This window comes from Staurois parvus, unplaced genomic scaffold (assembly GCF_062004578.1).
Source record: "Staurois parvus isolate SC_StPar_1 unplaced genomic scaffold, SC_StPar_1.0 ptg000879l, whole genome shotgun sequence".
NCBI lineage: Eukaryota > Metazoa > Chordata > Amphibia > Anura > Ranidae > Staurois > Staurois parvus.
The window spans coordinates 1,982,357-2,054,445 of record NW_028318675.1 but is presented as its reverse complement, the minus strand read 5'-3'; the positions used below and the strand labels follow the sequence as shown (position 1 = coordinate 2,054,445).

General features: G+C 44.5%; 2 protein-coding genes across 2 annotated transcripts; one reads left to right on the top strand and one right to left on the bottom strand.

Annotated features, from left to right (window-relative positions):
• Positions 1-2,696: 2,696 nt before the first annotated feature.
• Positions 2,697-24,234, top strand: LOC149443045 (uncharacterized). The gene is made up of 2 exons (XM_089656002.1): positions 2,697-4,544; positions 23,165-24,234. Exons 1-2 carry the CDS (start codon positions 2,756-2,758, stop codon positions 24,232-24,234), a joined length of 2,859 nt encoding a protein of 952 aa, XP_089512128.1. The 5' UTR covers positions 2,697-2,755.
• Positions 24,235-37,191: 12,957 nt separating this feature from the next.
• LOC149443044 (uncharacterized) lies at positions 37,192-71,874 on the bottom strand. Its single transcript, XM_089655975.1, has 3 exons — positions 71,770-71,874; positions 68,757-69,856; positions 37,192-38,113 (listed from the first exon to the last, which is right to left on the bottom strand). The coding sequence occupies exons 1-3, from the start codon at positions 71,854-71,856 to the stop codon at positions 37,468-37,470; spliced, it is 1,833 nt and encodes a 610-aa protein (XP_089512101.1). The 5' UTR covers positions 71,857-71,874; the 3' UTR covers positions 37,192-37,467.
• Between the last annotated feature and the right edge of the window lie 215 nt (positions 71,875-72,089).

Here is a 72,089-nt window from a genome sequence, read left to right as displayed (position 1 = left end):
GGCCAGTAGATGTCACTGCTATCACTGGACATAGTATGAGGTGGCGGCTGCATTCCTTTTCTTTGGCTTTTTTCCCTGTTTTCTCCTGGTGATCTGGCCAGTAACATGCCTTCTGTATTAGAGCGCCCCCGCTGTGGAGACAGCAGCATGGTCAGTCTGGGGGGAGGGGAGTGTTAGATGTATTAGCAGATTTAAAAACAGTAACTAATTGAAGCCAAACTCCAGCTCACACTTCATAATCAGTTTCATCAAACAGGTTTTTCCTTTTGGGATAAAAGTTTTACATGAATAAATAAAAGCTGATCATTGTAAGCCCCCTGTCAGTGGTAAATGGTCTGCCTCATCCCTGGAACTGATACATTCTGCTGCAGAGTTTTTATAAAACAGATTTACTGGCTAGATCACCAGATGAATATAGAAGAAAACTAATACTGTTTAGTCCTAACTTTTGTATCCTTTATGATAGGTTGTACCTTACATACAGTGAAGGAAATGCGTATTTGCTCCCCGACTGATGGTGAATGTTCGCCCTTCACACAGAAATGATCGGTCTAACAATGGAATGTTCGCCCCTCACAAAGAAATGATCGGTCTAACAATGGAATGTTCGGTGTAACACTGAGAGACAGAATACAACAACAAATTCAGCAGAAATGCGTCTAACAAATGATGACTGATCTGCATGTTCATGAGGGAAAGAAGGATTTGATCCCCTATCATTCAGCAGGATTTCTGGCTCCCAGGTGTCTCTCATACAGGTAACAAGCTGAGATTAGAAGCAGTCTCTTAAAGGGAGTGCTGCTAATCTCATTGTGTTACCTGTATAGAAGACACCTGTCCACAGGAGCAATCAAACCATCAGATTCCAAACTCTCCACCATGGCAAAGACCAAAGAGCTGTCCAAGGATGTCAGGGACAAGATGGTAGACCTACACAAGGCTGGACTGGGCTACCAAACTATGGCCAAGCAGCTTGGTGAGAAGGTGACAACAGTTGGTGCAATCATTCACAAATGGAAGAAACACAAAACAAGTGTCAGTCTCCCTAGGTCTGGTGCACCGTGCAAGATCTGACCTCGTGGAGTGTCAATGATCATGAGAACAGTGAGGAATCATCCCAGAACTACACGTGAGGATCTTGTCAATGATCTCCAGGCAGCTGGGACCACAGTCACCAAGAAAACAATTGGTAACACACTACGCCGACAAGGACTGAAATCCTGCAGTGCCCGCAAGGTCCCTCTGCTCAAGAAAGCACATGTCCAGGCCCATCTGAAGTCTGCCACTGAACATCTGAATGATGCAGAGGAGGACTGGTGGAAAGTGTTGTGGTCAGAGGAGACCAAAATCCAGCTCCTTGGCATCAACTCAACTCGCCATGTTTGGAGGAGGAGGAATGCTGCCTATGACCCCAAGAACACCATCCCAACTGTGAAACATGGTGGTGGAAACATTCTGCTTTGGGGGTGTTTATCTGCTAAGGGGACAAGACAACTGCACCGCATCAAAGGGACGATGGACGGGGCAATGTACCATCAAATCTTGGGTGAGAACCTTCTTCCCTCAGCCAGTGCATTGAGAATGGGTGGTGGATGGGTGTTCCAGCATGACAATGACCCAAAACACACGGCCAAGGCAACAAAGGAGCGGCTCAAGAAGAAGCACATTAAGGTCCTGGAGTGGCCTAGCCAGTCTCCACACCTTCATCCGATTGAAAATCTGCGGAGGGAGCTGAAAGTTCGAGTTGTCAAACGTCAGCCACCAAACCTTAATGACTTGGAGAGGATCTGCCAAGAGGAGTAGCCAAAATCCCTCCTGAGATGTGTGCAAACCTGGGGGCCAACTCCAGGAAACGTCTGACCTCTGTGATTGCCAACAAGGGATTTGCCACCAAGTACTGAGTCATGTTTTGTGAAGGGGATCAAATCCTTCTTTCCCTCATGAACATGCAGATCAGTCATCATTTGTTAGACGCATTTCTGCTGAATTTGTTGTTGTATTCTGTCTCTCAGTGTTACACCAAACATTCCATTGTTAGACCGATCATTTCTGTGTGAGGGGCAAACATTCCATTGTTAGACCGATCATTTCTGTGTGAAGGGCGAACATTCAGCATCAGCCGGGGAGCAAATACACATTTCCTTCACTTTAGGCCTTAATTATTTTCCACCCATTTCCTCCCAGCTGGACATTTTATATCGGATGATGTGATTGGAGCACAGACTTTTACATGGTGATAATAATGTGATAACAACCTCCAACTTTGGGCCCTTAAACAGAAAGTGATAATGAGGGAGGAGTCAATACCCCAATGATGGTGGTCTTCAGGATCAGTCCAGTCTTCATCTTGGTTGTTCTCCCCCCATCCTCACTCTCTGACCTCTGGTGGGGCTCAGCCCTGCTGTTCTTCATGACTAAATCATGGACTAAATAAGGAAGTGCAGTACTTCTTGTGTTGGGAAGATGGCGATGAGTGATAGAGGGGGTGGGGACCCTCGTCCTATAATCCCCTCATCACTGTCCCTCCTATAAAAGACAGTTCTGGTTGTTTCCTCACTCTCTGACTAAGGTCCATGAATAAAGAAATGACCTGGTAGGAGATCAGAGGAGCCATTTCCTAGTTCTCTTGAGGGTGGAATTGTAAGCTCCTCAGAGACCAAGCTGCCTGATGTGGGCGGAGTCCTGGTTTGTGGGAACCAATCAGCTCCTGTCTAGTAATCCTCTTTGTCTTTGTATTTTAGTCCATGGCCGGGAGATGAGGAAAACCTCCGAGGATTGTCTCACTTTGTCTCCAGACTGGAAAGTAGAAGATGAGGACATCACACAGTATAGTCCAGGAGAAAACCCGGCTCCCTCCAATGTCCATCCGGCACCACCCAGTGTAGATGGACCATCGGATTCCTCGTATCCTGAGGAACCTCAGACTGTGCGGGACCGGGCCGGCCTTCCAACAGGGAAGAGCTTCTCCTGTACTGAGTGTGGGAAGGGTTTCCATTATAAATCCTATCTTAATAGGCATCAAAGATCTCACACGGGAAATAAGCCGTATTCCTGTCCTCAGTGCGGGAAATGTTTCCGTTTTAAATGTCGTCTTAATGAGCATAAAACATCTCACACAGGAGAGAAGCCACATTCCTGTCCTGAGTGCGGGAAATGTTTTTCACAGAAGTACAATCTTTCCAGACATCAGAGATCTCACAAGGGGGAGAAGCCATTTTCTTGTCCTGAGTGTGGGAAATGTTTTGTAGCAAAATCAGATCTTGTTAAGCATCAAAGATCTCACACAGGGAAAAGACCTTATATCTGTCCTAAGTGTAGAAAATGTTTCTCAGAGAAGTCTGGTCTTAACAGACATCAGAGATCTCACACAGGGGAAAAGCCATATTCCTGTGCAGAGTGTGGGAAATGTTTTTCAGACAAGTCCAGTCTTTACAGACATCAGAGATTTCACACGGGGGAGAAGCCATATGCCTGTCCTGAGTGCGGGAAATGTTTTTCAATGAGGTTCCATGTTTACACACATCAGAGATCTCACACAGGGGAGAAGCCACTTTCCTGTTCTGAGTGCGGGAAATGTTTTTCTGATCAGTCCAGTCTTCGTATTCATCAGAGATTGCACACAGGGGAGAAACCATATTCCTGTCCTGAGTGTGGGAAATGTTTTTCAGAGAAGTCTAATCTTCACGCACATCAAAGGTCTCACACGGGGGAGAAGCCATATGCCTGTCCTGAGTGTGGGAAATGTTTTTCACAGAAATCCAATCTTTACACACATCAGAGATCTCACACGGGGGAGAAGCCGTATGCCTGTCCTGAGTGTGGGAAATGTTTTTCAGTGAAGTCCCATCTTTACAAACATCAGAGATCTCACAAGGGGGAGAAGCCATTTTCTTGTCCTGAGTGTGGGAAATGTTTTGTAGCAAAATCAGATCTTGTTAAGCATCAAAGATCTCACACAGGGAAAAGACCTTATATCTGTCCTAAGTGTAGAAAATGTTTCTCAGAGAAGTCTGGTCTTAACAGACATCAGAGATCTCACACAGGGGAAAAGCCATATTCCTGTGCAGAGTGTGGGAAATGTTTTTCAGACAAGTCCAGTCTTTACAGACATCAGAGATTTCACACGGGGGAGAAGCCATATGCCTGTCCTGAGTGCGGGAAATGTTTTTCAATGAGGTTCCTTGTTTACAGGCATCAGAGATCTCACACAGGGGAGAAGCCACTTTCCTGTTCTGAGTGCGGGAAATGTTTTTCTGATAAGTCCAGTCTTCGTATTCATCAGAGATTGCACACAGGGGAGAAACCATATTCCTGTCCTGAGTGTGGGAAATGTTTTTCAGAGAAGTCTAATCTTCACGCACATCAAAGGTCTCACACGGGGGAGAAGCCATATGCCTGTCCTGAGTGTGGGAAATGTTTTTCACAGAAATCCAATCTTTACACACATCAGAGATCTCACACGGGGGAGAAGCCGTATGCCTGTCCTGAGTGTGGGAAATGTTTTTCAGTGAAGTCCCATCTTTACAAACATAAGAGATGTCACACAGGAGGGAAGCCACTTTCCTGTCCTGAGTGAGGGAAATGTTCCTCACTGAAGTCCCGTCTTCCTGTACATCAGGGGGTCCCACACAACCCTGGAGGTGTATTAGTGCCTTGAGTGCGGGAAATGTCTTTTAGATGAATGTTGCTGGACATCCTAGCTCTCATGTGGGGAAGAAGCACACCCTGATATACACCTCAGATATACTCCATGGCTGATCTTCTGCCTGGCAGTACTAGGGTCATTGGTTTGAATCCCAACCATGGCACCACCTGCCTGGAGTTTGCATGTTCTCCCTGTGCCTGTGTGGGTCTCCTCCAGGTACTCTGGTTTCTTCCCACATGCCAAAGACATGCTGGTAGGTTTGTTGTCTCCTGTCTATATTGTCCCCTAGTATGTGTATGTATGAATGTGAGTTAGGGACCTTAGATTGTATGCTCCTCGGGGGCGGGGACTGATGGGAATGAACAATTTATGTATAAATGGACAGTGCTATAGAAGTACCTGTAATAAATATGGAGTCATCACCTCTCATTGGCTGAGTATATTTATGGTGGAAGCTTTCACAAACACTTAGAGGTTTAGTTAAAAAAAAAAAAGTTAGAAGGAATGTGAGTGACATTCGCCCGGCCGTGACGAATATTGGGCATACTTTATTTCATACTCTGATTCCTTTGGCTCCATCTAGTTGCCATAATGTGGTATTGTGCTGCTGTTATTGATTGCTGTATTTCAGGAAAAATCCCCCATTATGTCCAATGGATGGAGGGAAATGTTATTACCAGGCTGCAGCTAGGGGGAGCTCTAATGTCACCCCAGCAGAGGGATCCCATCTAGCCCACATTAACCCTCTCACTGCCAGAGCTGTTTCTGCATGATTTTGCACACATGGGAAAATGCAGATTTTGGTCCTGAAGATGAGATAAACCCCCAAACATCTATTGTGTGACATCAGAGGCCCTGGAGAATAAAATGGTGGTGATTGTTAAGGTGTTCCCCGTACACAGATTCCCCTTCATATCCGCCTTTATTTCCTCCTTTCCCCCATTTTCTATGTTGGGATCTTTTCTACAATACTTTGTTATAATAATGGAACACGTTGTGTATTGTATTGTACACCAATAATAATGACTCCGCCCCCACATTCCAGACAAGGGATCTTCCTGACCAATCGGATTTCTTCCTTTACTATTTCCTGAATGTTTTTTTTCTGCAATCTTGTTAAAAGTGAAATTATAATAAAAATTGTATTGAACAAAAACAAAATGGTGTGTGTGCAATGATGACAAAGCTGTGTATCCAGAAACGGCTGGTCGGTGACACTTCCATATACAGCCCAATGAAGTGACAAGGAAGCCCTAGAACCCTTTGGAGGAACCCTGGCTGAGAAAGGCTGGACTAGGCAGTCGCATATCTCTGCCCCCCTTGCAGGGTTCCCAACCCTCTGTGACTTGCAGAGCTCCAACCCTAAGAAATAAAGTTGTGAATAATGTGTTGGATCCACCCAATGGCAATAAGAAAAATACTCTTTTTGATTTTAAAGGTTTTTATCCATGTAGGAAATGTTCGGTGTGTAAAGTCACGAAAGGACATCATTTTAAAAAACATTCTTTTGTGTCCACAAGCAATGGGAAATCATTTGATGTTTTAGATTTTATTACCTGTAAAACAGAAGGCGTGGTTTATGTTTTAGAATGTAATTGTGGTTTGCAGTACGTGGGGCGTACTAACAGACCCCTCTGGGTTAGAATGCGGGAACATGTTAAGAACATTAAAAAAGGTAATCCTAAACACAATGTATCTAAGCATTTCGCTAGTCATCATAACAAAGACCCCTCTTGTCTGAAATTCTGGGGAATAGAACGATACAAAAAACCATTGGAGAGGGAGCCATAAGGTCAGAACCATTAGTCAGGCAGAGTCTGCTGATGTAATAACATAAATATATTTTTTAGGTTCATTTTCATTTATTTATATTTTTATATTTTATACATATATAATTTTATATATATATTATTATTATTATTATACAGTATTATTATTATTATTATACAGTATTTATAAAGCTCCAATAGTTCGCTCAGCGCTGTACATTACAAAGGGGGACAGAACATGTGACAGAACAACAACAATACAATGCAAAAAATGAGGGGATTGAGGGCCCTGCTCTTTGGAGCTTACAATCTAGGAGGGAGGGGATGGTGGCACAGGAGGAGATAGCCGTGGGGGATGGGGAGGCAGGAATAGTGGAGGAGGTTGGTAAGTTAGTAGGGGGTGGGGTAGGATTCCCTGAAGAGATGGGTTTTCAGGCTGCGCCTAAAGGAGAGGAGAGTAGGTGATAATCTGATGGGTTGGGGCAGGGAGTTCCAGAGGATGGGTGACACCCTGGAGATATATATATATATTTATATTTTATTTATTGGTATTAATTTTTTTGGGGGACATATAGGTGCATTTCATAGTTTGCTTTAGGTATTTATATATAAAAAGTTATATTTTTAAAATGATTACATACAAATAATATTATGAATAAAGGTAATTTTATATATATCTCACTCAGGTGGGAGTCTATGCAGCTCTTAATATATTTAATAAATTGATACATTTAGTTTTTTTTATGTTAGACTGTATAGTCTCACTTATATATTTATTAGGAATGGGATTATATGTTTTTTGTTTTGTTTATATGGCCGGTATATAGAGTATATATAAGCATCCACATGTATTGTGATTGGAGGAGTAGGACACTCCTCCTGAGCAATCACCTAGTTAGCACGTGTCCGTGGTGTAACGAGTAGAGCGCAGTGACGTCATTTCCAGGTGGAGCTCGGTGACGCAGTTCCGGTGACGGACTTCCGTTTTTTTGCCATCTTGATTCCTTTAGTACACCCATAACATATGGGAAACCGTGGGCTTTGTACTTGGATCATGTGAGTTCCTTATTTGGTTTTTTTATTTGAATAAACTGACATATTACACTGTGGACGTTTCTCTCTGCTTATCCTTCCATGGCCCTGATGTATATTGCCGAGCCTGTCCACGCCTAATTAATATTGAGTGGATATCGGTGTGATAGAGGAGGTGGTGTGGAGCCATTGGGACCACTATTACCAGATGGTACAGAATAGAATCGGTGTGGAACATCATATCAATATATGATTTGTGGCCCTCAGGGGTCGAGTGAATGAGGTGAGGAGGAGCTCTAGAGGCCACTGGAGGATACAAGCACTAGAGTGACCACTTTTTTGAGCACATTTTGAAAGTGGAGGAAGATAAAGCATTTTACACTTTTAAAGAGTGTTTTAGCACAAATGTTTGCACTTTATTTTGGACTGATGAATTGATTGTTTGCCCTAACACTTGTCACTTTGTTCAGTGATTGGTCACTGTGTATGAATTCACATATATTCATCTATTTATGGAATGTATTTCTATAGTTTATATAGCACCTGTCACTTTCTATACACATGGTGTGTACACCAGTCACCAGTTTTAGCCACTGGGTGGCAGACTGATAGTTTGCTTGGTGTGAACACGATGTTATACATTTGAGCACCAGTCACTTTTATAAAAAGTTATACATTTTGTAATTATATTTATTTAGTATTAACATGTTTAGTACCCTCATTGCTGAGCGCGTCATCCATTTTTAGATATTATTTTGTCCCGTGGTATAGGGTTTAGATGATAGCAGCTGGCTTTGTGTAGTTACTCTGTGGAGCTCAGAAGGACATCCTTTTTACATGATCTCAGCATGACTTCCATCATGAAGGAGATGAGGGGGAGGGGAGGAAGTCACTGAAGGTGACCATAGATCCATGGAAATTCAGCTGGTTCAGCAGGGATCGCTCACATTTCCATCCATGTGTGGCCACTGCCGGATACAAGCCACTCCCCCAGCGACTGCAGCCAATAGCTTCAGTGCTGATCCGTGTATTCTGAGAGCGGAGGAGTCCCCCCATTGTCAGAATACAAGAATGGAGAGGGGAGGATTCCCCCATCCACCTCCAATGTGTGGATGGGGGAATCGCTTCAGTTTTTATGGTCATCCCGCTGGCTGAATGATAAAACTGAACCATAGAGACATAGACAGGGAAATGGGTGCTAATAGGTTGCGGGAGATCCGCTGAGACATAGAAAGGGAAATGGGTGCTAATAGGTTGCAGGAGATCTGCTGAGACATAGAAAGGGAAATGGGTGCTAATAGGCTGCAGGAGATCCGCTGAGACATAGAGAGGGAAATGAGTGCTAATAGGCTGCAGGAGATCTGCTGAGACATAGAAAGGGAAATGGGAGCTAATAGGCTGCAGGAGATCCGCTGAGACATAGAGAGGGAAATGGGAGCTAATAGGCTGCAGGAGATCCGCTGAGACATAGAAAGGGAAATGGGAGCTAATAGGCTGCAGGAGATCCGCTGAAACATAGAAAGGGAAATGGGTGCTAATAGGCTGCAGGAGATCCGCTGAGACATAGAGAGGGAAATGAGTGCTAATAGGCTGCAGGAGATCCGCTGAGACATAGAAAGGGAAATGGGAGCTAATAGGCTGCAGGAGATCTGCTGAAACATAGAAAGGGAAATGGGTGCTAATAGGCTGCAGGAGATCTGCTGAGACGTAGAGAGGGAAATGGGAGCTAATAGGCTGCGGGAGATCCGCTGAGACAATGAAATGTGTGTGAAATGGATGGATATGCAGACACTCCCAGAAGATGATGTCATTATGAGTGGATTGATATATATTTTTGCATTGTCCCCCCCAGAAGGATCAGGTTTGGCGGGATCGCTCTCATTAGCTATACATTTGTATTTTGTGTTCTGTGTTTGTAAGACTTTTCTATATGTAATAAGAGATGTTTGTTGAACAGTTGGTTACATAAGAGTTACATTTATTTCTTCTTCCTTTATTCAGTAATGTTTCATCTCCCGTAGTATCCCTGTAAGGTACATATTATACAGGAAGGGGGATTATGGGATGGATCTCGGGGCTGCAGTTCCTCTGAACTCCACAAGGTGGGGATCTCACCTATACTCACACAGGAAGTCTCTATGGAATGCAGACAGGAAGGGATGTCAGGGACAGACAGGAAGGGATGTCAGGGACAGACAGGAAGTGATGTCAGGGACAGACAGGAAGTGATGTCAGGTACAGACAGGAAGCAGAGAGGAGACGTTGGTGGAAGTGGCAGCATTGGAGGTAATAAGATGTTATTTCCTATTTACACCCAGTAACCCCGTCATGTCCGTCCTCTTCCTCCATAGTCACGTCCGTCCTCTTCCTCCATAGTCACGTCCGCCCTCTTCCTCCATAGTCACGTCCGTCCTCTTCCTCCATTGTCATGTCCGTCCTCTCCCTCCATAGTCATGTCCGTCCTCTTCCTCCATGGTCACATCCGTCCTCTTCCTCTATAGTCACGTCCGTCCTCTTTCTCCATAGTCACGTCCGTCCTCTTCCTCCATAGTCATGTCCGTCCTCTTCCTCCATAGTCACTGTGATGTCTTTTATCTCCAGCAGATGATGATACACACATATATAGTGTGGGAACCCAGATGAACCCCTTCAGGGGCAGAACATTCCCCCACTTCCGGGGCCGGAACATTCTCCTCATTGTGGAGATAAATTCTAGTAATATGGTCCTCTAAACAAACAGCACTGACAATAAATAGACAAGACAAGGACCATCCTGACCATACATGGCCTACAAAGGGCAATGATGACACTACACAGGCAGCCAATGGGCAATCATTACACTATGCAGCCAACACAATGATGGAGTGCCGGGGTCAGGAGTATGGAGCATAGAGCCCCTTACATTGCTGCTCAGGAGGAAGGAAACATTCCTTTGTAACAGAAAATGTATATAAATCTGAGGCTCTTTTAGGAATGTCCGGGGGGGTTAAAGAATGAAAGGGGCTTTATAGCGACTAAAACATTTGATATGTGTAACATTGCGCTGTTTATCTCCTCCTCCCCTCCCCCGCCTGTCTCCAGCACCGCACCCGGGGACTAGCAGGGAGGGAAGGGACCTTGCAGTGTAATGAGAACTGATTGGCTGCTCCTCAGGAAAGCGGAGTGTCCTGTTTATCCTTTCTTCCTTTCACTCCCAGAGCCGTTTTTGCATTTTTTGCACATGTTTAAAAAATCATTTTATCCTGAAGATGACACAAAACCCCCAAAATATCGATTTTCTGAAAGTAGAGACTTTAGAGAATAAAATAGTGGCAGTTCTAATTTTTTATGTCACAAAATATTATCACAAAGTCTAGGAAATGCAAAATTTCAGTAAAAAATACACTTAAGCTGATTTCAGGGCACATAAAAAAGCAATAAATGACCCATTTATGTGTAATAATATAAAAGCCGAGGTTGCAGCGAGTAAATAGATATCCAACATGTCAAACCTTAAGTTGTGTGTGCTGAAATGGTGACAACCTTTAGTCCCGGTATTATCTATAGGGGACACATTTATAGCCCCTTCTAGGTCATCAGTATAGAGTATGGAGGAGGTCTGCTCCTAGAATTATCCTCTCATTCTGGTGTGACCGGCGATATGTAACGTGTATCACAATCAATGTTATCACGTGTAGGAGCTCCAGCGTGTGCTCTTACATTTGGGGGTGCATATATGTGGGGGAGCCTCAAAAATTTTTAAGGGGAGGAGTTATGTACTTGGGTGTAACTTTCTTTACAATTAAAAAAAAACACATTTTACTTAAGGGGACAAAGTCCTCTATGAGATGACTTTTGATGACAGGTTCTCTTTATTGGGACATCCAGGGTCTAAAAGACCCCCAATGTCTCCCCTGTACTCCATTGGATGTAATGTAGTGCACATCGCACCGCATTACATTCTTTGCCGGCCTCGATGGTCGGGAAATGTGTCATAACGTCACTTCTGGGTCAGGACAAGAAGGGAGTGAACGTGTCCGCTCTCCTCCATTGTCACTTACCTGGTGTGAGAGGCCAATGGAGAGAGGGCTTCCCTTGCAGCTAAGTTCCAGACTCCCCTGAGAGTGGGACAGCAGGAGTCAGGCCCAAAGTGGCACAGGTCACCTGTAGGAGTGCTTGTTGGTGGTCCACCCAGGAGCACAGCTGATGCATTGAGATGCAGACAGGTGGCACCTGTGTGAGGTATGGAAGCCCTTCTGGGGAACAGAGGATTACTGGATAGCCGGTTCAAAGCCAAGGTCCGGTATTGGGTGGAGATCAGAACAGACATAGTCAGATGGGATAGCCAAGGTCATACACAGAGGAGCAAAAGAGAATATCCATTAGCCAAGCTGAGGTCAGGTCAGGGTTTAAGCAGAGAAGACAGGTCTAGGAGCAAGCCGAGTCAGTAACAGGAAATCACAGATCACAGTAGTACAGGAACAAGGTACTGGGGAGCAAGAGAGTAGTGCAGGGCTTCCTTATAAAGTCTGTTTGCTGCCAAATTTGAGCTGATGTGAACTTCTGCGGCCATGCAAGGTACTGGCAGGGGTGTCAGGTCGCCTAACACCTCTGCCAAGGACAGAGCCCTGACAGTGCCCCCCTAAAGGGCAGCCTCCGGATGCCTACTTGAGCCATCTTGTCTGGATATTTGGAGTAGAACTCCTGGAGAAGTCTGGGGGCATGTACTGTATGTTGTCTTTTGGTTCCCAGGAGCTTTCTTCAGGAGAGTACCCCTTCCATTTGATCAAGTACTGGATCTGCCTTCCTCACTTCTTGCAGTCCAGGAATGATTCTATCTCGTATTCTGCATCCTCCCCAACTGTTATTGGTGGCGGAAGAGGTTCCACTCTTCCCGGAAATGGATCATGAACTTCTGGCTTGAGCAGAAAAATATGGAAGACTGGGTGAATCCCATATGATTCGGGAAGAGATAGCTCATATGCCACTGGATTGATTACTCGTTTGATCCGAAAGGGCCCAATGTATCTTGGTCTTAACTTCCACGATGGGCAAGGAAGGCTGTTGATAACCAAGTCTGGTCTCCAACCTGCAGAGAAGGATTTCCCCTCCATTTCTTGTCATAGTATCTTTTGTAGTCAATTTGCAATCTTTGTACGGATTCCTGGAGAGCTCAATAGTTGTCCTGTATCCTGCTGATTCTGTCATGAACTGCAGGTACCGAGGTTTCGAGTATGGTATCCAGCAGGCAAGAAGGCTGGAACCCGTAATTGGCCCAAAATTGTGACTGATTCGTAGTGAAATGGACGGAATTATTGTATGCAAATTCTGCTAATGGGAGTAGAGATATCCAGTCATCCTGGGAAAAGGCGGAGATATTGTTCCAACCTTGGTTAGTTTGTTCAGTTTGTCCATTACTTTGAGGGTGGTAGGCCGATGATAGGCAGAGTTCCACTTTCAGAGTTTTACATAAGGCTCTCCAGAACCTGGAGGTAAAATGAACCCCTCGGTCTGACACGATATTGCTGGGCAGTTTGTGTAGCCTAACGATTTCCTTAATAAAGATATGTGCCGTCTCAGGTGCCAACGGAGTTCCTATCATTGGCAGAAAATGGGTCATCTTGGATAGCCAATATATCACTACTAGGATGGTAGTAAACCCCTCAGAAGATGGCAAGTCTACAATAAAGTCCATTGCGATCATTTCCCAGGGACGATTAGGAATGGATAGGGGCCTCAGCAACCCCCATGCCTTGGCTTTGTCTCCCTTGCTACGTAGACATACTGTGCAGGATTTTACATAAGTTCTGCAGTCCTGACTTAAGTTGGGCCAGCAAAACGATTGCTGTATCAGATCCATTTTTTTTTGGACTCCAAAGTGACCAGCCAGTTGATGGTCATGGAATGTCTTGAAAACTTGGGATCTTACCTCATGGGGTACAAAGATCTTATCCTGGTACCACAGAAAGCCATCCTGCCTTCTTAACAAGTTCTGCTCAGGTTCGGCGCACCGTGCAGATGCCTGTTCAATCAAAAGTTTCAGACTGGACTGGATCAACAAAAAATTTTTGGCTGACAGGATGGTATCAGGAGGCAAATTTTCAACTGAATCCAGGAACATACGTGATAGAGCATCTGCCTTCCCGTTCTTGGATCCTGGGCAGTAGGTGATGTGAAAATTGAACATGGAGAAATATAGGGTCCATCTAGCTTGCCGTAATCTTAGGCGCTTGGCAGTTCTTAAATATTCTAGATAATTATGATTTGTGAAGATCATGATTGGGTAACTAGCTCCTTCCAAAAGGTACCTCCATTCTTTGAATGCCATTTTGATCGCCAAACGTTCCCTGTTGCCTATGTCGTAGTGCCTTTCAGCTTGGCTTAGTTTCTTAGAGCAAAAAGCTACCGGATGGAGCAGAGCTTTTGGGCCTTGGCTCCTGTAGCCACCTCTGATGTGTCCACCTCCAGGATGAAGGGAAGTGTTGGCTCTGGGTGTTGTAATACAGGAACAGAAGTGAACTGCTTTTTTAACTGCTCAAAGGCTGTCTGTGCTTCCTGGCTCCAGAGAAAACTTGCATGCTGGTGAGCGAGTTGGGTAATGGGGGCTATATTGGTTGAGAAGCCCTTGATGAACTTCCGATAAATGTTGGCAAAGCCCATAAATCTTTGGACCACTTTTTTGTCACTAGGTGTAAGCCAATCCAATATGGCTTAGATTTTCTGAGGATCCATAGAGATTCCTTCAGTAGAGATTATGAGCCCAAGGACCTGGATGGACTGCTTCTCGAATTCGCTCTTTCCCGCTTTAGCATACAGACCATGCATCCTCAGTGTAGTCAGTAACGTTTTTACATGGTCTCAGTGGAGTTCCAATGAGTTGGAGAAAATCAGGATATCGTCCAGGTAGACGATCAAGAAGAGATTGAGGTATTCCCTGAAGATATCATCCACAAAGTGTTGGAATGTTGCAGGGGCGTTGCACAATCCAAACGGCATCACTAGGTACTCAAAGTGCCCAAAGCGTGTTCTGAAACTGGTCTTCCACCCATCGCCCTCCCTAATCTCAACTAAATTGTAGGCTCCTCATAAATCTAGCTTGGTGAACACTCGGGCTGTCCAAAACCTCTGAAATGACTCAGGAACAAGAGGGAGTGGGCACCAATTTTTAATGGTGGTCTTGTTGAGTTTCTAATCGATGCAGGGACGGAGAGACTGGTCCTTTTTTTCAATGAAAAAAATACCTGCCCTGGCAGGTGAGGAAGAGGGACGGATGAATCCTTTGGCAAGTTTCTCGTTAATATATTGCTGGAGAGCTTCCAGTTATATTTCGGATAGTGGGAAGCTTTGCCCAAATGGTATTTCTGCCCCTGGAAGCAGCTCAATAGGGCAATCATGTGATCGATGAGATGGTAAAGTGTCAGCTTTCCCTTTATCAAATACATCAAGGAAATGGTGGTAGGCAGGGGGAACAGATTGACTGGCATCTGATGTAGGCTGAACTGAGAGGCACACAGGGAAATTGGTGGGTGTGCAAGTGCCGCAGTGCTGAAGGCAGTAATTTGATGGGATGGTGACTTCTTTCTTGAGCCAGTTGATTTAAGGATTGTGAGCTTGCAACCAAGGTATTTCTAGGATGGCTGGAAACATGGGAGATCTCAGGACGTTGAAGCAAATGAATTCCTGATGGACAGAATCAGTTGTGGCTAGGATGGGAATGGTTTCTTGGGTAATGGGTCCTGAGCTAGGAGCGGTGCCATCTGCTAGGAGTACATCAAGCCTTTGTGTTTTAGGACAAAGAGGAATACCTAGGTTCTGGGCAAGGTGGATGTCCGAGAAACAACTACAGGCTCCCGAATCAATGATTGCCCGCAACTTGACTTCCTTTCCAGCCACCTGTAATGACATGGGTAGAATGACATGGGTGGTCAAGGTTCCGGATAACTGGATATATGAAGGATGAGGCTAGCTGGACTTACTTGGTCGCACTGGGCAGTTGTGTAAGAAATGGCCCATGGCCCCATGACATAAATGTAAGATTCAAGTAGTTGAGATGTGATCAGTAGAAATATGTCATTGTAAATTTAGTTTCAGTCCATGTTATTAAAGATAAGTGTTCAGTATTCAGTCAGAGACATATGTTCACCAATTAGCATCTAAAAGGACAGAGCAGCTCAAAGGCTAGAGGTGACACCTAGATGTCAATAAAATTTTGTCACCTATGTAGCCAGAGATTGCCACCTTCTTGAAATCTAAAAGAAGAGTTCCAGCCATTTTGGCTTTGGGAAAAAGCAGGAGACCAGGAGAGGGCTCCGCTTTGTCTGCTAGCTGTGATTTATATCCACAGATCAGAGGAATATATTTCATCTCTCATAAAAGATTCAATATTAGTTGCAGAGAGATAAAAATACTTTCTTCTGATTGGACACACTGTAAGCAAAATCTGCATGTAAAACTGTATTTGTAGCCTCTGTAGAATCCCAGAGAAACACAGAAAACAGTTATATGGTGCCTGATTGCAAAAGCTGAACAGATTGGTACTGTCACGATCGGATTGATGCGCTGGTGTTGGAAATTCTATCCCTGACTTGTTGATTCAAACCATTCCTGGTCCAATCGACTTTAGGCACTTCAGTACCCCGAATGTCCTGTGGGCTGGTACAGGAACACCCCCCAAGGGTGATTGGCCAAGGGCTAATGTCTAGCCTACGTCCATATTTCAATAAATTGAGGACCTTGAGATATGGACGGTGTGATTCGTATGGAGCCGGTTCTATTTGACTGGTGAATTGCAGACTTTCTCTGACTTGCTCCAGTCACAGGATAACTCTTGGTAAAAGTTTTATTTCTGTTTTTATTCCCTTTAATGTTATAGTGAATAGCCAATTGTGTGTCTTTTTGTATGTTCTGTATTATCTGAAACATTTTATACTTTGTACATATTTTATTCACTGCCCACTTTTGGGATATTAAATCATAAAATTAATAAGTGACTTCTGGGTACTTAAGCTCCGGCTCATATCTCCAGAGAGATTATTGTATTACAGTGTCTATATATGCTCGGTTTAAGTTCATTGCCAATCTATGCAATTGCACTGTGTGTGGGCATGTGCGTGCAGTGTGGATCCATGACAGCCCCGCAGTAAAGGCATAGGTTGCCTTGCCGTCTGCGTAATCTTTCCTCTGGAGTTAAGGCAGGTCGGAGAAGGCCAATTAGCATGGGTTCTACTTCAGGAGTGCCGATAGGCAGAGAAATAGAGACAGAATCCACTGGTCTTGGAACCCTTGGCAGAACCCTTGGCAAAACGTCTGGGTACGTTTAGAACATCTCTCCCGTAGCCGTCAATCCAATTGGGTAGCGAGTTGAATAAGGTTCTCCAAGGAGGAGGGAGCTTCCACCCTAGCTAATTCGTCCTTGAGGGACTCAGACAGACCTAGATGGAACTGGTATTTCAGGGCTGCGTCATTCCACCCGGTATTGGTGGACCATTTGCGGAATTTCACAATGTAGTCCTCCACAGCCCGTCGGCCTTGTTGTAGAGCATGAAGGGTGGATTCAGCAGTGGAGGTCCTCTGGGGGTCATCATAAAGAGCTGCCATGGTTTCAAAGAATGTGATCACTGAGTTCAGCGCTGGGTCTTTTTGTTCCAGTAAGCTGTGTGCCCTTGAGGTTTGTCAGATAGGAGAGAAATGATGAACCCCACTTTAACTGCCTCAAGTGAGAAGGTCCTGGGTTGCAGTGCGAAATACAACTCACAAGCATTCTTGAAGGCTCAGAATTTACATTGGTCCCCAGCAAGCATTCCGGAATGGTAACTCTGGGTAGTACCAAAGTGGGTGTAACAGTGGAAGGCGAACTGGCTGGTGCCACTGTAGAGATAGGACTAGGCAATGGATTCTGGTCTGCAGAAGGTGCAGTGGTAGTGAGCGAATGAAGACGTCCCTCCAGCTGAAAATATCCCTCCTGCAGATCCTTGACCACTTCTGTAAGTGCCGTCATCTGTTGGCACAGGGCCTCTAATGTGGAAGCACCTCTCTCGGCCTCAGACATAATGGCTGGTTGATACTATCATGTATCTGGTGAGAGACGCCAATGGAGAGAGGGCTTCGCTTGTGACTAAGTCCGAGACTCCCCTGAGAGTGGGACAGCAGGAGTCAGGACCAAAGTGGCACAGGTCACCTGTAGGAGTGCTTATTGGTGGTCCACCCAGGAGCACAGCTGATGCACTGAGATGAGGTCTGCAGACAGGTGGCGCCTGTGCGAGGTATGCAAGACCTTCCGGGGAACAGGATTACTGGATAGCCGGTTCAAAGCCAAGATCCAGTACCGGGTGGAGATCAGAAGAGACGTAGTCAGATGGGATAGCTGAGGTTATACACAGAGGAGCAAGAGAGAATATCCGTTAGCCAAGCTGAGGTCATACACAAAAGAGAAAGAGAAAATATCCGTTAGCCAGCCGAGGTCAGGTCAGGGTTTAAGCAGAGAAGGCAGGTCAAGGAGCAAGCCGAGTCAGTAACAGGAAATCACAGATCACAGTAGCACAGGAACAGGAAATCACAGTTCACAGTGGAACAGGAACAAGGTACTGGGGAGCCAGAGATCAACCAGCACCTGAGAGTAGTGCAGGGCTTCCTTATAAAGGCCGTTTGCCACCAAATTTGAGCCAATGTGAACTTCTGCGGCCATGCAAGGTATTGGCAGGGGTGCCAGGTCTCTTAACACCTCTGCTGAGGACAGAGCCCTGACATCTGTCCCCTCTACCCTCTGGCACCCGCTGAACTGCACCCACAAATGGGCAAGAAGAGCCGGGGAAGCATAGTAGGTACAGGAGAGGTTCACACACACGGGGTGGCAGAGGCTGGCACCTGAAAGGAGAGCCCTGCGGCTTGCCCTCAGCAGGGATAAAGATTAAACACAATACTTGCCCGGCATGATCCCTGCATGATGAGCCGACATTGACCTCACAGCACTGCCTCAGAGCAAACTAGTCATAGGAAGGATCAGATTTATCATTCCTTGTCTGCAGATCTAATACTCATCAAAACCAGTTCAGAGACCAAACAAACCCAACAGAGAAAAGGGTCCCCGGACCCCAAAATTGTAGTAAACACTAAACAGTCCAAACAAAATGTCTTCCCATGGGGGGAGTAGTTCTTCAATGTCCAGCAACCCTCCTATTCCCCCCTCACATCCACATCCTATTATTGTGTGACCAATACCATCCAAATCATTCTTACTTTCATTTCCCAAAGTTATCCGTCTACAAGGAGACCTGTATAGATCACATGATGGCACCAATGAGGATGGAGGAGGACCGGAGTCACATGACTGAGAAGATACTAAACCTCACCCTGGAGATCATCTACCTGCTGACCGGAGAGGTGAGGAGGATTCTGGGAGGTCACATGACATCACTCTCATCTCTATTAATAAAACACAGACCTGACCGGAGAGGTGAGGAGGATTCTGGGAGGTCACATGACATCACTCTTATCTCTATTAATAAGACACAGACCTGACCGGAGAGGTGAGGAGGATTCTGGGAGGTCACATGACATTAATCTTGTCTCTATTAATAAAACACAGACCTGACCGCAGAGGTGAGGAGGATTCTGGGAGGTCACATGACATCACTCTTATCTCTATTAATAAAACACAGACCTGACCGGAGAGGTGAGGAGGATTCTGGGAGGTCACCTGACATCACTCTTATCTCTATTAATAAAACACAGACCTGACCGGAGAGGTGAGGAGGATTCTGGGAGGTCACATGACATCACTCTCATCTCTATTAATAAAACACAGACCTGACCGGAGAAGTGAGGAGGATTCTGGGAGGTCACATGACATCACTCTCATCTCTATTAATAAAACACAGACCTGACCGGAGAGGTGAGGAGGATTCTGGGAGTCTAACATGATATTCCTATTGGTTCCTCAATACAGAGATTTCCTCTTCTGAAGTCAGGTGATCATATGACCATCACAGTGCCTCCATGTGACTCCCTAAACCCTGAGAGACACAACATGCAGAAGATTCTAGAAGTCACCAAGAAGATGATGGAGCTGCTGACAGGAGAGGTGAGCGGTGCCGGGAATTCTGGGACATTCTCCAATCACTGATAGTATAATTAGAATCTGTACATTATCTGCATTGATGTCATTTGTATTATATATTCAGAGTGGAAACCTGAGAGATTCTAAAGTTGAGGTTAAAGAAATAGTAAAAGAGGAGGAGGATGGGGGGATGGAGGAGTCAGAGCTTCTAAGAGAATGCAAAGATCTGTACCAGGACACCATGGTGGAGTCATCCAGCTACAGGAACCCACCAGAGAGATGTCCCCGTCCTCTGTATTCCTGGTATTCCACACAGGAAGATCACACCATCCCTCCCCATTACAAAGTTGGTTGTACGGAGCATCTAGAACATGGATTTGAGGAGATAATATGTGGATTTTTCATGTTAGCTTATATTTATATATTATGTGAATTTTCTAATTTTCATGATTTAGGGTGAAGATCTGATAGATATAAAAGTTGAGATTAAAGCAGAAGAAGAGGCGTATGTGAGGGATGATCAGCAGTCTATGGAGGAGGATGGAATAACGGGGACATTTATAGAGGAGGACACTCCTACAGAGATCAGCACAGGTGGGTCATGAACACTAAATCCATTCCTCCACCCATACTGCTCACTGATTGGTCCAGAGTAGGGCGGGGACTGGGTGATATCAGCCTGTAATCCCCTGGTCACTTTCCTGAGCTGTGTTCCCCGTCCTGTATTCCTGGATTTCTCTCGGATAATCTTCCTTCTCTGTGCTGCAGACACAATTTATGTCTCTAGACTGGATTTATGGAGGTTCTGGGGTTCAGCTGGCAGCAAAATGTTCATTTTTACTCTAAGCATTGCATAATGTAGGCACCCAGGACATGTGACTGGGGTCTCCTGCCTTGTGCCTGACTCCTCCAGGGGACCTTCTCTGTTATCTGCTGGCTGTGCCGGGTGGAGGGATATGTCTGTAGTGTCTCAGACCCAAGTCACTGAGTGCAGTCTCAGGAGATGGGAGGCAGCGGTGTCGGATCTCTGCAACTTGTCTACAGTAAACATTTAATCTTCCACTGATTACTGAATACCAATATTATGAGTCCTGACCCTTATACTATATAATTTACATTGCACATAACATACTCCTGACCCCTGCACTGTATACTTTATGGTGTACATTCTATACTCCTGACCCCTGCACTATATACTCTATGTTGTACATTACATACCCCTGACCCCTGCACTATATATTCTATGTTGTACATTACATACTCCTGACCCCTGCACTATATACTCTATGTTGTACATTACATACTCCTGACCCCTGCACTATATACTCTATGTTGTACATTACATACTCCTGTCCCCTGCAGTATATATTTTATGTTGTACATTACATACTCTTGACCCCTGCACTATATACTCTGTTGTACATTACATACTCCTGACCCCTGCACTATATACTCTGTGTTGTACATTACATACTCCTGACCCCTGCACTATATACTCTGTGTTGTACATTACATACTCCTGACCCCTGCAGTATATACTCTATGTTGTACATTACATACTCCTGACCCCTGCACTATATACTCTGTTGTACATTACATACTCCTGACCCTGCACTATATACTCTATGTTGTACATTACATGCTCCTGACCCCTGCACTATATACTCTATGTTGTACATTACATACTCCTGACCCCTGCACTATATACTCTATGTTGTACATTACATACTCCTGACCCCTGCATTATATACTCTATTTTGTACATTACATACTCCTGACCCCTGCACTATATACTCTATGTTGTACATTACATACTCCTGACCCCTGCACTATATACTCTATGTTGTATATTACATACTCCTGACCCCTGCACTATATACTTTATGTTGTACATTACATACCCCTGACCCCTGCACTATATACTCTGTTGTACATTACATACTCCTGACCCCTGCACTATATACTCTATGTTGTACATTACATACTCCTGACCCCTGCACTATATACTCTATGTTGTACATTACATACTCCTGACCCCTGCACTATATACTCTATGTTGTACATTACATACTCCTGTCCCCTGCAGTATATATTTTATGTTGTACATTACATACTCCTGACCCCTGCACTATATACTCTGTGTTGTACATTACATACTCCTGACCCCTGCACTATATACTCTGTGTTGTACATTACATACTCCTGACCCCTGCACTATATACTCTATGTTGTACATTACATACTCCTGACCCCTGCACTATATACTTTATGTTGTACATTACATACCCCTGACCCCTGCACTATATACTCTATGTTGTACATTACATACTCCTGACCCCTGCACTATATACTCTATGTTGTACATTACATCCTCCTGACCCCTGCACTATATACTCTATGTTGTACATTACATACTCCTGACCCCTGCACTATATACTCTATGTTGTACATTACATACTCCTGACCCCTGCACTATATACTCTATGTTGTACATTTCATACTCCTGACCCCTGCATTATATACTCTATTTTGTACATTACATACTCCTGACCCCTGCACTATATACTCTATGTTGTACATTACATACTCCTGACCCCTGCACTATATACTCTATGTTGTACATTACATACTCCTGACCCCTGCACTATATACTTTATGTTGTATATTACATACCCCTGACCCCTGCACTATATACTCTATGTTGTACATTACATACTCCGGACCCCTGCATTATATACTCTATTTTGTACATTACATACTCCTGACCCCTGCACTATATACTCTATGTTGTACATTACATACTCCTGACCCCTGCACTATATACTCTATGTTGTATATTACATACTCCTGACCCCTGCACTATATACTTTATGTTGTACATTGCATACCCCTGACCCCTGCACTATATACTCTATGTTGTACATTACATACTCCTGACCCCTGCACTATATACTCTATGTTGTACATTACATACTCCTGACCCCTGCATTATATACTCTATGTTGTACATTACATACTCCTGACTCCTGCACTATATACTCTATGTTGTACATTACATCCTCCTGACCCCTGCACTATATACTCTATGTTGTACATTACATACTCCTGACCCCTGCACTATATACTCTATGTTGTATATTCCATTTTCCTGACTTCTGCTCTCCCCCTCCCCCCACTGCTATATATACACATAATATGGATTCACTTTTGTTACACCCATTTCCTCCCAGCTGGACATTTTATATCGGATGATGTGATTGGAGCACAGACTTTTACATGGTGATAATAATGTGATAACATCCTCCAACTTTGGACCCTTAAACAGAAATTGATAGGGTGGAATTGTAAGCTCCTCAGAGACCAAGCTGCCTGATGTGGGTGGAGTCCTGGTTTGGGGGAACCAATCAGCTCCTGTCTAGTAATCCTCTTTGTCTTTGTATTTTAGTCCATGGCCGGGAGATGAGGAAAACCTCCGAGGATTGTCTCACTTTGTCTCCAGACTGGAAAGTAGAAGATGAGGACATCACACAGTATAGTCCAGGAGAAAACCCGGCTCCCTCCAATGTGCATCCGGCACCACCCAGTGTAGATGGACCATCGGATTCCTCATATCCTCGGAACCTCAGACTGTGCAGGACCGGGCTGGCCTTCCAACAGAGAAGAACTTCTCCTGTACTAAGTGCGGGAAGAGGTTCCATTCTAAATTTAATGTTAATGCGCATGAAAGATGTCACACGGGGGAGAAACCGTATTCCTGTCCTGAGTGCGGGAAATGTTTTTCAAGGAAGTCCCATCTTTACACACATCAGAGATCTCACACGGGGGAGAAGCCGTATTCCTGTCTTGAGTGCGGGAAATGTTTTTCACAGAAGTCCAATCTTTATAGACATCAGCGATTTCATAGAGGTGAGAAGCCATATTCCTGTCCTGAGTGTGGGAAGGATTTCTGTTCTAAATTCAATCTTAATGTGCATAAAAGATCTCACACGGGGGAGAAGCCATATTCTTGTACTGAGTGCAGTAAATGTTTTTCCCGGATGTACCAACTTTATAAACATCAGAGATCTCACATGGGGGAGAAGCTATATTCCTGTCCAGAGTGTGGGAAATGTTTTTCAGACAAGTCCAGTCTTCACACACATCAGAGATGTCACACAAAGGAGAAGTCATATTCCTGTCCTGAGTGTGGGAAATGTTTTTCACAGATGTCCAGTCTGCACACACATCAGAGATCTCACACAGGGGAGAAGCCATATTCCTGTCCAGAATGTGGGAAATGTTTTTCAATGAAGTTCAGTCTTCACATACATCAGAGATCTCACACAGGGGAGAGGCCATATTCCTGTTCTGAGTGTGGAAAATGTTTTTCAGAGAAGTCTAGTCTGCACAAACATCAGAGATCTCACACAGGAGAGAAGCCATATTCCTGTTCTGAGTGCGGGAAATGTTTTTCACAGAAGTTCAGTCTTCACGTACATCAGAGATCTCACACAGGAGAGAGGCCATATTCCTGTTCTGAGTGCGGGAAATGTTTTTCACAGAAGTTCAGTCTTCACATACATCAGAGATCTCACACAGGAGAGAAGCCATATTCCTGTCCTGAGTGTGAGAAATGTTTTTCAGAGAAGTCCAGTCTGCTTAAACATCGAAGATCTCACACAGGGGAGAAGCCATATTCCTGTCCTGAGTGCAGGAAATGTTTTTCATGGAGGTCCAATCTCTCCAAACATCAGAGATCTCACACAGGGGAGTAGTCACTTTCCTGTCCTGAATGAGGGAAATGTTCCTCACTGAAGTCCTGTCTTCCTGTACATCAGGGGTCCCACACAACCCTGGAGGTGTATTAGAGCCTTGAGTGCGGGAAATGTCTTCTAGATGAATGTTGCTGGACATCCCAGCTCTCATGTGGGGAAGAAGCACACCCTGATATACACCTCAGATACAGGTAAAACTCGAAAAATTAGAATATCATGCAAAAGTTCATTTATTTCAGTGCAGCAACTTAAAAAGTGAAACTAATATATGAGATAGACTCATTACATGCAAAGCAAGATAGTTCCAGCCGTGATTTGTCATCATTGTGATGATTATGGCTTACAGCTCATGAAAACCCCAAATCCCCAATCTCAGAAAATGAGAATATTGTGAAAAGGTGGAATATTCTCGGCTCAAAGTGTCCCACTCTAATCAGCTCATTCAGCCATAACACCTGCAAAGGGTTCCTGAGCATTTAAATGGTCTCTCAGTCTGGTTCAGTAGGAATCACAATCATGGGAAGGACTGCTGACCTGACACCATCACTGACACCCTCCATAAGGAGGGAAAGCCTCAAAAGGTAATTGCAGAAGAAGTTGGATGTTCCCAAAGTGCTGCATCAAAGCACATTAATAGAAAGTTATGTGGAAGGGAAAAGTGTGGAAGAAAAAGGTGCACAAGCAGCAGGGATGACCGCAGCCTGGAGAGGATTGTCAGGAAAAGGCCATTCAAAAGTATTGGGGGCTTTCACAAGGAGTGGACCGAGGCTGGAGTCAGTGCATCAAGAGCCACCACACACAGACGGATCCTGGACATGGGCTTCAAATGTCGTATTCCTCTTGTCAAGCCGCTCCTGAACAACAAACAACATCAGAAGCGTCTTACCTGGGCTAAAGAAAAACAGGCCTGGTCTGCTGCTCAGTGGTCCAAAGTCCTCTTTTCTGATGAGAGCAACTTTTGCATGTCATTTGGAAACCAAGGACCCCGAGTATGGAGGAAGAATGGAGAGGCCCAAGGACCCCGAGTATGGAGGAAGAATGGAGAGGCCCGAGGACCCCGAGTATGGAGGAAGAATGGAGAAGCCCAAGGACCCCGAGTATGGAGGAAGAATGGAGAAGCCCGAGGACCCCGAGTATGGAGGAAGAATGGAGAGGCCCGAGGAGCCCGAGTATGGAGGAAGAATAGAGAGGCCCGAGGAGCCCGAGTATGGAGGAAGAATGGAGAGGCCCGAGGACCCCGAGTATGGAGGAAGAATGGAGAGGCCCGAGGACCCCGAGTATGGAAGAAGAATGGAGAGGCACAAGGACCCCGAGAATCAAGGAAGAATGGAGAGGCACAAGGACCCCGAGTATGGAGGAAGAATGGAGAGGCACAAGGACCCCGAGAATCAAGGAAGAATGGAGAGGCACAAGGACCCCGAGTATGGAGGAAGAATGGAGAGGCACAAGGACCCCGAGTATGGAGGAAGAATGGAGAGGCACACACTGCAAGATGCTTGAAGTCCAGTGTGAAGTTTCCACAGTCTGTGTTGATTTGGGGAGCCATGTCATCTGCTGGTGTTGGTCCACTGTGCTTCATTAAGTCCAGGGTCAACACAGCCGTCTACCAGGAGATTTTGGAGCACTTCATGCTTCCTTCCACAGACGAGCTTTATGGGGAGGCTGACTTCATTTTCCAGCAGGACTTGGCACCTCCCACACTGCCAAAAGCACCAAAACCTGGTTCAATGACCGTGGGATTACTGTGCTTGATTGGCCAGCAAACTCGCCTGACCTGAACCCCATAGAGAATCTATGGGGCATTGCCAAGAGAAAGATGAGAGACATGAGACCGAACAATGCAGAAGAGCTGAAGGCCGCTATTGAAGCATCCTGGTCTTCCATAACACCTCAGCAGTGCCACAGGCTGATAGCTTCCATGCCACGCCGCATTGAGGCAGTAATTGCTGCAAAAGGGGCCCAAACCAAGTACTGAGTACATATGCAGCTTCTACTTTTCAGAGGTGCGATATTGTTCTATGTACAATCCGTGTTTTATTGATTGCATGGAATATTCTCATTTTCTGAGATTGTGGATTTGGGGTTTTCATGAGCTGTAAGCCATAATCATCACAATGATGACAAATCACGGCTTGAACTATCTTGCTTTGCATGGAATGAGTCTCATATATTAGTTTCACCTTTTAAGTTGCTGCACTGAAATAAATGAACTTCTGCACCATATTCTCATTGTTCGAGTTTCACCTGTATACCTCATGGCTGATCTTCATCTTGGAAGAAACAGTTCATAAGGAGATCAGAGGTTCCAAAAGACATGGATGAAGTGTGGGACCGGGTTGGCCATTGATGGCAGGAGAAGAATAAAAATGGAGTCCTGCCCTGTGATTGGCTGAGTACATTTTGTGGTGGGAGATTTCACAAACACTTGGAGGTCTATGGAGAACAATGTTGAATGGATGTGACCAGCATTCTCCAGCTGGGAGGAGTTTTTGCCATATTTTATTTCTTATGATCATTGGCTCCATCTAGTGGCCATAATATCATATTGGGCTAGTTTTACTGATGGAGGGATTTCAGAAAAATCACCTCATTGTGGCCACTAGATGGAGCCGGCGATCATAGGAAATCACTGTGTTACTTAACATAGGGCCGGATGTTGTCACAGCTGGAGGAATGATTGTCTCATTGGTCCAATGAATGTTCTATAAATAGAGCCCTTGGTCTCCTTCATCAGACAAGGCTCCATACTAATCGCTGAGGTCACACTCCTGCACCCTGAGGTCACACTTCCGCACCCTGAGGTCACACTCCCTCACTCTGAGGTCACACTCCCGCACTCTGAGCTCACACTCCCGCACTCTGAGGTCACACTCCCTCACTCTGAGGTCACACTCTTGCACTCTGAGGTCACACTCCCGCACTCTGAGGTCACACTCCCGCGCCCTGAGGTCATACTCCCGCACTCTGACCCCAGCAGAGTGATCCCATCTAGATCACATTGACCTTTTCACTGAATTAGGTAGTTTTTGCACTAAAAATGCAAAATGCACTAAATGTAATTTTTGAGAACCCAAATACTTTATTTTACCAATTGTTTAGATATAAATATAAAAGATTAGGTTGTGCCAAGTCAATAGATACCCAACATGTCCAGCCCTAAAATGAGGTATGCCATTGAGATGATGAAAAACGTTGTTACTGAACAATGGCCCCTAGGTGGCACTTGAACCCTTTCCCTGCCATGGATGTACTGATGTTGTACTGACCTACAGAACTGCCTCCAGCTGGTCAGGTGACTACAACATACTGTCATGGCTTACCCCCTTCTGCTATGAGCGCCTGGTCTGCTGAGCTTCCCTCCACTCCACAGCTCCTCTGCCTGTCCTCTAAGATGGCTCCCCGCAGCTCTAACATCCCCCCACAGTACTGATCCCTCCACAGCACTGATCCTCCCTCCGCAGCACTGATCCCCCCACAGTACCCATCCCCCCACAACACTGATCCCCACAGCACTGATCCCCCCTCCCCCTGCAGCACTGATCCCCCCACAGAACCCATCCCCCAACAGCACTGATTCCCCCCACAGCACCCATCCCGTCACAGCACTGATCCCCCCACAGAACTGATCCCCTCACAGCACTGATCCCCCCGCAGCACCAATCCATCTGGCTCCCCTGCATCTGGCTTCTCCTTTCCCCTCCCATTGGCTTCAGCTGCTGCAGGGGAGCTACAAGGAGATCAAAATGTCCAAATACTTCCCCATCACTAAAACTCCCTCCCTGTGCTGGGACCTCCTACCGATGCCCCACCCCCCTCTGTTCAGTGCTGCTGCCTGACTTCCCCTCCTGCCCCCCACACTGGCTGCAGCTGCTGGATGGAGAGCGGGGGGGTTGTCATGTCATGTTTACCAGCCCCTTCCTAAATTGATTTGGTGAATGATTGATACCAATCACTCTTGTGTTCATTCACTGAAGTATAGTAAAGGGTATTTCCTGGGCTTCAGTTTTGTGAATGAATAGGAGCCTCTGTACAGAATCTTCCTACAAATCCCACCCATAGAACAATATTGGAGATAACAGCAGTATTGTCCTCACCAATCACAGCCCGGATATTTCCCAGTATAGGTCAGGAGGGGTTATAGTACAATAAGGGGCCCATAGACATGACATGACAGAAACCCTCATAGATATGACTTTGTCATCTGATCTATCAGGAAATGACCAGATTGTAGGACAGTCTCATGTCTGGGGGGTACCTGCACACAGTGGGGGCTCCTCAGGGGATATTGTGATTGGACAGGGCAGAATACCCTATACGTCCCCCTCATAAACCAACACTGGGAGGAGTCTGTGTACTCCTCCCCCTCCCCTCTGCATACAAATGAAGTAGACCTGTCATGAGAGCAATATGTAGAAATCCTCCAAACCATCAGGAGACAGGAAAAGAGGATAAAAGACCATGGGAGAGATGGGACTGAGTGTAGTGATGGATACCAGAAGGTGGGAGATGGTTCTAGAAGATGGGGAGAAGTACGGTGCATGGACTCACATCTGGGAGGTTGTGGGGAACCCATCCAGGGATCAGACAACCTATCTGAGGACTTGTGGAGAATATGTCTGTCTCCTCACTGAAGTCAATGGGTGGTCACCCTCCATGGTCATCGGGGAATTCTGGATCATCATATACTAAGCAGGATTTGGATCCCGGTGGAGAACTTTCACCCCAAGAAAAAATGAGGGTGAGGTCAGCAGAGGAGCCCATAGTAAAGGAGGAAACTCTGAAATGTTTTCTTCAGAAGGTCGGAGTTTACTGGACAAGTGAATGTAAAATACACCATCAACGCGTTTCATGGCTTCAAAGTGTCACTTCATCAGGACAGGTGTAAGAAGACGATATAAAAATAGGGAATGAAGTAACAGTCCAGTATATGGTATTATAAAGACCCGAGTCACATACAATTCATGGACAGGACTGAGATTTATAGCATTCAGGATTTGTATGATGTTAGACAAGGTGAAGAGATATATGGAGAGGATGATCAATACATGGAGAAATCAATCTATTCTATCATAGAAGGGAATCAATAGATCAATAAATGACATCAACCAATCAATAAGATCCATTTCATGGGATAGATTTATCATTCTGTGCACTGGTTATGTTGGAGGATCAAACCGTGATCACTGGATATTGGAAACATTCCTATTGATCTGATGATTGCTGGCATGGATTCCTGATTGATTATTGCTGGGAATAAAGTCCAATAAACACGCAGATTTGATGGGATTATTGATAGAAAAATCTCTTCATATTCCATGGAATAAATATGTGTAGAATAGTTTGGATTTGATGGAATAAATCTCTATAAAAAGACTTTGTGGGGTTTGTTGGATCTTTTCTATTCCTCTCTAGGTCTGGATTTCAGGAAGAAGAAACAATTCCTCCAATTTCTAGTGGATGGTGAGGAGGGGAGAGATTTGGGGGAGTTTTGTACCTACAGGAGGTAATAGAGAGAATCCGGCTAGTAATTGATGAGAGGAGATTTCATTGGAGAGTTCCATTGGAGAGAATTCAGGGCTGGGGGCACTGCTGGGGCCTGGAGGGTTCTGATTGGACCACCAGTACATGTGTCATTAATCTGGGGGTGTGCACTGCTGGGCCTGGAGGGTTTTGATTGGATCAGCAGTACACGTGTCATATTAATCTGGTGATGTTCACTGCTGGGGCCTGGAGGGTTCTGATTGGACCACCAGTACATGTGTCATATTAATCTGGGGGTGTGCACTGCTGGGGCCTGGAGGGTTCTGATTGGACCACCAGTACATGTGTTGTATTAATCTGGGGGTGTGCACTGCTGGGGCCTGGAGGGTTCTGATTGGACCACCAGTACATGTGCCATATAAATCTGGGGGTGTGCAATAAATCTCCCACTTTCAGTCTAAATTCATTGCCAATGTGTATGTGATTGCACTGTGTGTAGGCAGATTGCATGCAGATTGTAAAGTAGCAGATCTGCCAGACGGAGATCTATGTGTGTGTGGAGGCCCAGCAGACCAGTCTGCAGACAAACTGTTGGCTGGTGGCAAGCTACCATTTGTTGTGTGTCTGCTGTGGGGTGTGTGGACAGTGGAAGAGTGATTAACATCGGGGTTCTGGCATGTAGGATAGCTGGAGGAATCCTGGAAGGGTGTGCCGATTGCTAGACCGCTCCCCAACCCTTAGAGTGCACCAGATTGTATATAAGATTTGTATCTGCCTGTGTGTGGTCAGCCAGCTGGATTGGAGAGTCTCCCTCTAGTGGTGACCAGAGGTAGTGCGGGCTGTGAATGTGTATCACGGCCAGTCTTATATGCTCAGAGTCCCCCTCACTCCCTCTGTACCCCAGTCACACATGTGCACGCCTCGGTTATCTAGTCACTGTAGTCGTGTGTTTTTATCCCTGACATACCCTCATACTGATGGCATGGTGGAGCTTCCCCAGTCCTCTATGGGCCACTCTCCATTTGAGTTACTCTATGGGAATCATCCTCGGGAGCTCCTAGACATAGCCAAGGAAACCTGGGAGGGGGAGCAGACACCCCACAAAGGTGTCATTGAGCATATCTCTCATATGCAGGACAGGATTACAGCGATCACGTCTATTGTAGAAGAACACGAAGTTCACACCCAGGAAGCCCAACAAAGAATATACAATGGGGTTTTCTCATCTGGTGACCGGGTCCTGGTGTTGGTTCCCACTGTTGAAAGCAAGTTCCTGGCTAAGTAAAAGGGTCCTTTGAAGTGGTTAAAAGAGTTGGGGAATTACAAAGTATATCAACTGGATAATAGAAATCCTGAGCAGATATACCATGTACACCTGTAAGCCCCTGGAAGGGTAGGGTGGCACTGACTGTGGGGTCTGCCCCTGTAACTCCTGGGAGTACTGAGTCCCCTCTAGTCCCTGAAGTCACAATTCCAGACAGACTGTCTCATTCCCAAAAGCAGGGAGCTAGAGAGTTCCTGATAAGGAACAGAAACATTTTCAGAGTTACCTGGTATGACTTCAGTGGTTTAGGATGATATTATTACTGAACCTGGGGTCCGTGACAAACTCAAACCATACCGATTCCTGAAGCCAGGAGAAAGGACATCAATGACAAAGTCAAGAGGATGCTGGAGCTAGACATCATTGAGGGGTCTAATAGTGACTGGTCTAGTCCTATCATTTTAGTCCCAAAACCAGACGGTACTTTGAGGTTCTGTAATGACTTCAGAAAGATTAATTCAGTGACAGTCTATCTGGATGACATAGTGATACATAGCACTGAATGGGAATCTCACTTGCCCCATTTCCAGGTGGTCTTGGATTCTCTCTTCAAGGAAGGTTTTATGGCAAAACTTGGTCAGTGGCCATTTTTTGTTCTGTTGAATTGTTGGGGAGGAGACACACTGGACACCTTGGCTGCCATTTTTTGTTCTGTTGAATTTTTGGGGAGGAGACACACTGGACACCTTGGCTGCCATTGTTTGTTCTGTTGAATTGTTGGGGAGGAGACACACTGGACACCTTGGCTGCCATTGTGCTATACGCTGGGTGTCCGGTGCACTCCTGTACCTTTAACCACTTCCAGTCCGGACACTTTTACCCCCTTCCTGTCCAGGGCAATTTTCAGCTTTCAGCGCTATCACACTTTGAATGACAATTGCGCAGTCATGCAACACTGTACCCAAATTAATTTTTTACCATTTTTTTGAGACAGATAAAGCTTTATTTTGGTGGTATTTATTCACCACTGGGATTTTAATTTTTTTTGCTATGTAATGAAAAAGTCCAAATATTTTGAACAAAAGTGTTTTTTTTATAAAATTTTGCAAATAAATAATATTTCATCATACATCTTTGCCAAAATGTATTCCGTTATCTTTTTAGCAAAAAAACAAAAAAAAAATAAGTTTATAACCAAAAATGATAATTTTTAAACTTTTTTTTTTACATTTTTATTTTATTTTTTTATATTATTATTTTTTATTTATTTATTTTTACATACTGTCACCCTAGCAGTACAGTGTCACCATTTTTTTTCTTTACTGATTGCTTTTATACCCATATAGGATGTAAAAGCAATCATTTCTCTTTCTCTCTGTGTGCATTCTTGCAGCCATTGAGAAGTACTGAGTGAGCTGTGATTGGTCACAGCTTGTCACATGGTACAAGGCTGTTGTGAATAGCCTTGTACCATGTGACCTCAGTGATCATTCACAGATTTCACACATAGTAAGCAATGATGTCACAAGTGACATCTTGCTTACTACTTTGCATGTGATCACTGATTGGCCAATCAGTGATCGCATGATCGGGACCTCGTACAGAGGTCCCGTCCGACGATCGGTGTTTCACTGTGTCCGGAGGACACAGCGGGCACCGGATCGTGGTGCTGCGCGCTCCCAGGGAGCGCGCACAAGCAGGGTGCGGGGAGGCCGTTCATAAACGGCCACCCGACCCTGTACTGCCACCGTCCGGCCGTTTATATACAACGGCGGACGGGAAGTGGTTAAAGAGGGGTGGGCTCCCTCAGGTCCCCCTGCCCTTGGTCTATACATTAAACCCGTTTTTAACGCATACTGTTAGACGGGGTAATTTGGTTTGTTTGCAGGCTGGCTGGCAAGTTGAGCCGGGAACGTTTCTCTTTTGTTGTGTGACATGCGTTGCCCGTTCAAGTGCTCCTTGCTGTGAAGGTCAGTTATAGACTGGGGCAGCGGCCATTTCTTGTACTATCAGGGTGAGCAAGCCTAGTGCTTGTCAGTCTCCAAAGATGCAGTTTTACAGCTTCCACCAACCTTCCATCTCTCCCAGACATGACTTGTCTGTTCCCAGGTATGAGAGCTCTGACTGCATGTTTCTGGTGAGTATAAATTACACCCAGGGAGAGGCATGAAACCTGAGCTGGACCAAGGATCAGAGATCCCTATAAGTGTATGAGAGGAGCCTGGGAGATGTGTGAACCCAGAAGAGGATTTTCCCAGCTCCCTCTGAGACACTCTGCTACATATCCCCCCTTGTTTCATCCCCAGGGTTGGCACAGCTGTGACCCAACAGGAGTGAACCCGGGACCGGGCATCTACATTTCCCATCTTAGCCCCTGGTCTGTGTTTTACCATGAAGGGATAATCTTGAGGAGCCAAAAACCACCAGTTCACCCGTCTATTTGTCTCCTTCTTTTGGGCCATCCATTGAGGGGATCATGGTCAGCTATCAGGTCAAACTCACCCTAACAAATAGTATCTTAGAGCATCCAAGGCCCACTTTATGGCTAAACATTTCTTTACAATTACTGCACATTTCTTTCCATGTTCATTACGTTTGTTTTCTGCTCAGGTAGACTACAGGGTGTTCTTCCCCATTGTGTACCTGTGACAACACTGCCCCAATACCAACATCATATGCATCTGTTTGAACCACATAAATCCTTGGAAAAATCAGGGATGTACAGTACTGGGTGTGCACAAGGGGGCCCTCTTCAGGACTTGGGAAGACTCTTCTGCCACTGGGTACCATCTTACCATTACCAAGTCTTTCCCTTTTGTAAGATCAGCCAGTAGAGATGTTAGAGTTGACCAATTTTGGATAGACCTTCTATAGTGCCAAGGAAGGTTCTGCTTTTTGTTTGCAGGATATGGCCATTATTAGATGGCTTCTATTTTGTTTTATGACGCCTTGTCCAATAGTGTTGCCCAATTACTTGGTTTTTGCCGTTACTTTGTGGAACATTGTACAGCACCTGTAAATAGCACCAATAAACACTGCACTGTGTGACACTACATCACTGGACTGGTATCTGTCCCTGAAAGTGTGCCCATCCCAGGGAGCTTTGTACCCGCTACCCATCCCCAGCCCACGATTCAGAAACATTGAATTGCAATTTCCACTGATCTGACCAGTCTTCCAGCAACAGCAAATCCTGTTCCATGTTACAGGTACCTCCAAGTTCTATACGTAGTCTGGGGATCCCTGTGGAAGTCCATGTGTGGACATTCCTACCTATGATAAATGACAGGCTAAACCCACCTGGAGACTTTCTCCACACCTGGAGTGTGCTGAGTTCTTGGAGAACGTCTACACAGTGTTTCCAGATTGGCTTTATCACCCCAACGAGCTCGCTCCAGTTCATGGATGTCATCATTATGTTTGGAGGATCTCACCAGTCAGGAGCCTTTCCTGTCATCCTACATGTTCCCTTCTGAGGATTGTTCTATCCTTCCAAACAAATGTATGAAATCATGGATGAGTCCTCCTTCTATGTGATCTAGAAGATCTTCAATCACAATGTCTTTATGGATGAAGTGGATGGCCCAGTTTATATATTATTTATTGCTTTACAGCTTTATTCCCTCCAGGATTCATTCTTTATTTATAGAACCATTCAAGGAAGTGTTCTTACTTTGAGAGATCTCCACCACCATTCCTCTGTGACCATTACATCCTTGTCATTTATTTATTTCAGGTACTTATATAGTGCCATCAATTTACGCAGCACTTTACATATATATTGTACATTCACATCAGTCCCTAACCTTCAAAGGATGTACAATCTAAGGTCCCTAACTTACATTCATACATACACATACTAGGGGCAATTTAGACTGGAGCCAATTCACCTACCAGCATGTCTTTGGAGGGTGTGAGGAAACCGGAGTACCCGGAGGAAACCCACGCAGACACAGGGAGAACATGCAAACTCCAGGCAGGTGGTGCCGTGGTTGGGTTTTGAATCGGCGACCATAGTACTGCCAGGCAGAAGTGCTAACCACCTTCAAAATAACCACACTGTCTTTTTCCAGAGCAGCCTGGATTTTTCTTGCAGTTACCTATGGGGTTTCCCTTTGTATCCTGAACAATTCTTCTGTCAGTTGTGGCTGCAATCTTTCTTGGTCTACCTGTACTTGGCTTGCTATCAAAAGGTCCCTGAATTTTCTACTTCTTAGTGGAAGTGATGACTGGCATATTCATGGCTTTGGACATCTTTTTATGTCCTTTTCCATCTTTATAAAGTTCCATTACCTTGTTACGCTGGAATTTTGATAGTTCTTTTCTGGTCCCCATGGCTCAGTATCTAGCCTAGTCAGTGCTTCCACGGAAGAGCTAACAAACTCATTGACTATTTATACACTGACACTAATTGCAATTTACAAAGCCACAGATGTGGGACATTAACCTCTAATTGGAATTTTAACCCGTGTGTGTCACCTTGTGTGTCTGTACCAAGGCCAAACATTCCAGGGGGCGGAGACTTCTGATCCGGGGGGCGGAGACTTTTGATCTGGGCCATTTCTGTTGTCATTATGATTTCTAAAAGAGCCAAACAACTATTGGATAATAAATGGCTTCATGTGATCATCATCCTTCAATAAAAGAGCAGATCAGTCGTATTTCAATATCAATGCCATAATTTCTGCCAGGGGATGCAAACTTTTGAGCACAACTGTATGTATATATATATATATTTAATGACATTTATTGCTTACTTATACGTACACAGCTGTATCTTTTTATCAAATTTTTTTATCTGCATTTGTGTTTTGACACGGTGGAGGACCCTGGGGAGGCTGCACTACCAATACCCCCCCAGGTGATCCAAGATATGGAGAGAATTGTCGTTGTTCACCTGGTGACGTCTGCTGGGGCTCATCCTGGGACTAAGGAAAATGGGTCTCCGAGTGTGTCCTCCTGAGAAGATGTCTGTGATGGAGGTGAGGGCTGCTGCAGTGATGGAGGTGAGGACTGCTGCAGTGGTGGGCTGCTGTGTGTTGTGGCTTTGTGCAGCGGTGCCATCTTGGCTGGAGGAGTTCACTGCAGAAGAGGGGACTGGCGGTCTGACCGAGGCTGCTGTGTGGGCTTCTTTTTCACCATTAGCACTGACTGTACATCTTGTGTTCCCCCATCTAGTGCTGCTGTTTCCGGGACCCCTCCTCTGCCCCACTTGCTTCATTTATCTCAGATGGTGGAGGACATGCAGAGTGCGGTCAGCACATAACCTGTCCCGGCCCAGCGCATGCGCACTGCGGGTTCAAAGACAATTTCTAGCAAAAATACTGATTGTTACATGGAAACAAAAAGTGTCAGAAATGGCTTGGGGGGGGGTCAATGTCCTATTCCTGATCTGTGCCGGCTGTCCCATGTCCTGGTATGAAGATGTCTCCTCTTCTCTCTGTATTGCTTCCTTTGTATGAGATCCCCGGTGATCCTGCCAGTCCCTCTGCTTCCCTGTCACTTTCATGGTCAGTTCTCCATCCATGCTGAAAACAAAGCCTGCTCTCCTTCAATGATAAGACTTGTCCTGACACCCCCCCTGCTCAGCCATGCACTGGGAAGACCAGTAAACAGAAGTCAATTGTGCTGTTGTTTCTCCTTCCCATATACAGCTGAGAACAGAGGGAATGTGATCACTTATAAAAAGGGGAACAATGTATTTCTAATGTTTTTCTATCTATACACAAACGCTTTTCTTTCATTTTTATGTTTACCTGAACTGGTTGTATTACAAGGTGAAGGCTTACATACAGATCACCTTCTATCCTTCCATGTCTAATGTACTAAGAAGTATATTAGTATGAATCCATACCTGAAGAAGGAGAGTAAGGGGTCTGCTGATAGAAATTAATTGGACGAATGTGACACAAATTCATGGAGTCCTTACAGATTCTGGCCGTAATTTAACACATTGATTTCCTATGACCGTCAGCTCCATCTAGTGACCATACTGAGGTATTATTCATGAAATACCTCAATCAGTAAAAGTAGTGCAATACTGCATTATGGCCACTAGATGGAGCCAAGAATATCAGAGTATGAAATAAAATATGGCCAATGTTCATCCCAGCTGGGCGAACGCCGGTCACATTCGTTCAACTCATTCTTTTATTTTTAAATAGATCTCCAAGTGTTTGTGAAATCTCCCACCACAAAATTTTCTCAGCCAATGACAGGTCAGGACATTTTTATTCTCCTCATATGTATGGGCAACCCGGTCCCACACTTCATCCATGTCTTTGGGGACCTCTCATCTCCTTATGAACTGTTTCTTCCAGGATGAAGATCAGCCATGGAGTATATCTGAGGTGTATATCAGGGTGTGCGTCTTCCCCACATGAGAGCTGGGATGTCCAGCAACATTCATCTAGAAGACATTTCCCGCACTCAAGGCACTAATACACCTCCAGGGTTGTGTGGGACCCGATGTACAGGAACACAGGACTTCAGTGAGGAACATTTCCCTCACTCAGGACAGGAAAGTGGCTTCTCCCTGTGTGACATCTCTGATGGATAGAAAGATTGGACTTCTGTGAAAAACACTTCCCGCACTCAGGACAAGGATACGGCTTCTCCCCTGTGTGAGATCTCTGATGTATGTAAAGATTAGACATATGTGAAAAACATTTCCCGCACTCAAGACAGGAATACGGCTTCTCTCCCGTGTGAGATCTCTGATGTTTGTAAAGGTTGTACTTCACTGAAAAACATTTCCCACACTCAGGACAGCAATATGGCTTCTCACCCGTGTGAGATCTCTGATGTATGCAAAGACTGGACTTCCATGAAAAATGTTTCCCGCACACAGGACAGGAATATGGCTTCTCCCCAGTGTGAGATCTCTGATGTGAAACAAGCTCTGATTTTTGAAAAAAACTTTTCCCACAATCAGAACAGGAAAATGGCTTCTCCCCTGTGTGCAGTCTTTGATGTGTGCTAAGGTGAACCTTCTGTGAAAATGTTTTCCCGCACTCAGGACAGGAATATGGTTTCTCAGCTGTGTGAAGCCTCTGATGTTTTTTAAGATTAGACTTTTTTGAAAAACATTTCCCGCACTCAGGACAGGAATACGGCTTCTCCCCTGTGTGAGATCTCTGATGTTCATCAAGATAGCATTTAAAATGGAAACCCTTCCCGCACTCAGGACAGGAAAAGCTTTTCCCTGTTGGAAGAACAGCCCGGTCCCGCACAGTCTGAGGTTCTTCAGGATACAAGGAATCCGATGGTCCATCTACACTGGGTGGTGCCGGATGGACATTGGAGGGAGCCGGGTTTTCTCCTGGACTATACTGTGTGATGTCCTCATCTTCTACTTTCCAGTCTGGAGACAAAGTGAGACAATCCTCGGAGGTTTTCCTCATCTCCCGGCCATGGACTAAAATACAAAGACAAAGAGGATTACTAGACAGGAGCTGATTGGTTCCCCCAAACAGGACTCCGCCCACATCAGGCAAGATGGGGAACACAGCTCAGGAAAGTGACCAGGGGATTACAGGCTGATATCACCCAGTCCCCGCCCTACTCTGGACCAATCAGTGAGCAGTATGGGTGGAGGAATGGATTTAGTGTTCATGACCCACCTGTGCTGATCTCTGTAGGAGTGTCCTCCTCTATAAATGTCCCCGTTATTCCATCCTCCTCCATAGACTGCTGATCATCCCTCACATACGCCTCTTCTTCTTCTGCTTTCACCTCAAATTCTATATCGATTGGATCTCCACTCTAAATCAAGGAAATGAGAGAAAATATCATCTGTAAAATGTAAGGTCACATAAAATATCCACACATCATCTCCACAAGTTCATGTTCTAGATGCTCCGTCCCACCAACCTTGTAATAGTGAGGGATGGTGTGACCTTCCTGTGTGGAATCCCGGGAATACAGAGGACGGGGACATCTCTCTGGTGGGTTCCTGGTATTAGGTGGCTCCATCATATCCTTGTGTCCTTCTGAAAACTCCTCCATCACTCCATACTCCTCATCCTCCTCTTTATACTCTTCTTTAACAACAATAATATAATCATCGTGGATTCCACTCTGAATATATAATAAAAATGACATCAATGGTAACAATGCAGATAATGTACAGATCCTAATGATACTATCAGTGATTGTTCCTCATCTACCTGATGATGGTGAGGGATGGTGTGACCTTCCTGTGTGGAATCCCGGGAATACAGAGGACGGGGACATCTCTCTGGTGGGTTCCCATGACTGGATCCATCTGTAGGAAACACACACACTGACTGAATCCATTGTTTCTATGTGTTTATCAGATGATGGGGGATCTAGGTGGATCCTCCGTACTGCTCTCTCCTTTACAATAAAGTCTCCTCTTACCCGGTGATGTGAGGGGCGGCTGATTGTCCATCATGACGTCCTTGTAGAGATCCTTGTGTCCTTCTAAATACTCCCACTCCTCCATGGAGAAATAGACAGTGACACCCTGACACCTTATAGGAACCTGACACACACAATGATACAGTCACCATCCAGACACATCCCTTGTCTGTTACTGGAGAATGTCCCAGAATTCCCGGCACCGCTCACCTCTCCTGTCAGCAGCTCCATCATCTTCTTGGTGACTTCTAGAATCTTCTGCATGTTGTGTCTCTCAGGGTTTAGGGAGTCACATGGAGGCACTGTGATGGTCATATGATCACCTGACTTCAGAAGAGGAAATCTCTGTATTGAGGAACCAATAGGAATATCATGTTAGACTCCCAGAATCCTCCTCACCTCTCCAGTCAGGTCTGTGTTTTATTAATAGAGATAAGAGTGATGTCATGTGACCTCCCAGAATCCTCCTCACCTCTCCTGTCAGGTCTGTGTTTTATTAATAGAGATCAGAGTGATGTCATGTGACCTCCCAGAATCCTCCTCACCTCTCTGGTCAGGTCTGTGTGATGTCATGTGACCTCCCAGAATCCTCCTCACCTCTCCGGTCAGGTCTGTGTGATGTCATGTGACCTCCCAGAATCCTCCTCACCTCTCCGGTCAGGTCTGTGTGATGTCATGTGACCTCCCAGAATCCTCCTCACCTCTCTGGTCAGGTCTGTGTGTTATTAATAGAGATAAGGGCAGCACAGTGGCTAAATGGTTAGCACTTCTGCCTGGCAGTACTAAGGTCGCTGGTTCGAATCCCAGCCATGGCACCATCTACCTGGAGTTTGCATATTCTCCCTGTGCCTGCGTGGGTTTCCTCTCACACTCCAAAGACATGCTGGTAGGTGAATTGGCTCCTGTCTAAATTGTCCCTAGTATATGTATGTATGAATGTGAGTTAGGGACCTTAGATTGTACACCCCTTGAGGGTTAGGGACTGATGTGAATGTACAATATATATGTAAAGCACTGTGCAAATTGACGGTGCTATATAAGTACCTGAAATAAATATATACAGTCATGGCCGAAATTGTTGGCACCCTTGATATTTTTCCTGAAAATCAAGTATTTCACACAAAAAAGGTATTGCATTAACACATGTTTTGCTATACACATGTTTATTCCCTTTGTATGTATTGGAACAAATATAAAACAGAGGCAGAAAAGCAAATATGACATAATGTCACACAAAACCCCAAAAATGGGCTGGACAAAAGTATTGGCACCCTTAACTTAATATTTGGTTGCACACCCTTTGGAAAACATAACTGAAATCAGTCGCTTCCTATAACCATCAATAAGCTTCTGACACCTCTCACCCGGAATTTTGGACCACTCTTCCTTTGCAAACAGCTCCAGGTCTCTCTTATTGGAAGGACACCTTTTCCCAACAGCAATTTTAAGATCTCTCCACAGGTGTTCAATGGGATTTAGATCTGGGCTCATTGCTGGCCACTTCAGAACTCTCCAGCGCTTCTTTGCCATCCATTTCTGAGTGCTTTTTGACGTATGTTTGGGGTCATTGTCCTGCTGGAAGACCCAGGATCTTGGACGCAAACCCAGCTTTCTGACACTGGGCCCTACAGTGCGACCCAAAATCCTTTGGTAATCCTCAGATTTCATGATGCCTTGCACACAGTCAAGGCACCCAGTGCCAGAGGCAGCAAAACAACCCCAAAACATCATTGAACCTCCACCATATTTTACCGTAGGTACTGTGTTTTGTTCTTTGTAGGCCTCATTCCGTTTTCGGTAAACAGTAGAATGATGTGCTTTACCGAAAAGCTCTATCTTGGTCTCATCTGTCCACAAGACGTTTTCCCAGAAGGCTTTTGGCTTACTCAAGTACATTTTGGCAAACTGTAGTCTTGCTTTTTTATGTCTCTGTGTCAGCAGTGGGGTCCTCCTGGGTCTCCTGCCATAGCGTTTCATTTCATTTAAATGTCGACGGATAGTTCGCGCTGACACTGATGCTCCCTGAGCCTGCAGGACAGCTTGAATGTCTTTGGAACATGTTTGGGGCTGCTTATCCACCATCCGGACTATTCTGCGTTGCAATCTTTCATCAATTTTCCTCATCCGTCCACGACCAGGGAGATTAGCTACAGTGCCATGGGTTGCAAACTTCTTGATAATGTTGCGCACTGTGGACAAAGGCAAATCTAGTTCTCTGGAGATGGACTTGTAACCTTGAGATTGTTGATATTTTGCCACAATTTTGGTTCTCAGGTCCTCAGACAGTTCTCGTCTCCTCTTTCTGTTGTCCATGCTTAGTGTGGCACAGACAGACACACAATGCAAAGGTTAAGTGAACGTCTCTCCTTTTTATCTGCTTTCAGGTGTGATTTCTATATTGCCCACACCTGTTACTTGCCCCAGGTGAGTTTACAGGAGCATCACATGCTTGTAACATTCTTATTTATCCGCAGTTGTGAAAGGGTGCCAATACTTTTGTCCAGCCCATTTTTGGAGGTTTGTGTGACATTATGTCGAATTTGCTTTCTTTCCTCCCTTTTTTTGTTTTGTCCCAATACACACAAAGGGAATAAACATGTGTATAGCAAAACATGTGTTAATGCAATACGTTTCGTGAGAAATACATGATTTCCTGGAGAAATATCAAGGGTGCCAACAATTTCGGCCATGACTGTAATAAAGAGTGATGTCATGTGACCTCCCAGAATCCTCCTCACCTCTCCGGTCAGGTCTGTGTTTTATTAGTAGAGATGAGAGCGATGTCATGTGACCTCCCAGAATCCTCCTCACCTCTCCGGTCAGGTCTGTGTCCATAAAGATCCCATAAACCCCCCGGGTCGCCCGATAGTAAGTGGAATAGGTTCACTCTGTTCCCGTGTTGGTGAATATCTAGATCTTTTTCTACAACCTTTAGTTTGGAAAACACCATCCTTCCTTAAAGATTCAAAACAGGTACTGATGGATATAAAAGACATCCACGTAAGCAGTCACACTCTACTAGTCACAGCGGATGTGTCAGCATTGTATAGTAACATAAAGCATGAGGATGGTTTAAATGCTGCTGAGTTTTATCTTAATGAAGCCACTGAGATCTCACATCCTCAAAAGAGTTACTTGCTAGAACTATTGGAATTTGCAATGCAACACAACTACTTCTGGTTTAATGCTAAATATTACCTACAGCGGACAGGAGTTGCCATGGGCGCGAAGTTTGCGCCGAGTCTGGCAAACCTCTTTATGTCAAGATGGGAAGAGGACATAATATATTCCAGAGACTGGCCGCATTTAATTTTTTATCGAAGGTTTATTGATGACATCCTACTTCTCTGGGAGGGTGACATATTTACGTTGAACAACTTTTTTTACCACCCTCAACCATAATAATAATAATATTAAACTCACTTTCCAGTATAGCAACAGTGAGATAAATTTTTTGGACCTAACTTTATGCAAGAATGGGACATGCATTTCCACTAAGACCTTCTTTAAAGTAACAGACAGGAATAGTTATATTCCTAAAGATAGTTGCCACCTCCCCAGATGGCTAGACAATATACCGAGGGGCCAATTTCTCCGTGTTCGGAGGAATTGTACGGAAGTAGATGACTATAGAAAGCAGGCTAACATACTCAAAGGGAGATTCATTGAGAAAGGCTATGACGAGAATATCTTAGAAAGGGAAATTACTGAAGTGGCTGATATTGATAGAACGAATCTCCTAACGTCCAGAAGTAAAGTTCAAACAGAGAGGAAATGTCCCTTTATCACCAACTTCTCAACACAACACAAGGAAGTGGCCAATATTATTAGAAAAAATTGGAACATTTTAAAAAATGACTCGGTTTTGGGTGAAACCCTTCCAGATCGACCGGAAATTACTTACCGGAGAGCCCCAACATTAAGAAACATGCTAGCTCCTAATATTGTCAACCCCCCTAAGCCTCTTACATTTGGTTTCCTCAACACCAAGGGATTTTTTCCCTGCAATAATTGTATGTTATGCACCTTTAATGGCATTCACAAAAGATCTGTGAAAACTTTTAGTTCGAACATAACTGGCCAATCCTATGACATACAATCAACTATTACTTGCTATAGTTCCCATGTAGTTTATCTCCTGAGTTGTACCTGTGGTAAGCAATATGTAGGACGAACGACAAGGAGATTGAGAGACAGGTTACGTGAGCACCTATCTAACATCAAAAAAGGTTTTAAGGATCACTCACTGTCCATGCACTTTCGTCAACATCACAACAGGAACCCACACGCACTAAAATTCATAGGCATTGACATGGTTAATAAGAATTGGAGAGGCACACATAAGAGAAGAGCCGTTTCAATGCTAGAAACGAAGTGGATTTTTTTGTTACACACCCAAGCACCACAAGGGCTAAACGTAGAGCTAGATGTAAACTGCTTCATCGATACCAGTTAATTTATTACTGTCAAGGTGTTCTTTACGGGTGGCTTTATTCATTTGATCACTATACCAGTCGATAGTTCACACGCGAACTATCGTAGTAGGGGACAGGCTTTTTGGATTGCTCCAGTCTTTGATACATTTTTCTTTCACGATTTTATGTTCATTTTTATATGTATTCTTACTTTTATTTATTCGATTTTTAATGAGGTTATTTCTTTCTACCTTTTTAGCTTTATATAAGGTTGTTTTATCATATGAATATATTTAACTATCTGCACCCATTCGTTTGGGGAGATGTGAAACGCTAATCTGATATGGTTCATAGTACTGTTTTTAACCTATTTATCTGCTATGGATTGTTCTGATTGGACATCCAATCCAATTTTGGATTTCATTATGAATAGATTTTCTGGCAATGGTGTGTAGACCATTTCATTACATGTATATTACACATTAATGCCAGCGGATTATTACTCCTATTTATCATGTAGTGATATAGGTTGAGTGGCATGTTGGAGTAAATACCCTAACCATCCACAAGATGTCACTACCCATAAAATCTCCATTAGACTATGTTTATAGTTTTTTATATACACTTTAATTTCCATATTTTTTGTTTCTAATGTCCTAAGCTCACCCTCAATAAAATGCATTGTGGGCTTATTGCAAAGGGAGTAGAGAGAATCCTCGGTGCTCCTGATGCGGGGCGTCTGCTTAGGAGGCTTTCTGGTATGTGTACACTGTGGCACCAACAAAATGGCAACCGCGAACGCTCATTGCGCATGCGCGAATGCCTTCCCTATTTATGAACTCTTGGAAAATGGCCGCGAGCGCTCACTGCGCATGCGCGAAAGTCCGATTTCCGTCTATGCGCTTAAATCACTGGGAAAATGGCCGCTAAGTCACTAGTGCGCATGCGCGAACCGGAATCGGCGACGCAGGAATGCACAATTGCGCGCCAATTACCTCTCTATATAAACACAATCATTTACCATGGGCACACTCCCTCTGAGGAAGTGTTATTCACACGAAACGCGTTAGGGAGGTGCCCCTGACCTGTGTATCCATACCACAAGGCTATCCTGACTGACACCCTGGTGGCCAGACTCTGTTTTGGATGTAAGTTTATCCTTAAACTGTACGTGCTGTAAGTTTTGCTTATTAAAGATATACTACACTATCAGAAGCTTCTCTGGGTCTCATCTATTGCATGGGAGCCCGCTTTTGAAGGTTCCGTTTATTTGGGAATGATGTGTGATCACCCCCTCCCCCGCTGATGATCTTTCTGGTGGATGACTTACCATTATACCTGGATTGATGACATCTGGTGGCCAACCTGCAGATGACATCCTCCTAATATTACAAGTCCAGAGCACCAGGAGCGGGTCTTAATTGCTCCATGCGCATCCCTTGCGCTATCTGGTTAGTGCATTATTTGTACAATCACGAGATCACAAGAGTCACGAATATCTTTGAACATGGATTATTTGGACAATTGCACCTATCACTTTATCTCACCATGTAATATGGACTGAGTTCTTTCATATAAGTTATTATGCTATTCATGTTCTGATTTTCCGCCTGTTCATACTAACTTTAATAGCGCTGCATATCTTATTTTACATGTTTTCATTTGGGTCCCAAGGTTACCTTTTATGCTAGCTGCTTTACTCCTACGTTCCCAGCGCTCTATTATCTTTTTATACAGGTCTGTGTTTTATTAATAGAGATAAGAGTGACGTCATGTGACCTCCCAGAATCCTCCTCACCTCTCCGGTCAGGTCTGTGTTTTATTAATAGAGAGAAGAGTGATGTCATGTGACCTCCCAGAATCCTCCTCACCTCTCCGGTCAGGTCTGTGTTTTATTAATAGAGATAAGAGTGATGTCATGTGACCTCCCAGAATCCCCCTCACCTCTCCGGTCAGCAGGTAGATGATCTCCAGGGTGAGGTTTAGTATCTTCTCAGTCATGTGACTCCGGTCCTCCTCCATCCTCATTGGTGCCATCATGTGATCTATACAGGTCTCCTTGTAGACGGATAACTTTGGGAAATGAAAGTAAGAATGATTTGGATGGTATTGGTCACACAATAATAGGATGTGGATGTGAGGGGGGAATAGGAGGGTTGCTGGACATTGAAGGACTACTCCCCCCATGGGAAGATATTTAGGTTGGACTGTTTAGTGTTTGTTACATCTTGAAGGACCTGGAACCCTCTTGGTTCGTCGGATCAGAAATTCCCTTTTCTCTGTTGGGATTGTTTTGTTTCTGAACTGGTTTGCAGCTGAATCAGGACTCCTCTAAGAACAAGTGCTCACTGAGTGAAGGAATGTCCTTCTCTATGTTACTTGAAATTCCAGAACATGTCACATGACCAGTGAGACAATAAGATTACATTACATTACATGGAGTTTATATAGCACCAAAGGGTTTGCTCAGCGCTGTACAATAGAGGGGGGGACAATACATGAAACATTACAGCAACTACAAACAGCCCATGAGGGGTTAGAGGGCCCTACTCTTTCGAGCTTACAATCTAGGAGGGAGGGGGTAGTGGTACAGGAGGAAGTGGCTGTGGGGGATGGAGTGGTAGGAGGAATGAAGGAGAGCAGCAGTTAGGTAAGGGTGGGGTAGGCTTCCCTGAAGAGGTGGGTTTTCAGGGAGCGCCTGAAGGTGAGGAGGGAAGGTGACAGTCTGATGGATTGGGGTAGTGAGTTCCAGAGGATGGGGGAGGACCTGGAGAAGTCCTGCAGTCGTGCATGGGAGGAGGAGACCAGGGAGCAAGATAGAAGGAGGTCCTGTGAGGAGTGAAGGGTATGGGTAGGGTGGTACTTGGGGATCAGGTTGGTGAGGTAGTCAGGGGCAGTGTTGTGAAGGGCTTTGTAGGTCAGAGTGAGTAGTTTGAATTTGATGCGTTGGGCGATAGGGAGCCAGTGGAGGGATAGGCAGAGGGGGGTGGCAGAGGTGGAGCGGTTGGTGAGGTGGATGAGTCTGGCCGCTGAGTTCAGGATGGTCTGAAGCGGGGAGAGCCTGCACTGGGGTAGGCCGGTGAGGAGGGAGTTGCAGTAGTCCAGACGTGAGATAATCAGGGAGTGTACGAGTAGTTTAGTGGTGTCTGGGGTAAGGAAGGTGCGTATTTTGGCGATATTGCCGAGGTGGAGCCTGCATGTGTTTGTAAGTGATTTGACATGCGGTTGGAAGGAGAGGTTAGAGTCTAGAATGACTCCAAGGACTTTGGCTTGGTTAAGATGGTTAAGATTGGCAGTTCTGTAAGGTCAGAAAAATAAGTACAGGTGGGGGGCCACCACAGACCCAGAGACCTCCCCTCCCTCTGAGTCCCCTGACACCTTCAGCCCCCTATTCCCCCAAAGCCCTGCAGCCTGAGTACCCCCTAAAAGGTCCCAGATTCCCCCTTCAGAGGCCCTAAAGTCTTTCAGCTTTACTAAACCATCACAGCTTCTCAGCTCCTCTACTTCCCTCAGACCCCTCAGTATTTCCCTCCCTCTGACACCAATGATGGAACATATTCTTCATGGCCGGCTGGGGAATGTTTCCTTCCTCCTGAGCAGCAATGTAAGGGGCTCTATGCTCCATACTCCTGACCCCGGCACTCCATCATTGTGTTGGCTGCATAGTGTAATGATTGCCCATTGGCTGCCTGTGTAGTGTCATCATTGTCCTTTGTAGGCCATGTATGGTCAGGATGGTCCTTGTCTTGTCTATTTATTGTCAGTGCTGTTTGTTTAGAGGACCATATTACTAGAATTTATCTCCACAATGAGGAGAATGTTCCGGCCCCGGAAGTGGGGGAATGTTCTGCCCCTGAAGGGGTTCATCTGGGTTCCCACACTATATATGTGTGTATCATCATCTGCTGGAGATAAAAGACGTCACAGTGACTATGGAGGAAGAGGACAGACATGACTATGGAGGAAGAGGACGGACGTGACTATGGAGGAAGAGGACGGACGTGACTATGGAGGAAGAGGACGGACGTGACTATGGAGGAAGAGGAAGGACGTGACTATGGAGGAAGAGGAAGGACGTGACTATGGAGGAAGAGGACGGACATGACGGGGGGGGTTACTGGGTGTAAATAGCAAATAACATCTTATTACCTCCTCTGCTGCCAGTACCACCAATGTCTCCTCTTCTTTGTGCCACATGGAACTTTCTGTCTGTACCTGACATCACTTCCTGTCTGTACCTGACATCACTTCCCTTCTGTATTCCATAGAGACTTCCTGTTTGGGTATAAGCGAGATCACCACCTTGTGGAGCTTAGAGGAACTGCAGCCCTGAGAAGAGAAATGTCTCATGGTGTGATCCCTTGTGCTGTGTTCAGCATTTTGAATGTTTTCTTGTCATATTTGCCCTTTAACCCCTTCCATATCGGGTACTTTTCCCCCCTTCCTGCCCAGGACAATTTTCAGGTTTCCCTATCCTTCATTCAGGAGGTCCAGTCCCCACCATCTGGGGATACAGTATGTATGGTAGGTATATGTGAGCGCACAAAAATGGATATCAGCCGCTATGCACAAGGTAACCAAGTAACACCTTACAATAAGCAATGTAAATAATAGTGTGCAGCACGAAAATGATTGTAAAAGGTCAAAAAGGTACATAAAAGTGACATAAATATTCACAAATTGATTCTGAAAAATAAACTTGTGATATAAATAACACCAGACATATAAAAGTTCATAAAGTGACTAAGTGCTCATATATCCTGTACAGTCCTGGAAACGGTGCTGTGCAATCAGTATGGAAGAAATGCGCACTCACCGGAACGCGTAAAATAATGTGGGTTTTGTAATAAATCCTGCTGTCATCTAATGGTCATCTCAGGGCAGGAATAGAGTAAACTCCCTCTTATGGGGGATGGGTCCTGGGACTTTAAGATGATGAATCCGGGTTTTCCAGAGTTCCCCTTAAGGGATGGATGGGTGCAGCTCACTGGGTGTAATAGAGGCTCCCTCTCTGGATGTCTGTAAATCAATACTCCCCGGGGGAGTCAAGGCAAACACATCCCATAGTGTAGTAGTATGAATATTTATTGAGATAATAATAGATATCCAGATAAAAACACATAGGGTGAGTAAGCAAAACCGCATGGACTAACCGGCCAGAGTTAAAGATGGCCGCCGGAGCTCCACGTTGCTTCGGCTGCATGAAATCATGGCGTTATTGGCTCTTTCTTACGCGTTTTGTGCACCCGCACGTCGTCTGAGGGGAACACCAATAACGCCAAGCCGTGCGCCATCAGTTTATATAGACAACGGTGCATGCGCATTATACATGCGCCATCTTTGAGAAGACGTAACTTAGTGCGCACGCACGGCTAAGCAGGCGCCATTTTTCCTTAGGTATATTGAAGGATACAAGCTGGAGTGACATATACAAGTGTCAGCAAATACACAGTAAATATTAGATAGTAGTGGGGTCCGGATAGGTCAGTAAGTAGTGATCAGTTGTTGGATCAAAACAAGGCGATATAAGAAAAGGGACAACAATTGAGTGTCCTAAATCCAGGCATATACCAAGGGAAGAATGGAAGCTGAGGTGTCATATATGTCAGGGGAAACATACCATATAAATCATTATAATTCCCAACAATATACTATATAGTCATCAACAATGATATACCACCAGATATAAATATATATATATACCAAGGGAAGAATGGAAGCTGAGGTGTCATATATGTCAGGGGAAACATACCATATAAATCATTATAATTCCCAACAATATACTATATAGTCATCAACAATGATATACCACCAGATATAAATATATATATATATAGTGTGTAAACGTGGGATTATATTATATATTATTATCTGGGAATACAAGTCATTCACACTCTACTGGTAGACAACAAGGTCCCCCAATCAGTCCGTCACCTTCCAGTCTCTGCAGCAGAATACCAGGATGGAGTCTAGCTGCTTGCCCTCCTGAGGATTTCCACCCCTTAATGACCACGCCTCTTTTTAATACTCAGCACTGCACTAATTCAACTGATAATTGTGCGGTCATGCAATGCTGCACCCAAACTAAATTTACGTCCTTTTTTCACACAAATAGAGCTTTCTTTCGGAGGTATTTGATCACCTGTGCACTTTTTATTTTTCACGCTATAAACATATAAAGACCAAAAATTTTGAAGAAAAACAATATTTTTTACTTTCAGCTATAAAAAATATATAGCAAACTCAAAGTTAGTTATAAATTTAGGCCAAAATGTATTCTGCTCCATGTTTTTGGTAAAAAAATTCCCAATAAGTGTATATTGATTGCTTTGTGTGATAGTTATAGCGTCTACAAACTATGGGAGAGATAATGGAATTTACACCATTTTTTGCTTTACATCACTGCACTAGTTTAACGGACAATTGCGCGGTCATGCAATATGGTACATAAATTAAATTTATGTCCTTTTTTTCACACAAATATAGCTTTCTTTTGGTGGTATTTGATCACCTGTGCAGTTTTTATTTTTGGCGCTATAACCAGAAAATTTTGAAGAAAAATTAAAAAAATATATATATATTTTCTCATTTCGGTCATAAAAAATATCCAAAAAAACTAAAATTTCATCATAAATTTAGGCCAAAATGTATTCTGCTACAGGTTTTTGGTTAAAAAAATCCCAATAAGTGTATATTGATTGCTTTGTGTGATAGTTATAGCGTCTACAAACTATGGGATAGATAATGGAATTTACACAGCTTTTACTTTCTGACTGCCCATCATATTTCCTGAGGTGCTAAAATACCAGGATAGCGCAAACACCCCCAAATGACCCCTTTTTGGAAAGTAGACACCCTAAGCTATCTGCTGAGAGGCATATTGAGTCCATGGAAGATTTATTTTCCACAAGTTTCTGGAAAATGACAAAAACCTTTTTTTTTTTACACAAAGTTGTCATTTAAATGATATATTTCTCGCACAAGCCATGGGTATATGTGGAATTACACCCCAAAATACATTCTGCTGCTTCTACCGAGTATGGGGGTACCACATGTGTGAGACTTTTTGGGAGCCTAGCCACATGCAGGAGCCTGAAATCCAATGACCACTTTGAAAGCCTGAAGGTGCGTAACTTCCTCATTACACTTCCTCACTACCTATCACAGTTTCGGAGGCCCTGACATGCCAGGATAGCACCATCCCCCCAAATGACCCCTTTCTGGAAGTAGACACCCCAAGGAAATTAAAAAGAGGCATGGTGAGTATTTTGCATATCTAATTTTTTCTCACAAGGTTTTGAAATATAAAAAAAGAATAGAAAAAATATGTTTTTGTTTTTTTTCTTCATTTTCCAAAAACTTGTGGCAACAAATGAGATCTGCAAAATACTCACCATGCTTCTTATCAAATTCCTTGGGGCGTCTACTTTCCAAAAAGGGGTCATTTGGGGGGGTTAGGTGCTATCCTGGCATTCCAGGGCCTCCGAAACTGTGATAGGTAGTCAGGAAGTGTAATGAGGAAATAAAGCCCTTTAAAACCTTGAAGGTGATTATTGGATTTTGGGGTCCTGTACTTGGCTAGACTGCCAAAGCGTCTCTCACATGTGGTACCCCCAAACTAGGGAGAAGTAGTAGAATGTATGTTGGGGTGTAATTCCACATATATCCATGACATGTGTGAGCAATAAATCATTTAAGTGACAATTTTGTATAAAAAATTTTTTTTTTTTTTGTCATTTTCCAAAAACTTGTGGTAAAAAAATAAATTCTTCTATTGATTCAACATGCCTCTCAGCAAATAGTTTGGGGTGTCTACTTTCCAAAAAGGGGTCATTTTGGGGAGTGGGGGCGTTTTATGCCCAGCATTAGAAGTTTATGCCACACATCACTCACTCTTCTAACCACCTGAAGACCAAGCCTTTTCTGACACTTTTTGTTCACATGAAAAAAAATCAGTATTTTTTGCTAGGAAATTAATTTAAACCCCCAAACATTATATATTTTTTTAAAGCAAACACAATAGTTAATAAAATGGTGGGTACTACAATTTTTTATGGCACATAGTACTCGTGCAGCGATTTTTCAAAAGCAAATTTAAAAAAAAATTAACTTTTTTAACTTTTAATGCACAAAAATACAATATATTGGCCAAATTTTTGGTAAAATCTAAAAGATGATGGTATGCCGAGTAAATAGATACCAAACATGACATGCTTTAAAACTGCACATGTCCCGTTCAATGACGACAAACTGCAAACATTTTTAATATCCATAGGCAACGCTTTAAAGCCTTTAAAATGTACCATTTTAGATTTACAGAGGAGGTCTAGTGTTAGAATTACTGCCCTTCATCTGACGTTCAAGGCAATACCTCACATGTATGGTGCAACCGCTGTTTACATACCGGCACAGGGTCAAGGCTTGTGCACACAGTTGTGCGCGCATGGGAGGGGCAATTTTGTTTTTTAATTATTTAGATTTTTTTAATTATTTTTACACTGTCCCTTTAATTTTTTTTTGTATTTTATCACTTTTAATGCTATAACAGGGAATGCAAATATCCCCAATAACTTCAGTGGGCATTGTCATATATTATTTTTTGAGAAATCTGGGGTCTATCAGACTCTGGATCTCTCCTCTGCCCTTACATTATCTAATCAAACCAAGATCAGTGATCAGATGCTTTCCCAATTTACAAATGGCGCTTTTTATATCCTGAGAAACTGAAATGATGAAATGCTCGTAGCTTCCGAATTCTTAGACTATAGAGATGATTGGCACCATTCTGGTCTCCAATCAGTTCCGTAGTCAGCTGTTAGAAACACCGTCTACATTCTCAGGTTTCCCTGATGGCACGGGACTGCCCGAGAAAACCTTGGAAGGCAGTGGGGGAGGGGGCATCATCTCCCGCTGCTTGTAAAAGCAATCCTGCAGCTAATTATCTACTAGGATTGCTTTTACATGAAAGCCGATCGCCGGCTGAAAAAAACAATACCAGGATGATGCCTGCAGCTGTAGGCATCATCCTGGTATAACCATTCAAAGTCCAGGGATGTACCAGTATGTCGCTGGTCCTTGTTGGGTATATATACTACAGTCAGGTCCATAAATATTGGGACATCGACACAATTCTAACATTTTTGGCTCTATACACCACCACAATGGATTTGAAATGAAACAAACAAGATGTGCTTTAACTGCAGACTGTCAGCTTTAATTTGAGGTTATTTACATCCAAATCAGGTGAACGGTGTAGGAATTACAACAGTTTGCATATGTGCCTCCCACTTGTTTAGGGACCAAAAGTAATGGGACAATTGGCTTCTCAGCTGTTCCATGGCCGGTGTGTGTTATTCCCTCATTATCCCAATTACAATGAGCAGATAAAAAGGTCCAGAGTTCATTTCAAGTGTGCTATTTGCATTTGGAATCTGTTGCTGTCAACTCTCAAGATGAGATCCAAAGAGCTGTCACTAGAGATGAGCGAATCGAACCAGGCGAACCGGAATTCGAGTCGAATTTCAGGAAATATTCGATTCGCGGCGAAACCGAAATTTTGCCTACTTCGGGTGCGCGAATCGAACATTTCCCGATCAGCTGGCAAAAGTGTCCCTGCAGTGAGCTCCGCTATTTCTGACAGTTCTCTGACAGAAGGAACACATGTTTAGCGGTTGAAACATTGTATCTATTAGTTTACATTTAGGATACAGATGTTTCAACCGCTGTACATGTGAAGAAGCTGTGAGAGAACTGTCAGAAATAGAGGAACTCTGCACATACACTTTTTGCCGGCTTGGAATTATTCTTCTTTTCATCCTACTTCTTCTTCTTCTTCTTCTTCTTCTTCTTCATCCTCATCCTCATCCTCTTCTTCTGAGGATGAGGATGAAGAAGAAGAAGAAGCAGTAGGATGAAAATAAGAATAATTCCAAGCCGGCAAAAAGTGTATGTGCAGAGTTCCTCTATTCTGCAGATACACTTAGAGGAGCTCTGCACATACACTTTTTGCCTGTTTGGAATTAATCTTATTTTCATCCTACTTCTTCTTCTTCTTCTTTATCCTCATCCTCAGAAGAAGAGGATGAAGAAGAAGAAGAAGAAGAAGAAGAAGAAGTAGGATGAAAATAAGAATAATTGCAAGCCGGCAAAAAGTGTATGTGCAGAGTTCCTCTATTCTGCAGATACACTTAGAGGAGCTCTGCAGATACACTTAGAGGAGCTCTGCACATACACTTTTTGCCGGCTTGGAATTAATCTTATTTTCATCCTACTTCTTCTTCTTCTTCTTCTTCTTCATCCTCATCCTCATCCTCAGAAGAAGAAGAAGAGGATGAGGATGAGGATGAAGAAGAAGAAGAAGAAGAAGAAGAAGTAGGATGAAAATAAGAATAATTCCAAGCCGGCAAAAAGTGTATGTGCAGAGCTCCTCTAAGTGTATCTGCAGAGCTCCTCTAAGTGTATCTGCAGAATAGAGGAACTCTGCACATACACTTTTTGCCGGAAACCGCTGTATGGAGGGAATGTCCCAGAACTGTCATAAATAGTCTATTTCTGACAGTTCTGGGACATTCACTCCATACAGCTGTTTCAACCGCTGTATGGAGGGAATGTCATAGAACTGTCAGAAATAGACTATTTATGGCAGTTCTGGGACATTCACTCCATACAGCGGTTGAAACATTGTATCTATTTTTTTCCATAAATGACATTCTGCAAATACACTTAGAGGAGCGCTGCAGATACACTTTTTGCCGGCTTGGAATTAATCTTATTTTCATCCTACTTCTTCTTCTTCATCCTCATCCTCATCCTCATAAGAAGAAAAAGAAGAAGTAGGATGAAAATAAGATTAATTCCAAGCCGGCAAAAAGTGTATCTGCAGCGCTCCTCTAAGTGTATCTGCAGAATGTCATTTATGGAAAAAAATAGATACAATGTTTCAACCGCTGTATGGAGTGAATGTCCCAGAACTGTCATAAATAGTCTATTTCTGACAGTTCTGGGACATTCACTCCATACAGCTGTTTCAACCGCTGTATGGAGGGAATGTCATGGAACTGTCAGAAATAGACTATTAATGACAGTTCTGGGACTCTGACAGTTCCATGACATTCCCTCCATACAGCGGTTGAAACAGCTGTATGGAGTGAATGTCCCAGAACTGTCAGAAATAGACTATTTCTGACAGTTCTGGGACAATCACTCCATACAGCTGTTTCAACCGCTGTATGGAGGGAATGTCATGGAACTGTCAGAAATAGACTATTAATGACAGTTCTGGGACTGTCCTTCCATACAGCGGTTGAAACATTGTATGTATTTGTTTCCATAAATGGATCCATTTATGGAAACAAATACATACAATGTTTCAACCGCTGCATGGAAGGACAGTCCCAGAACTGTCATTAATAGTCTATTTCTGACAGTTCCATGACATTCCCTCCATACAGCGGTTGAAACAGCTGTATGGAGTGAATGTCCCAGAACTGTCAGAAATAGACAGAAACTGTCACAGAACTGTCCTTCTTCTCATCCTTCTCCTTCTTCTCATCCTTCTTCTCATCCTTCTTCTCATCCTTCTTCTCATCCTTCTCCTTCTTCTCATCCTTCTCCTTCTTCTCATCCTTCTCCTTCTCCTTCTTCTCATCCTTCTCCTTCTCCTTCTTCTCATCCTTCTCCTTCTCCTTCTTCTCATCCTTCTCCTTCTTCTCATCCTTCTCCTTCTTCTCATCCTTCTCCTTCTCCTTCTTCTCATCCTTCTCCTTCTCCTTCTCATCCTTCTCCTTCTCCTTCTTCTCATCCTTCTCCTTCTCCTTCTTCTCATCCTTCTCCTTCTCCTTCTTCTCATCCTTCTCCTTCTCCATCTTCTCATCCTTCTCCTTCTCCTTCTTCTCATCCTTCTCCTTCTCCTTCTTCTCATCCTTCTCCTTCTCCATCTTCTCATCCTTCTCCTTTTCCTTCTTCTCATCCTTCTCCTTCTGCTTCTCCTTCTCCTTCTCCTTCTTCTCATCCTTCTCCTTCTTCTCATCCTTCTCCTTCTTCTCATCCTTCTCCTTCTCCTTCTTCTCATCCTTCTCCTTCTTCTCATCCTTCTCCTTCTTCTCATCCTTCTCCTTCTTCTCATCCTTCTCCTTCTCCTCATCCTTCTCCTTCTTCTCATCCTTCTCCTTCTCCTTCTTCTCATCCTTCTCCTTCTCCTTCTTCTCATCCTTCTCCTTCTCCATCTTCTCATCCTTCTCCTTCTCCTTCTTCTCATCCTTCTCCTTCTTCTCATCCTTCTCCTTCTCCTTCTTCTCATCCTTCTCCTTCTTCTCATCCTTCTCCTTCTCCTCATCCTTCTCCTTCTCCTTCTTCTCATCCTTCTCCTTCTCCTTCTTCTCATCCTTCTCCTTCTCCTTCTTCTCATCCTTCTCCTTCTTCTCATCCTTCTCCTTCTCCTCATCCTTCTCCTTCTCCTTCTTCTCATCCTTCTCCTTCTCCTTCTTCTCATCCTTCTCCTTCTCCTTCTTCTCATCCTTCTTCTCATCCTTCTCCTTCTTCTCATCCTTCTCCTTCTCCTTCTTCTCATCCTTCTCCTTCTCCTTCTTCTCATCCTTCTCCTTCTCCATCTTCTCATCCGTCTCCTTCTCCTTCTTCTCATCCTTCTCCTTCTCCATCTTCTCATCCTTCTCCTTCTCCTTCTTCTCATCCTTCTCCTTCTCCTTCTTCTCATCCTTCTCCTTCTCCATCTTCTCATCCTTCTCCTTTTCCTTCTTCTCATCCTTCTCCTTCTTCTTCTCCTTCTCCTTCTCCTTCTTCTCATCCTTCTCCTTCTTCTCATCCTTCTCCTTCTTCTCATCCTTCTCCTTCTCCTTCTTCTCATCCTTCTCCTTCTTCTCATCCTTCTCCTTCTTCTCATCCTTCTCCTTCTTCTCATCCTTCTCCTTCTCCTCATCCTTCTCCTTCTTCTCATCCTTCTCCTTCTCCTTCTTCTCATCCTTCTCCTTCTCCTTCTTCTCATCCTTCTCCTTCTCCATCTTCTCATCCTTCTCCTTCTCCTTCTTCTCATCCTTCTCCTTCTTCTCATCCTTCTCCTTCTCCTTCTTCTCATCCTTCTCCTTCTTCTCATCCTTCTCCTTCTCCTCATCCTTCTCCTTCTCCTTCTTCTCATCCTTCTCCTTCTCCTTCTTCTCATCCTTCTCCTTCTCCTTCTTCTCATCCTTCTCCTTCTTCTCATCCTTCTCCTTCTCCTCATCCTTCTCCTTCTCCTTCTTCTCATCCTTCTCCTTCTCCTTCTTCTCATCCTTCTCCTTCTCCTTCTTCTCATCCTTCTCATACTTCTCCTTCTTCTCATCCTTCTCCTTCTCCTTCTTCTCATCCTTCTCCTTCTCCTTCTTCTCATCCTTCTCCTTCTCCATCATCCTTCCGTTCCTTCTTCTCATCCTTCTCCTTCTGCTTCTCCTTCTCCTTCTCCTTCTTCTCATCCTTCTCCTTCTCATCCTTCTCCTTCTTCTCATCCTTCTCCTTCTTCTCATCCTTCTTCTCATCCTTCTCCTTCTTCTCATCCTTCTCCTTCTTCTCATCCTTCTCTTTCTCCTTCTTCTCATCCTTCTCCTTCTTCTTCTCATCCTTCTTCTCATCCTTCCCCTTCTTCTCATCCTTCTCCTTCTCCTTCTTCTCATCCTTCCTCCTTCTCCTTCTTCTCATCCTTCTCCTTCTTCTCATCCTTCTCCTTCTTCTCAACCTTCTCCTTCTTCTCATCCTTCTCTTCTTCTCATCCTTCTTCTCATCCTTCTTCTCATCCTTCTCCTTCTTCTCATCCTTCTCCTTCTTCTCATCCTTCTCTCTTCTCTCATCCTTCTCCTTCTCCTTCTTCTCATCCTTCTCCTTCTCCTTCTTCTCATCCTTCTCCTTCTCATCCTTCTCTTTCTTCTCAACCTTCTCCCTCTTCTCATCCTTCTCCTTCTCCTTCTTCTCATCCTTCTCCTTCTCCTTCTTCTCATCCTTCTCCTTCTCCATCTTCTCATCCTTCTCCTTTTCCTTCTTCTCATCCTTCTCCTTCTGCTTCTCCTTCTCCTTCTCCGTCTTCTCATCCTTCTCCTTCTCATCCTTCTCCTTCTTCTCATCCTTCTCCTTCTTCTCATCCTTCTTCTCATCCTTCTCCTTCTTCTCATCCTTCTCCTTCTTCTCATCCTTCTCTTTCTCCTTCTTCTCATCCTTCTCCTTCTTCTCATCCTTCTTCTCATCCTTCTCCTTCTTCTCATCCTTCTCCTTCTCCTTCTTCTCATCCTTCTCCTTCTCCTTCTTCTCATCCTTCTCCTTCTTCTCATCCTTCTCCTTCTTCTCATCCTTCTCCTTCTCCTTCTTCTCATCCTTCTCCTTCTTCTCATCCTTCTTCTCATCCTTCTTCTCATCCTTCTCCTTCTTCTCATCCTTCTCCTTCTTCTCATCCTTCTTCTCATCCTTCTCCTTCTTCTCATCCTTCTCCTTCTCCTTCTTCTCATCCTTCTCCTTCTCCTTCTTCTCATCCTTCTCCTTCTCATCCTTCTCTTTCTTCTCATCCTTCTCCTTCTTCTCATCCTTCTCCTTCTCCTTCTTCTCATCCTTCTTCTCCTCATCCTTCTCCTTCTTCTCATCCTTCTCCTTCTCCTTCTTCTCATCCTTCTCCTTCTCCTTCTTCTCATCCTTCTCCTTCTCCTTCTTCTCATCCTTCTCCTTCTCCTTCTTCTCATCCTTCTCCTTCTTCTCATCCTTCTCCTTCTCCTTCTCCTTCTCTTTCCTCATCTCCAAGGGCATTTAAATTAAAGGTACAGTGTTCTGCACTAATTTAAAGGCTCTCTGAAGCCTAGAAACCCTTTTTATAAGTCATCTTCGTAGCGAAGAAATTCGCATCGAATCGAATTTCACACTGGAATTCGCCGAATCAGCCGAATCGAATTTTTGAGAAATTCGCTCATCTCTAGCTGTCACTATCAGTGAAGCCATCATTAGGCTGAAAAAACAAAACAAACCCATCAGAGAGATAAAGAAGAAGTAGGATGAAAATTAATTAATGACAGTTCTGGGACTGTCCTTCCATACAGCGGTTGAAACATTGTATGTATTTGTTTCCATAAATGGATCCATTTATGGAAACAAATACATACAATGTTTCAACCGCTGCATGGAAGGACAGTCCCAGAACTGTCATTAATAGTCTATTTCTGACAGTTCCATGACATTCCCTCCATACAGCGGTTGAAACAGCTGTATGGAGTGAATGTCCCAGAACTGTCAGAAATAGACAGAAACTGTCACAGAACTGTCCTTCTTCTCATCCTTCTCCTTCTTCTCATCCTTCTTCTCATCCTTCTTCTCATCCTTCTTCTCATCCTTCTCCTTCTTCTCATCCTTCTCCTTCTTCTCATCCTTCTCCTTCTCCTTCTTCTCATCCTTCTCCTTCTCCTTCTTCTCATCCTTCTCCTTCTTCTCATCCTTCTCCTTCTCCTTCTTCTCATCCTTCTCCTTCTCCTTCTTCTCATCCTTCTCCTTCTCCTTCTCATCCTTCTCCTTCTCCTTCTTCTCATCCTTCTCCTTCTCCTTCTTCTCATCCTTCTCCTTCTCCTTCTCCTTCTTCTCATCCTTCTCCTTCTCCATCTTCTCATCCTTCTCCTTCTCCTTCTTCTCATCCTTCTCCTTCTCCTTCTTCTCATCCTTCTCCTTCTCCATCTTCTCATCCTTCTCCTTTTCCTTCTTCTCATCCTTCTCCTTCTGCTTCTCCTTCTCCTTCTCCTTCTTCTCATCCTTCTCCTTCTTCTCATCCTTCTCCTTCTTCTCATCCTTCTCCTTCTCCTTCTTCTCATCCTTCTCCTTCTTCTCATCCTTCTCCTTCTTCTCATCCTTCTCCTTCTTCTCATCCTTCTCCTTCTCCTCATCCTTCTCCTTCTTCTCATCCTTCTCCTTCTCCTTCTTCTCATCCTTCTCCTTCTCCTTCTTCTCATCCTTCTCCTTCTCCATCTTCTCATCCTTCTCCTTCTTCTCATCCTTCTCCTTCTTCTCATCCTTCTCCTTCTTCTCATCCTTCTCCTTCTTCTCATCCTTCTCCTTCTCCTCATCCTTCTCCTTCTACTTCTTCTCATCCTTCTCCTTCTCCTTCTTCTCATCCTTCTCCTTCTTCTCATCCTTCTCCTTCTCCTCATCCTTCTCCTTCTCCTTCTTCTCATCCTTCTCCTTCTCCTTCTTCTCATCCTTCTCCTTCTCCTTCTTCTCATCCTTCTTCTCATCCTTCTCCTTCTTCTCATCCTTCTCCTTCTCCTTCTTCTCATCCTTCTCCTTCTCCTTCTTCTCATCCTTCTCCTTCTCCATCTTCTCATCCTTCTCCTTTTCCTTCTTCTCATCCTTCTCCTTCTGCTTCTCCTTCTCCTTTTCCGTCTTCTCATCCTTCTCCTTCTCATCCTTCTCCTTCTTCTCATCCTTCTCCTTCTTCTCATCCTTCTTCTCATCCTTCTCCTTCTTCTCATCCTTCTCCTTCTTCTCATCCTTCTCTTTCTCCTTCTTCTCATCCTTCTCCTTCTTCTCATCCTTCTTCTCATCCTTCTCCTTCTTCTCATCCTTCTCCTTCTCCTTCTTCTCATCCTTCTCCTTCTCCTTCTTCTCATCCTTCTCCTTCTTCTCATCCTTCTCCTTCTTCTCATCCTTCTCCTTCTCCTTCTTCTCATCCTTCTCCTTCTTCTCATCCTTCTTCTCATCCTTCTTCTCATCCTTCTCCTTCTTCTCATCCTTCTCCTTCTTCTCATCCTTCTTCTCATCCTTCTCCTTCTTCTCATCCTTCTCCTTCTCCTTCTTCTCATCCTTCTCCTTCTCCTTCTTCTCATCCTTCTCCTTCTCATCCTTCTCTTTCTTCTCATCCTTCTCCTTCTTCTCATCCTTCTCCTTCTCCTTCTTCTCATCCTTCTTCTCCTCATCCTTCTCCTTCTTCTCATCCTTCTCCTTCTTCTCATCCTTCTCCTTCTCCTTCTTCTCATCCTTCTCCTTCTCCTTCTTCTCATCCTTCTCCTTCTCCTTCTTCTCATCCTTCTCCTTCTTCTCATCCTTCTCCTTCTCCTTCTCCTTCTCTTTCCTCATCTCCAAGGGCATTTAAATTAAAGGTACAGTGTTCTGCACTAATTTAAAGGCTCTCTGAAGCCTAGAAACCCTTTTTATAAGTCATCTTCGTAGCGAAGAAATTCGCATCGAATCGAATTTCACACTGGAATTCGCCGAATCAGCCGAATCGAATTTTTGAGAAATTCGCTCATCTCTAGCTGTCACTATCAGTGAAGCCATCATTAGGCTGAAAAAACAAAACAAACCCATCAGAGAGATAGTAAAAACATTAGGCGTGGCCAAAACAACTGTTTGGAACACTCTTAAAAAGAAGGAACGCACCGGTGAGCTCAGCAACACCAAAAGACCCGGAAGACCACGGAAAACAACTGTGGTGGATGACCGAAGAATTCTTTCCCTGGTGAAGAAAACACCCTTCACAACAGTTGGCCAGATCAAGAACACTCTCCAGGAGGTAGGTGTATGTGTGTCAAAGTCAACAATCAAGAGAAGACTTCACCAGAGTGAATACAGAGGGTTCACCACAAGATGGAAACCATTGGTGAGCCTCAAAAACAGGAAGGCCAGATTAGAGTTTGCCGGACAACATCTAAAAAAGCCTTCACAGTTCTGGAACAACATCCTATGGACAGATGAGACCAAGATCAACTTGTACCAGAGTGATGGTAAGAGAAGAGGATGGAGAAGGAACTGCTCATGATCCTAAGCATACCACCTCATCAGTGAAGCATGGTGGTGGTAGTGTCATGGCGTGGGCATGTATGGCTGCCAATGGAACTGCTTCTCTTGTGTTTATTGATGATGTGACTGCTGACAAAAGCAGCCGGATGAATTCTGAAGTGTTTCGGGAATATTATCTGCTCATATTCAGCCAAATGCTTCACAACTCATTGGACGCCGCTTCACAGTGCAGATGGACAATGACCCAAAGCAGACTGCAAAAGCAACCAAAGAGTTTTTTAAGGGAAAGAAGTGGAATGTTCTGCAATGGCTAAGTCAATCACCTGACCTGAATCCGATTGGGAATTTCACTTGCTGAAGACAAAACTGAAGGGAAAATGCCTCAAGAACAAGCAGGAACTGAAGACAGTTGCAGTAGAGGCCTGGCAGAGCATCACCAGGGATGAAACCCAGCGTCTGGGATGTCTATGCGTTCCACACTTCAGGCTGTCATTGACTGCAAAGGATTTGCAACCAAGTATTAAAAAGTGAAAGTTTGATTTATGATTATTATTCTGTCCCATTACTTTTGAGCCCTTAACAAGTGGGAGGCACATATGCAAACTGTTGTAATTCCTACACCGTTCACCTGATTTGAATGTAAATACCCTCAAATTAAAGCTGACAGTCTGCAGTTAAAGCACATCTTATTCGTTTCATTTCAAATCCACTGTGGTGGTTATAGAGCCAAAAAAGTTAGAATTGTGTTGATGTCCCAATATTTATGGACCTGACTGTATGTTCTTTTTTTTTGTATGCAGCCTGTGGACTGAATGAAAAAATGAGAAGAAATCTCTGCCAGAAAAAGTGTGTGGTATGCCCACCATTATAATATACCGCCCTGCATCCACCCACTTCTAATGGTGGGCACACATTTGGTCACACGATGCCACATGCGCCAGTTCCAAGATTGTACAAATGTATAAATAGTGGCATGCTTGAATAAACATTGTCCATGTATAAGTGGTACCCCATATGGAGAAATGGTGACACCAAGTCCCAAACTATCTTGCCACTACTCCCCATGTAGTCTGGGCATCCAGGGGGCTCCACGTGACTATCTTTTCCCTTGTAAATCCGAAACTTATAAGTATAGCCTGTTGTCCTCTCACAGGTCTTCTACATCTTGACCCCATATCTGGCACTCTTGCAGGGGAGAAATTGTTTGAATGCAAGGCGGCCAGAAAAATTAATGAAGGACTCATCAACGCAGATGTTTTGCTGGGGAGTGTCAAGGCTCCAGGTATGACCAGAGGTGTGTGGACTGACACAGGGAAACGCAGGCTTCAGGTATAGTGTAAATAAGACAATTTATTAAGACTAAACAACACAAACACAGTGCAAGGTAAACATAACACAGTGCAAACAACCCAAACTCCAACAGATAACCATATATACAAATCAACGTAGTCGGGCAGGCCGGGTCAGTAGCAAACGGGCAAACAGGGTACCAGGAGAGAGCGGAAGAGTGGTCAGAAATAGCCAAGGTCAGGACAGGCGGAGTTCACTCAGAGTCAGGATCAAAGCAGAATCAGGAATCAAGAAGGAAGCAGACAGGATGCAGGTACAGGGGCTCATGGGAAACATACACCAAGGCACTGACTGCAGGTCTGGCCATTCCTTAAATACACCTTCTGCAATGACCCCCAGGTGTTGGCTGATTGCAGGAGTGAGCTTCTGACTGCTGAGAGCACCCGCTGGTCAGCCCTGGTACTGCAGCCCACACGGCAGGTGAGTCCCACCACCAGTGCTGAGTCCATTCCTGACAGGGAGTATAGACATCTGAAAATTTTTAGTTAAGGTGATTTGTGAGGGGCTGAATTTTGTGGAGCCGGTCAAATTCAGGGTTACCCCGAGGATGACAGAGTGTATTGTCGCTGAAATGCATAAAACACATTATACTCTCATATCTATGCCTGGCCATGGCAGCAGAGAACACGGCATATGATGAATTGGGTCTGCGGACCAATAAAACCGCAATTCATTTCTTTTAGTAATACCCATGTTGAGGGTTAGGCCCCCAAAAAATGTAAATTTGAAAACCGTAATGAGTTTCCATGCGAATGGTCTGGCAAAGTTTGAATTTGGGTTGGCAGCGATAAATTGTTGTGCATATAAAATGCTTTGATCCACAATCAACGCATACAGATATTCCGTGAAAAACAGCTCCAAAAATCAAGAAGGTATGTGAAAGACCAGGATGTACTAGACCGCTGGTACTCTCCAGTTCACCAAAAGGTAGCGTGGCACTAGTACTGGCACTCTGCTGCATATGAGAGTCATCAATATTTACTGACAAGTGCTAACAGAGATCAGGCCTGATTCTGCCAACACTGCGGTTTTGTGTGCAGTGTATCAAGTGACAGTGACCTACTGACACTACACTTGCTGGGGGAGAAGGGGGAGTAAGCGTACGGGCTAAACACAGGTGTTGGCAGGTGCCGGGGCTGATCCCGCTAACACTGCATTTCTGGGGACACTATACTAATGTGAACGCTGATATAGTGCTGATCTGATCAAAGATATTGACCCGTTCAGACACTATACTAGCAATGGAGGTTTATTGTACATGAGCGTGCACCTGGCAATCAAGGGGTTAAATGTGATGACTGGTGTACTGATGGGCAATCTGATGCTATCTGGGAGGGGCGTGAAAACCACGGGAGCGCGAATCACCTATATATATATGATTTTGCGTACCCATGCCGCCCTGTAGCAGTATTTCTGGTGTAGGGCGGTCAGGAAGCGGTTTCAGAAGAGGTTTGTGTTACATCGGTGTGTTACTTTAACTGACAATTGCGCGGTCATGCAACACTGCACCCAAATTAAATTTACATCCTTTTTTCCCACAAATTGAGCTTTCTTTCGGTGGTATTTGATCGCCTGTGCGTTTTTAATTTTTTGAGCTATAATAAAAAAGGCTGACAATTTTGAGAAAAAAAAACAATATTTTGGACTTTTTGCTATAAAACATGTCCAGTAAAAAAAAAATAAAAAAATCTAATTTTGTCACAAATTTCATCCAAAATGCATTCTGCGACATGTCTCTGCTAAAAAAAATCCCAATATGTGTAAATTAATTGGTTTACATGAAAGCGTTTACAAATGGCGGGAAAGATACTGGGATTTTTAATTTTTTTATACTAATAATGGCGGCGATCAGTAACTTATGGCGGGACTGCTGCGGACATTTTGACACTGGGGGGGAACTGACTTGGGGTCACTGACATCCCCAGTGACACCAATACAGTGATCAGTGAAAAAGAAAAACACTGACACTGTACTAATGGCACTGGAGAGGAAGGGGTTAACATTTTTAGGGTTTACTGTGTGAGAGGAGTGTTTTACTAGGGGGCGGGGGGTGTGCTGGATGGGGGCAGGCTGATCAAGAGAGAGAAACTCTTCTCTCCCTCTTCAGCTTGTCACGAGCTGACAGGCAACTGACAGAAAGTAGGGCTGTGTATAAACAATGCAGCCCTGCTCTCTGTCAGCGATCACCGCGAATCACGGGGAAACGGCTGGTAATGACCGTCCATGACCCGGCGGTGGAGACCCGCTGCTGACACCCACGGGACAGGTAAGGCGGGCGCGCGCCTCGTGCGTGCCCCCTACCTGTTTTGCAAAACCACGTTTTAAAACGTGGCTTTGTGCAGCCGTGCCGCCCTGCAAACATACATATGCAGTGGCTGGGGCTGAAGAAGTTAAAATTACAAACGTCAGTGGAACGGCGCCAAACTACAGGGCCTAAATACCCCCCATAGGTGTCACTCAGGTTACCAGTGTAGAGTTACACAGGAGGTCTGATGCCGGAATTATCGCTCTCACTCTGACATTTCCAGCCATACCTGTGTGGAGACACGTGTGGTGAGAACACCGTATACAATGCGTGGTGGACTTCCGTATGTGTTAGCCTTTGTGTGCAAACACGGAAGAGGGGGGGGTGCTTTCATTTTTTAATTATTTCTTAAAGTTTCTTTCTATTTTTGCACTGTCCCAATTTTTTTCAGGACTTTTATTGCTATCAGACAGGTTCTCTTTACTGAGACATCTGCAGTCTATTGGACCCCAGATCCCAATCTGACCATAAAAACATCCGATCAAACCAAGATCAGTTCATTCTGATGATTTCACAAGCTGGAAATGGCTTGTTTACATCTGAGTGACTCTGGAAGTGACACAATCCTCGTTGCTTCTACATCCACGGGGGTTCCTTTATCCAGATTACAGCTCACCTCCTCATAGATGGTTAATAGGTTGGTCTGGCAAGAACGATCTTTTCCCATAAATCCATGCTGGGTACTTCTAATGATACTATGTTCATCAGCAAATTCTTGGGTATGGTCCCTTATCATCCCTCCAATAGTTTACAAACTATTGATGTTAGGCTGACTGGCTTGGAGCTTCCAGATATGTATCTCGGCCCTTTCTGGAATACTGGAACCACGTTAGATTTTCACCAATCTGCTGCCACCATTCCGGTCAGTAAGCTTTCCTAAAGATGAGGAATGACTATCAATGACCTGCTACATTCTTTGCGGACTCTCAGATGCAAGCCATCTGGTCCCGGTGATTCATTCACATTTAGTTCTTTTTAAACCTTCTAGTCTTTTGTAAAGGACCACTACACTGACCACTGATATAAGGGGGTCCTTCTCCCATTGTCACCAATGTAAGGGACCACTACACTGACCACTGATATAAGGGGGTCCTTCTCCCATTGTCACCAATGTAAGGGACCGCTACACTGACCACTGATATGAGGGGGTCCTTTTCCCATTGGTCACCAATGTAAGGGACCGCTACACTGACCACTGATATGAGGGGTCCTTCTCCCATTGGTAACCAATGTAACGGACCGCTACACTGACCACTGATATAAGGGGGTCCTTCTCCCATTGGTCACCAATGTAAGGGACCGCTACACTGACCACTGATATGAGGGGTCCTTCTCCCATTGGTAACCAATGTAAGGGACCGCTACACTGACCACTGATATGAGGGGTCCTTCTCCCATTGGTCACCAATGTAACGGACCGCTACACTGACCACTGATATAAGGGGTCCTTCTCCCATTGGTCACCAATGTAAGGGACCACTACACTGACCACTGATATAAGGGGTCCTTCTCCCATTGGTCACCAATGTAAGGGACCACTACACTGACCACTGATATAAGGGGGTCCTTCTCCCATTGGTCACCAATGTAAGGGACCACTACACTGACCACTGATATAAGGGGGTCCTTCTCCCATTGGTCACCAATGTAAGGGACCACTACACTGACCACTGATATAAGGGGTCCTTCTCCCATTGGTCACCAATGTAAGGGACCACTACACTGACCACTGATATAAGGGGGTCCTTCTCCCATTGGTCACCAATGTAAGGGACCACTACACTGACCACTGATATAAGGGGGTCCTTCTCCCATTGGTCACCAATGTAAGGGACAAATACAATGACCACTTGGGATGATCTCTGGGTTTAGTTGTCGGAGAGTAGGGATGAGACGACAGTACAAACCAAACTTTGCCTGTTCCGGTCCCGTGTTTTGCAGGAGCCGATCATCACATATAGAAGAGACATTTCTACCACTTCTATATATAACAGCTTCCCGCTGTCACTGGTGCCTGAGGAAGACATGGATGGGTACAGCGGCCACACCCCCAGGAATCAGTGATGTCATTGGGAATCCCTGCCATGTAAGGAAGGGGGCGGGGATAGCAGTGACATCACTGACCAAATATGGTCACTGGTCACATTTGGGCAATAAGGTCCCACCATCCCTGTCCCTTCACTTATGTAGATGATGACAGTTTAGGGAGCTGTCATTGGGCTGGTGCTATTGTCGGGTACTATATACCCCATACTCATTCACATGGGGGAACGGTATATGGGGGCCCCTTGTTATTAAAGGGGGTTTCCAGAATCCAATATGACCCCCACCCACAGATCCCCACACCCACCAGCCAAGGTGACAAGGTGCTATGCCTGGGGGAATCCCCCCTGGTAAGGTGACCCCCATGTTGTGGACATGTGGCCTGGTATGGATCAGGAGGGGGGGCACACTACAGCCCCCCTCTGCACTCTGTATGGTGGGCTGTATATGATATACTGCTGACCCCCGCACTCTGCGCCGTTATTGAAGGGTGTGAGGTGTCACCAAGGAGCAATGTTCTATATTGAAGTTTGCCGTCATTGCACCGACACACACAATAGTTTTTGTTCAATAAATGTTTTATTATAATTTTACATTTCACAAGATTGAAGCATAAAAATCAGGAAATAGTAAAGGAAGGAATCCGATTGGTCAGGAAGATCCCTTGTCTGGAATGTGGGGGCGGAGTCATTATTATTGGTGTACAATACAATACACAACGTGTTCCATTATTATAACAAAGTATTGTAGAAAAGATCCCAACATAGAAAATGGGGGAAAGGAGGAAATAAAGGCGGATATGAAGGGGAATCTGTGTACGGGGAACACCTTAACAATCACCACCATTTTATTCTCCAGGGCCTCTGATGTCACAGAATAGATGTTTGGGGGTTTATCTCATCTTCAGGACCAAAATCTGCATTTTCCCATGTGTGCAAAATCATGCAGAAACAGCTCTGGCAGTGAGAGGGTTAATGTGGGCTAGATGGGATCCCTCTGCTGGGGTGACATTAGAGCTCCCCCTAGCTGCAGCCTGGTAATAACATTGCTGGGAGGTCTATTCATTTCTCTGCTCCATACTTCCCGTCTTTATAGAAACGTCTCCTGACATTTGGGGGTCTATTCATAAAGAATGTGTAGAACCATTCACCTGGTGAGAGTTCATGTCCATTCCTCCTGTGTGAATAGGATGGGGAAATGAATGTTAGTAGGCTATTTGCTGAGCTGTTTAAATGGATTGAATTGATTTAATATGGAAAATGCCATACTCGCTATTAGATGGTGATCATTTCTATGACACTTAGCACCATGTAAAGGCCAAATGCAGTATTTTCAATGTTAAATCAATGGTTGGTATAATGGTGTTGGGTTAATAACATATATCCTTCGGTGTGGACTGTACTCATCCGTGTCTGAGTATGATCTCAGGGATTAGTATGAAGCCATGCCTGACCATGAAAGAGAAGGGGGCTAATTATAGAAAATTTGTTGGATGAATGTGACAATCAATCATCCAACCATTTTCCCCGTGTGAAACTTTTGATGTTTTACAAGTCCTGAATTATGTACAAAACATTTCCCACACTCAGAACATGAATATGGCTTCTCCCCTGTGTGAGATCTCTGATGGATGTAAAGATTGGACTTCGCTGAAAAACATTTCCCACACTCAGGACAGCAATGAGGCTTCTCCCCTGTGTGAGATCTCTGATGTCTGCGAAGATCTGATCTATGTAAAAAACATTTCCCGCACTCAGGACAGGAAAGGGGCTTCTCCACCATGTGAGATCTCTGATGTCTGTGAAGAATGGACTTGTGTGAAAAACATTTCCCGCACTCAGGACAGGTGTATGGCTTGTCCCTCATGTGCGAACTCTGATGTATGGAAAGATTGGACTTCACTGAAAAATATTTCCCGCACTCAGAGCAGGAATACGGCTTTTCCCCCGTGTGAAACCTTTGATGTCTGACTAGCTCTGATTTATGTAAAAAACATTTTCCACACTCAGGACAGGAGAATGGCTTTTCTCCCGTATGTAATCTCTGATGGCTATAAAGATGAGACTTCACTGAAAAACATTTCCCACACTCAGGACAGGAATATGGCTTTTCCCCTGTGTGACATCTTTGATGTGTAACAAGATCTGATTTTTTTACAAAACATTTCCCACACTCAGGACAGGAATATGGCTTCTGCCCTGTGTGAGATCTCTGATGGCTGTAAAGATTGGACTTCACTGAAAAACATTTCCCGCACTCAGGACAGGAATATGGTTTCTCCCCTGTATGAGATCTTTGATGCACATTAAGACCAGATTTAGCATGGAACCTCTTCCCGCACTCAGGACAGGAGAACCTCTTCCCTGTTGGAAGGCCGGCCCGGTCCCGCACAGTCTGAGGTTCCTCAGGATACGAGGAATCTGATGGTCCATCTACACTGGGTGGTGCCGGATGGACATTGGAGGGAGCCGGGTTTTCTCCTGGACTATACTGTGTGATGTCCTCATCTTCTACTTTCCAGTCTGGAGACAAAGTGAGACAATCCTCGGAGGTTTTCCTCATCTCCCGGCCATGGACTAAAATACAAAGACAAAGAGGATTACTAGACAGGAGCTGATTGGTTCCCCAAACCAGGACTCCGCCCACACCAGGCAGCTTGGTCTCTGAGGAGCTTACAATTCCACCCTCAAGGGAACTAGGAAATGGCTCCTCTGATCTCCTACTAGGTCATTTCTTTATTCATGGACCTTAGTCAGAGAGTGAGGAAACAACCAGAACTGTCTTTTATAGGAGGGACAGTGATGAGGGGATTATAGGACGAGGGTCCCCACCCCCTCTATCACTCATCGCCATCTTCCCAACACAAGAAGTACTGCACTTCCTTATTAAGTCCATGATTTAGTCATGAAGACCAGTGGGGCTGAGCCCCACCAGAGGTCAGAGAGTGAGGATGGGGGAGAACCACCAAGATGAAGACTGGACTGATCCTGAAAACCACCATCATTGGGGTATTGACTCCTCCCTCATTATCACTTTCTGTTTAAGGGTCCAAAGTTGGAGGATGTTATCACATTATTATCACCATGTAAAGGTCTGTGCTCCAATCACATCATCCGATATAAAATGTCCAGCTGGTAGGAAATGGGGGGAACAAAAGAGAATCCATATTATGTGTATATATAGCAGCGGGAGGAGGGGGAGAGCAGAAGTCAGGACTATGGAATGCACAACTTATCATATAGGAAAAAACAATTAGGACTATATAGTATTAGAATGATGTAATGTACAACATAGAGTATACAGTGTAAGGGTCAGGACTCATAATATTGGTGTTCAGCAATCAGCGGTGGCCTAGATGTCCACATGAGACAAGCTGTAGAGGTCCCACACTTCTGCTTCCCATCTCCTGAGACTGAATCCATTGTTTCTATGTGTTTATCAGATGATGGGGGATCTAGGTGGATCCTCCGTACTGCTCTCTCCTTTACAATAAAGTCTCCTCTTACCCGGTGATGTGAGGGGCGGCTGATTGTCCATCATGACGTCCTTGTAGAGATCCTTGTGTCCTTCTAAATACTCCCACTCCTCCATGGAGAAATAGACAGTGACACCCTGACACCTTATAGGAACCTGACACACACAATGATACAGTCACCATCCAGACACATCCCTTGTCTGTTACTGGAGAATGTCCCAGAATTCCCGGCACCGCTCACCTCTCCTGTCAGCAGCTCCATCATCTTCTTGGTGACTTCTAGAATCTTCTCCATGATGTGTCTCTCAGGGTTTAGGGAGTCACATGGAGGCACTGTGATGGTCATATGATCACCTGACTTCAGAAGAGGAAATCTCTGTATTGAGGAACCAATAGGAATATCATGTTAGATTCCCAGAATCCTCCTCACCTCTCCGGTCAGGTCTGTGTGATGTCATGTGACCTCCCAGAATCCTCCTAACCTCTCCAGTCAGGTCTTTGTTTTATTAATAGAGATGAGAGTGATATCATGTGACTTCCCAAAATCCTCTTCACCTCTCCGGTCAGGTTTGTGTTTTATTAATAGAGATGAGAGTGAAGTCATGTGACCTCCCAGAATCCTCCTCACCTCTCCGGTCAGGTCTGTGTTTTATTAATAGAGATAAGAGTGATGTCATGTGACCTCCCAGAATCCTCCTCACCTCTCCGCTCAGGTCTGTGTTTTATTAATAGAGATAAGAGTGATGTCATGTGATCTCCCAGAATCCTCCTCACTTCTCCGGTCAGGTCTGTGTTTTCTTAATAGAGATGAGAGTGATGTCATGTGACCTCCCAGAATCCTCCTCACCTCTCCGGTCAGGTCTGTGTTTTATTAATAAAGATAAGGGTGATGTCATGTGACCTCCCAGAATCCTCCTCACCTCTCCGGTCAGGTCTGTGTCTTATTAATAGAGATGAGAGTGATGTCATGTGACCTCCCAGAATCCTCCTCACCTCTCCGGTCAGGTCTGTGTTTTATTAATAGAGATTAGAGTGATGTCATGTGACCTCCCAGAATCCTCCTCACCTCTCCGGTCAGCAGGTAGATGATCTCCAGGGTGAGGTTTAGTATCTTCTCAGTCATGTGACTCCGGTCCTCCTCCATCCTCATTGGTGCCATCATGTGATCTATACAGGTCTCCTTGTAGACGGATAACTTTGGGAAATGAAAGTAAGAATGATTTGGATGGTATTGGTCACACAATAATAGGATGTGGATGTGAGGGGGGAATAGGAGGGTTGCTGGACATTTAAAGTGTAACTAAAGACAAACCACTTGTTTCATTTTGGATAGAGTAAGGGAGGGTTACAACCTCTGTCAGGTGTTTTTGCCATCTGTGTCCCATTGGGGAGATT

Excerpts from the sequence above, each read along its gene's own strand:
- LOC149443045 (XM_089656002.1), top strand. The coding sequence starts at position 2,756 with ATGAGGAAAACCTCCGAGGATTGTCTCACTTTGTCTCCAGACTGGAAA. Across the intron at positions 4,545-23,164 it reads CAAACATAAGAGATGTCACA|GGAAGAGGTTCCATTCTAAA; the intron begins CAGGAGGGAAGC and ends GTACTAAGTGCG.
- LOC149443044 (XM_089655975.1), bottom strand. The coding sequence starts at position 71,856 with ATGATGGCACCAATGAGGATGGAGGAGGACCGGAGTCACATGACTGAG. Across the intron at positions 69,857-71,769 it reads TGGAGATCATCTACCTGCTG|GTCCTGGTTTGGGGAACCAA; the intron begins ACCGGAGAGGTG and ends GGTGTGGGCGGA. Across the intron at positions 38,114-68,756 it reads GGACTTGTAAAACATCAAAA|ATCTCACACAGGGGAGAAGC; the intron begins GTTTCACACGGG and ends TGAACATCAGAG.